Source organism: Mustela erminea, chromosome 8, assembly GCF_009829155.1.
Source record: "Mustela erminea isolate mMusErm1 chromosome 8, mMusErm1.Pri, whole genome shotgun sequence".
NCBI lineage: Eukaryota > Metazoa > Chordata > Mammalia > Carnivora > Mustelidae > Mustela > Mustela erminea.
In genome coordinates this window covers 78,273,423-78,345,511 of record NC_045621.1, presented here as the reverse complement: position 1 = coordinate 78,345,511, position 72,089 = coordinate 78,273,423, and positions in this window count along the sequence as shown.

Below are 72,089 nucleotides of genomic sequence, written 5' to 3'. Positions count from 1 at the left end.
AAAAAGAAAACATATGGTAAATTTTTAGTGACCCAACCAAGATATATTAAAATAAAAAAATAAGTGGGGAACTGGCAAGAAAATTATCTTTTGATATAGGAATTTTAAAAGCTCATTTACAGAAACTTTTGCTTATGTCTAATTTTCAAAAAAGCAAACATTATCTGTATGTGTGTATAGTGGGGTGTGTATATCTGAAAACGTCTTAGGTTAAAGGACTTTTTATTTAAAAAAACCTTAAAAACATTTTTAAGTATGTAAGATAACATAAATACATCTCCATGCCCACCACTCACAGTTTACCAAGCCTCCTATTGTATTTCCTCCAAAAGTTCTGGTTTTTATTTTAAAACTGGATCCAACTGTTTCTGATTTGGTTCAGAGCGTCCATATTTCTGATAAAATTGAGGTTTAGCAGTCCAGTTTCAGTAACCAGTTCTGTTTTGGAGCTATAAGGAATTCAAGAAGAGTAATTCTCCTCACCTGCTCCCCAACACACGCCACTCAGGCCAGTCAACTGGAGCCTGCCAGAGGTCTAGGCTGACACAGAGCATTTAATTTCTGGGGCACAAGGATCAAATGGTAAGTAACAGAATGTACTTACATTACCTTCTTTCATTGGTCCCTCAGGTACACTGTGCTCCCAGCTGGGCTTTCTTCCCAAAGTAGTAATAGTCTTAGTAGCCCTGACCACTGGTTTAAGGATCAGGCTTGATAATTTTAAAGTTTTAATTTTTGACTTAATATTGGATTCACACCACGCCTAAAAGTGAACCTCTGATGTCTACCCAGAAAACTTAATCTTCACCATCTCTGTAAATGGCCACATCTTCCTTTTTGTTGCTCAGGCCAAAAACTTGCAGATAACCTCTACTTCCTCTCTTTCCCTCCTACTCTGTAACCACCTGTTAGCAAGCAACTCCTGCTGACTCTAGTGTTTCCTTGCTGCTCCTTGTTTACACTGCCGCAAATGAGACCCCAGCCAACAGCCCTTTCTTAGACTACTGTAATCACTCTGCTGAGCAGTCCCTTCACTACACGTTCCTTCAAAAAAATCTCAATATAGAAGCTTGAAAATGTTTTTAATACATCAGGTCGTGTCTTTCACTCATAACATTCCCTATTTTATTTTATTTTTATTTTATTTTATTTTATTTTTTCAGTGTTCCAAGATTCACTGTTTACACACCACATCCAGTGCTCCATGCAATCCGTGCCCTCCTTAATACCCACCACCAGGCTCACCCATTCCCCCCACCACTCTCCCCTCCAAAACCCTCAGTTTGTTTCTCAGAGTCCACTGTCTCTCATGCTTCATCTCCCCCTCTGATTTCCCCCAATTCACTTTTCTTTTCCTTCTTCCAGTAAGTCAAGCAGAGAAAGTCAATTATAACGTTCCCTTTCACTCAGACTACAATTTAAAGGCATTACACTGGCTCACAAACCTCAACTTTCACTCTGACTCAGTCTCTTGCCATTTCCTTCTCTCCTTCAGTGCAGCCACTGCTTTTGTTGCTGTTTCCTCAAAGACATTAAGCATATCCTCATGTCTTGGTGTTCTACTATGTGTTTCTCCAACCATGGAGTACTTATTTCCTTTCTATCTTCTCTTTAAATGTCACTTTACTAATGAGCCTTCTCTTACAAGACTGAATGATAAAGCAAGGTCGATCTTCTAGGACCCCCATTCTCACTTCCTCTGCTTTGTGTACCTCCATGGTAATTATTACCAACTAACATGGTACCTAGTTACATTTGCTTTTATATACTTTTATCTACAATAGACATATATTTGCTATTTATATATATTTATATATTTGCTTATAAATATATACATTTGCTTTTATGTATATTACTATTTTTATAATTTATATATTTACATATATATATAAAATATATATTATAACCTTAATCCCATTAGAATGCAAGTTCTGAAAAGAGGAAGACCTTTGTATATTTATTGCTTTACTCTTAGCGCTTATTAAAAAATACTCATGTTAAATGATACTTCTTCACGGAAGCCTTTCTTGACCAACCCATACCCAGCTTTAGGTTAGTTTTCTATTATACATTCTTATCAAAAGCCCTCTAGTGTAGTGCTCATAGCCTGACAAATTGTATTAACATAATGATCAGTGCATAATAAAGGTTAAGCTTTGAGTACAGGAGCATAATAAGTGTCTGGCACATAATGTTTAATATGTATTTCTTGATAGAAGGATGGTTAGCTGAAAAAATGACTTCAGGAATCCTATCCTCTACCCAAGCCAGACTACTTCTTCGGGGTCTCTCATTTCTCTCTAACTTGACTATGCTATTTCCTATTCCTATCTGAATTTTTTTTTAAAGATTTATTTATTTGAGAGTGAGAGAGAGTGCACAAGCTGGGAGAAAGGCAGAGGAAGAGGAAGAGAATCTTAAGCAGACTCCTTACTGAGCAAAAGTCCCATGCCAGCCTCAATCATGACCTGAGATGAAATCAAGAGTCAGGTGCTTAACCAACTGAGCCGTCCAGGTGTCCCTCCCATTCCTACCTGATTTCTAAAACTCAGAAAAATCTTGGAAGTTTTCTCTAACAAGACTTGACCCAACCCTTGAAACTGTTATGTGCTACTTTCTGTGCTACCATAGTCCATTTATTTATTCATCTAATAATTTTTTAAACAATTTTCACCCACTGATATACGTGCTGCATATACAAAACTCAACAAAACAGAGGACTTACCTTCATGGAGCTTACATTATAATGAGGTAAGGGAGGACAGGGTTAGTGGGAAAGACAGGGAATCTTAAAGAAATATATAATATAATGCCATAGACTGAGTGCTATGATGAAAACATAATGTGTTCCTTTGCTTTATGGATAGAAGGTATGAGTGCATACCTTCAGAAGGGGAGTGAAACAAATTATTTTAAAAATGTGGAACAAAGACAGTGTGAGAGTACACCCTGCAGAAATGCATGGTGTCCTTGGATCAGGGCCCATATCCCAGCTTCCTAGTATTTTACCACACATATGGCTCAGAGCAGAAACCGCCAATTTCTGACACCAATTCCACTGGTTTTTTTCCACACTCCCAAGTAATTAACTCAATTCTGACACTCTGTACCTGGAGATAACCTCAGATATCACAGGTTAAAGTCTCAGTCCTACAAGACTGCTCCCCACTCCACCCTCAATTCAAACACCAAACCTAAGTCCAGGCTTTCACCTGCACTTCTGACCAAGTGGATATAAATGGAAGCTCTAACAACCTCCACACCATCCCCTCTACTTTGTTTGGCTAATAAGCTAGAGTGGTTTACAGAACCCAGAGCACATTTTACTGACAAGACTATCAGTTTGTTATAAAAGTCTATAATTCAGGAAAAGCCAGATGGGAGAGGTGCATAGGGCAAGGGCATATAACAAGAGGCACAGAGCTTTCTCACTCCCTGGGCAGCCACTATGATTCTCCACATGTTTGACAACGTGGAAGCTCTCTAAATCCGAACTTTCTAGGTTTTTACGGAGGCTTCATTATATAGCCATGATTGATTAAATCAATGGACATCAGTAATTTCATTCAATCTTCAGCTCCTCTCCCCTCCCTGGATGCTAGAAGTAAAATTGGAATTTCTAACCCTCTAATCCCATGGTTAGTTCCTGTGGTGACCAGCTCCTCCAGTGTTATGTTCTGAAAGTCACTTCACAAACATAAACTCAGGTTTATGTTTATGAAAGAGGTTGCTATGAATATCAAAATAACTTAATCACTTTTATTAGGAAATTCTAGGGTTTGGGAACTCTGGGCCAGGAAGAGGGATGAAGACCAGATATATATTTCTTATAAATCACAGTATCACACCTTCTTAGAGGAATTCCCTTAGGTGTAGAGAGATGAGTGCCTGGGACAATATATTTACTGACCCCAACCTCTTCCTCAGGCATCCAAGGCTGATGACTAAATGGTATGAAAATACAAAAGTCCAGTTCCTTTGTTTTAATGCAATTCATGTTCCATGGGGGAGGAGCATCTCCCCAGAGCCTTCCTTCCCAGTGAGGCATTACCTACATTTGAGTCCTCATCTCTGGGTCTACTTCTGAAAGAGCCTAACATAAGACAAGAGAAAAGAACATTCCATACACAAGAAATGGGAACTACCAAAATGACATGGGATATAGTTGATATATTTTGAGGAAAAGGAAAAAAGTTCCTATGGCTAAGGTATGAGAAAAGTGTGATAAGAAGTAACATCAGACAAGGTCTTAACTACTTTGTTTGAATCTCTCCACCTCTCCCATGCCTAACCACTGCTCCATTTGCTTTGGGGAAGTCATTGTTTCTTGTTCATTCTTCTATCTCTGGCATCAACCTTTAATACAAAATTACCATTTTTTTTTGTTTTAGGAAATTATCAGGTGGATATTTGAACCTATTATCGTATTGCCCATTTAGCTACCTGAATATTATTTCCTCTGATATCTTAGAAATATTTCCATTCTTATAATTAAAAAAAGAAAAGAAAAAAAAAAGACTGGGTAGCTGGGTGGCTCAGTCAGGTAAGTACCTGACTCTTGGTTTCAGCTCAGGTCATGATCTCAGTGTCCTGGGATCAAGCCCCACATTGAGCTCCATGCTCAGCAGGGAGTCTGCTTCAGGATTCTCTCTCTTCCCTCTGCTTCCCCCTACCCCACAATTCTCTCTCTCTCTAAAACAAATAGAACTGCAGCAATATATATAGAACAACTTTAGTTTCATAGTGAACAGACTAATTGAACAACTTGATAAAGTATAAAAGAAAGTGTGAAAAATCACCTAAATGGCCTAGGGCATTTGTGTTGTATAAACTGTCATAGTGTTAAAAATAAATCCTGTATTTTTTCCCATTATGAGCTACTTCTTTTTATGACTATTTTTAAAAATATATATTGGATTTTATTATATCTCTTAATCATTTCAAATTCATGATGTAGTAAAGAAAAATATAAGTATTCAACTATATCTACTTTGAGGCTATAAGAATGGATACTGATAAAATATTTCAGATGAACGAGGTCTATACAAAGTCCCAGTTCCAAATGTTTTAAAAATAATTCCATTACCCACACACACAGAAATAAAAATATTTCCACGAGCAAAAAAACAACTATCCTGTGGGTGAACTTGTCTGTACCCAGGTAGGTAGTCTGCCAAGCACAAAATGAATCATTAAATATTAATAACTATCAATTTACTTTATAGCTGTCCTAAAAACATTTACCATATATAATAAGCTCTTTGCCATTGCAAAGAGCTTGACTCAAGCTAAGCATGAGTCATGCTTAGCTTCTGGTGTTGGACTGGATCCCTCAACTGACAACATGGTACTTTTTATCTTTAGCAAAGCTAAGGGTACATTCTGGACTTTAAATTGGAAGATTTTAATAATTTTCAGGCTTCCTGTAAGGTATTGATGCTTTAATGATACCTTTCATTTATCTGTCATGCCCATACCATATCTTATCAACAATTTATCTTTTTTTAATCATAAATTTCCTCATTGTACATCATTAATAATAGCATACTGTATCAGTTCACTGTGACTGCCATAAACTTACCACAAACTTGGTGGCTCAAGACAACAGAAATTTATTCACTCAGTTCTGGAGGCCAGAAGTCTAGAAGTATAAAATCAGTTTCACAGAGTTGAAATTAAGATGTCAATAAGGCTTTAGGGGTGAATCTGCCCTTTGTCTCTTCCAACTTCTGATGGCTGCTGTCATTCCTTGGCTTATGGACACATCTCCTTCTACTCCATCTTCATCTTGTCTTCTCCATGTGTTTGTATCAAAACATACTCTTCCTCTCTATTTTAAGTATGCATGTGACTGCATTTAGGGCCTACCTGGATAATCCAGAATAAGCATCTCCTCTCAAGATCTTTAACTTAATCACATATTTTGCCATATAATGTAATAATCATTCTTTTACCACATAGAATAATACAGGTTCTGGAGTTTTGGTTATTAACTACCCATGCCCAACAAAACCATTTATTTGATGGAAATATATTCATACTGTGATGCTTTTTTATCTTCCCCATTTAAAACTATAAGTATATGAATAAGTTCTTAAAGATAGATAGACATTTAGTTAGAAAAACTGAGTCTTTGGCAAGGGGAAATTTAACTAATGAATTGGTTTGATTTTTCAGTTTCTTCTAAAACATGCTGCAGTGTAGATTGTTCTCACCAGCAAAATTGTGTTCTAAACAATTCTTTAAATATCTATTTATTCTTGGGTTTCTATAGATTTCACAGAAAAATCTTCATCTTACACAATCTCAGTCTTTGAGTCCAATAGTTCCATGGTAAGAGCATGATGACTCTTATGACTAAGATCAGCATTTAAATCAGCCAAACTTCTTAACTCCTCAAGTCATGATCCCAAGGATGCGTTTCCTGCCATTTCCTAACTAACCACATCTCTTAAAGAGATCTTCCACTTTCAAGCTATTCAAACTTATATCTGTGTTCTACCTAGATTAACAGAACTTACACAGCAACACTTACAGGATCAGCAACATAATTTTCAAGGCTCAGTGCAAAAATGAAAATGTGGGACCCTCTGTTTCAAGAACTATTAAGAATTTCAAGATGATGACACTGGACCATTAAGCCAAGCATGAGGTATTTCTAATTATGGGCACCTGTGCAACTACACAGGCTACATCCTCTTGAAGCCAGCCCCACCCCTTCTTTAGACCTATTAAATCAGTCCTCAAGGTAGGCTCCTGAGTCCAGTTTCCTCAGTTTGATTTGAAGCAATACCACCCTCAAGTATTAACATTGTTTTATGCCCTCAGAAAATCCACTTACTAACCAATAGAAAATCATAATTTTGCTAAATTTTGGAAACATTTTTAAAAAGTTAAATGTTTAAGGAAATGTTGAAAAAAAAAAAAACTGGCGGCATCACGTTACCCGATTTCAAGCTTTACTACAAAGCTGTGATCACCAAGACCACATGGTACTGGCATAGAAACAGACACTTAGACCAGTGGAACAGAGTAGAGAGCCCAGATATGGACCCTCAACTCTATGGTCAAATAATCTTCGACAAAGCAGGAAAAAATATACAATGGAAAAAAGACAGTCTCTTCAATAAATGGTGCTGGGAAAATTGGACAGTTATATGTGGAAGAATGAAACTCGACCATTCTCTTACAACATACACAAAGATAAAGTCAAAATTCATAAAAGTCCTCAACGTGAGAAAGGAATCCATCAGAATCCTAGAGGAGAACATAAGCTGTAACCTCTTCAATATCAGTCACAGCAACTTCTTTCAAGATATGTCACCAAAGGCAAAGGAAGCAAAAGCAAAAATGAACTTTTGGGACTTCGTCAAAATCAAAAGCTTCTGCACAGCAAAGGAAACAGTCAAGGAAACAAAGAGGCAACCCACGGAAAGGGAGAAGATACTTGCAAATGACAGTACAGATAAAAGGTTGATATCCAGGATCTATAAAGAACTCCTCAAACTCAACACACACAAAACAGATAATCATATTAAAAAATGGGCAGAAGATATGAACAGACACTTCTCCAATGAAGACATAAAAATGGCTATCAGATACATGAAAAAATGTTCATCATCACTAGCCATCAGGGAGATTCAAATTAAATCCACATTGAGATACCACCTTACATCAGTTGGAATGGCCAAAATTAGCAATATAGGAAGCAATGTGTGTTGGAGAGGATATGGAGAAAGGGGAACCCTCTTACACTGTTGGTGGGAATGCAAGTTGGTGCAGCCACTTTGGAGAACAGTGTGGAGATTCCTCAAGAAATTAAAAATAGAGCTTCCCTATGACCCTGCGATTGCACTCGTGGGTATTTACCCCAAAGATACAGATGTAGTAAAAAGAAGGGCCATCTGTACCCCAATGTTTATAGCAGCAATGGCCACGGTTGCCAAACTATGGAAAGAACCAAGATGCCCTTCAACAGACGAATGGATAAGGAAGATGTGGTCCATATACACTATGGAGTATTATGCATCCATCAGAAAGGATGAATACACAACTTTTGTAGCGGGTATTGGAAAAGATTATGGACGGGACTGGAAAAGATTATGCTGAGTGAAATAAGTCAAGCAGAGAGAGTCAATTATCATATGGTTTCACTTATTTGTGGAGCATAACAAATAACACGGAGGACATGGGGAGATGGGAGAGGATAAGGCAATTGAGGGAAATTGGAGGGGGCAATGAACCATGAGAGAATATGGACTCTGAAAAATAACCTGAGGGTTTTGAAGAGGTGGGGGGTGGGAGGTTGGGGGCCAGGTTGTGTGTATTAAGGAGGGCATGTATTGCATGGAGCACTGGGTGTGGTGCAAAAACAATGAATACTGTTATGCTGAAAAGAAATTTAAAAAAAAAAAAGTTAAATGTCCCCATATATTTCACATCGGTTGTCATTTTTAAGGAATAGGAAACTCAATTCACACTGTCTTAAAAAAATAAAGGTAATTATTGCCTAATATTGTTGAAAATCCCCATCTACAACACACGGTTGAGATGAGACATGACTTAATTTAATAAATGTTCCTATTTCATTTCTCTGAAGCCACTTATTTTTACCCTCCTCTGCCTACTGCCTTTCTTCTCCAACCAGTAGCCAAATGGTCTTAGCAGTTCTAGATTTAATGTCTACACACAAAAATGTCCAGAGATAAAGAGAGACCATTCCTTCAGTAAATGTCTCCTAAGATTAAAAAGTCATGATTAGGAAAAGCCTCCAGTAAATATTTGCTAGAAGCTCATTGTCTCATGTGGAACGATGTGCTCATTGCTGAATTAACATCATGAGGCAAGGAAAATTCCTGTCTGGGCATGTATGGGTCTGGGTTCCTGTACTATGGTAAAGAGAATGGGGTTTCCCTTAGACAGTGGAGATTTGGGTCAAGTGGATAGAACAGATAGCCTGAAAAAAATTTTAAATACAGGTAGGAAAGTGAGAGTGAGTGGGGAGATAAGAGTTGAGCAATGCACCAATTTTTTTTTCATTTTTTAAAAATTTTATTGTGTTATGTTATTCACCTAGTACATCATTAGCTTTTGATATAGTGTTCCATGATTGTTTGCATATAACACTCAGTGGTCCATGCAATACATGCCCTCTTTAATACCCATCACTAGGCTAACCCATTCCCTTACAACTTTCCCCTCTGAAATCCTCAGTTTGTTTCTCATAGTCCATAGACTCTCATGGTTTGTACCCCCTTCATTTTTCCCTTCCTTCTTCTAATGTCCTTCATGCTATTCCTTATGTTCTACATATAGGTGAAACCATATGATAATTGCCTTTGTCTGCTTGACTTATTTAACTTAGCATAATCCCCTCCAGTTCCATCCATGTCAATGCAAATGGTAAGTATTCATCCTTTTTGATGGCTGAGCAATATTCCATTGTAGATATGGACCACATTTTCTTTACCCATTTGTCTACTGAAGGCATCTAGGCTCCTTCCACAGTTTGGCTATTATGGACAATGTTCACAGCTATGAACATTGGGGTGCTTGTGCCCCTTCTTTTCACTACATCTGTATCTTTGAGATATATACCTAGTGGTGCAATTGCTGGGTCATAGGATAGCTCTATTCTTAACATCTTGAGGAAACTCAATACTGTTTTTCAGAGTGGTTGTACCAGCTTGCATTCCCACCAACAGTGTAAGAGCATTCTCCTTTATCCACATCCTTGCCAACATTTCTTGTTTCCTCTTTTATTAATTTATGTCATTCTAACTGGTGTAAGGTGGTATCTCATTGTGGTTTTGATTTGTATTTCCCTGAATGCTTGGGATATTGAGCATTTTTTCATGTGTCTATTTTCCATTTGTATGTCTTTTTTAGAAAGTGACTGTTCATGTCATCTACTCATATTTTGATTGGATTATTAGTTTTTTGAGTGTTGAGTTTGAGAAGTTCTTTATAGATCTTGGATATCAATCCTTTATCTGTAATGTCATTTGAAAATATAGTCCCCTATTACCTGGGCAGCCTCTTAGATTAGTAGACTGTTTCCTTTGCTCTGCAGAAGCTTTTTATCTTGATGATGTCTCGAAAGTTCATTTTTGCTTTTGTTTCACTTGCCTTTGGAGACATGTATTGAAAAAAGTTACTGTGGCCAATGTAGAAGAGGTTACTGCCTATGTTCTCCTCTATCGCACATTGAGGTCTTCCATCCACCTTCAGTTTACTTCATGTATATTGTAAGGGAATGGTCCAGTTTCATTCTTCTATACGTAGCTGTCCAAGTACTACTTATTAAAGACATTGTCTTTATCCATCAGATATTTTTTCCTGATTTGTCAAAGATTAGTTGACCACAGAGTTGAAGGTCCACTTTTGGAGTCTCTATTCTGTTCCACTGGTCTATGTGTCTGTTTTTGTGCCAATACCATGCTGTCTTGGTGATCACAGCTTTGTAATATAGCTTGATGTCAGATGCCCCCAGCTTTGTTTTTTTCTTTTTCATCATTCCCTTGGCAATTCAGGATCTTTTCTGGTTCCATACAAATTTTAGGATTTTTTTGTTCCAGTTATTTGAAAAATCCCAATACTATTTTAATAGGGAGGGCATTGAAAGTGTAAATTGCACTAGGAAAGACAAACATTTTAACAACATTCAACTCTGAACATTCCCTCAACCACCCCTCAACATAATGACTAGAAGGAGGAACTCCCAAAAAAGAAGAGAATCAAGACAATGGCCTCTTCTGTGGACCTAAATGATATGAATAGAAGCAAGATATCTGAAATAGATTTCAGGGTAACAATTATGAAGATAACAGCTAGGCTTGAGAAAACCATTAAAGGCAACATAGATTCTCTGAGGGCAGAAGTGAAATCTAATCAGACAGAACTTAAAAATGCTATGAATGAGATGCAGTCTAAACTCTAACAGCTATGGTAAATGAGGCAGAAAAATGAACTAGTGATCTAGAAGATAAACTGATAGAAAGGAAAGAATAGGAGGAGGCATGGAACAAATAGCTTAAAATCCATGAAAAACAGAGAAATCAATAATGCCTTGAAACGTTCCAATGTCAGAATTATTGAGATCCCTGAGGGGGTGGAGAAAGAGAAAGGACTAAAAGATATATTTAACCAAACTGTAGCTGAGAACCTCCCTAGTCTAGGGAATGAAACAAGCAGTCCTGTCCTAGAGGAGGACCCCTCCCAATATCAAGGCGAACAGACCAACACTCCAGTATGTGATAGCAAAACTCACAAATCTTAGAACCAAAGAAGCCATCCTAAGGGCAGTTAGGGGGAAAAGAGTCCTTACATACAGAGGGAGGAACATCAGAATAAGATCAGACCCATCCAGAGACCTCGCAAGCCAAAAAGGGCTGGCAAGACATATTCAGGGTACTAAATGAGGAAAACATGCAGCCAAGAATACTTTATCTAGCAAGGCTGTCATTCAGAATAGATGGAGAGATATAGAGCTTCCATGATGAGCAGAAAACTAAAAATATATGTGACCACCAAGCCAGCCCTTCAAGAAATACTAAGGGGTATTCTATAAAAGAAGACCCCAAGAATAATATAGACCAGAAATTTACAGAGACAACCCATAGAAGCAGCCAATGCACCAACTTTTACTGAAAAACTTCTCTGAATCACTAATGTATGCATGTCTGAGCTTTTGTTTAGCATTTATGTTGAAATAACCAGTAGTAAAAATTGGGATAGCTAAATGATATATTTTTTAAATTTTTTATTTAAGGATAGTTGACATATATTGGTTTCAAGTATACATCATAGTGGTTCAACAACTATATATGCATTACAAAATGCTCACCACAGTAAATGTAGTTACCATGTTACTCACTTTCTAACAATATTATTGACCAAATTCCCTGTGCTGCACTTCTCATCCTTGTGACTTATTATATATATATATATATATATATATATAAAAAACTGGAATTTTGTACCTCTCAATTCCTTTTACCTATTTCACCTATCGCCTAACTCTATTCCTCCTCAGCAACCTCCAATCTGTTTTCTGTATTTATGAGTCTGTTCCTATTTTTGTTGTGTATTTTCCTTTTTTTAGATTTTACTTATAAGTAAAATCATATGGCATTTTTCTTCCTCTGTGTCTTTATTTCACTTAGCATAATACCCTCTGAGTCCATCTATGTTGCTTCAAATGACAAGATCTCTTTCCTTTTTATGGCTGAGTAATACTCGATTGTTTATACATACACATCTTCTTTACCCATTTATTTACAAATGCAGACTTAGGCTGCTTCCATATATGGCTATAGTAAATAATGTTGCATTAACCAGAGATATAAATATCCTTCTATATTACTGTTTTTGTTTTCTACTCAGAATAGCTATCCAGAATGGAATTGTTGGATCATATGGTATTTCTACTTTTCATTTACTTGAGGAATGTCCATACTGTTTTCCACAGTGGTTGTGCCAATCTCCATTCCTATCAACAGTGCATGAAGGTTCCCTTTCCTCTACATCTTTGCCAATTTCATGTCTTTTTGATACATGTCATTCTGACTGGTGTGAAGTGATGCCGTGCATCTTCCTGATGGGGATACTGAGCATCTTTTCGTATGTATGCTGGCTCTTTGTATGCCTTCTTTGGAAAAAATGCTTATTCAGGTCTTCTGTCCATTTTTAATTAGAATTATTTTTTTTTATTTGATGTTGAGTTGTAGGAGTTCATTATATGTTTTGGATATTAATTCCTTATAAGATCTATAATTTGCAAGTATCATTTCCCATTTAATAGTTTGCTTTTTTGTTTTGTTTATGGTCAACAAAATTTAAGGAAATCCAAATTCAAAAATACATTAAAACTACCATCCATCATAATCAAGTGGGATTTATTCTACAGACACAAGTTTTGTTCAATACATGAAAATCATCAGTATTATATACCACATTAAAATGTGAAGGATAAAAATCATGTTCATCTCAAGAGATGAAGAAAAAGCTTTGACAAAATCCAGTATTTATTCATTATATAAATTGTCAGCAAAATGGGTATAGAAGGAACATACCTCAACATAATAAATGCCATACTGTTAAACTCACAACTAACATAATATTCAATGGTGAAAATCTGTCTTGTAAGATTAGAAATAAGACAAGGATATCCACTCTTACCATTTTTTTTTTCCAACAGAGTACTATAAGTCCTAGCTACAGCAATCAGACAAGAAAAACAAATAAAAGGCACCCAAATTGGTAAGGAAGTTAAACTGTCACTATTTGCTGATAGAAAGATACTATAAACAGAAAATCTTAAAGAAAACTGTCACTATTTGCTGATAGAAAGATACTATAAACAGAATATCTTAAAGACTCCACCAAAAAAGTCTTAGAACTGATAAATTCAGTAAGGTTGCAGGATATAAGAATCAATATGCAGCAATTTACTGCATTTCTACACACTAATAATGAAACAACAGGAAAGGAAATCTTTAAAAAAATCCCATTTACAACTAAATTATAAAGAATAATAGATCTATGAATAAATTAAGACTGAGGAGGTGAAAGTCCTATATTCTGAAAACCATAAGACACTGATGAAAGAAACTGAAGAAGACACAAATAAATGGAAAGACGCACCATGTAGATGGATTGGAAGAACCAATACTGTTAAAATACCCATACTATCCAAAGTAATCTACAGATTCCATTCAATCCCCATCAAAATACTGATGGCATTTCTCACAGAGCTAGAACAAAAAAACCTAAAATTTGTATCAAACCCCCAAAACCCCAGATAGCCAAAACAATCTTGAGAAAGAACAAAGCTGGAGGCATCACAATCCCTGATTTCAAGATCTACTATAAAGTGATACTAATCAAAACAATAGGATACTGGCATCAAAACAGACACTAGAGCAATTAAATGTAATGGACAGAATAAAATAGAGTTAATAATAATAGAATAGAGATAAACCCATGATTATGTGATCCATTAGTGTTTGACAAAGGAAGCAAAGATACACAATGGTAAGAAGGCAGTCTTTTCAATAAATGATATTTGGAAAACCAGACTGCTCCATGCAAAAGATTAAGCTGGAACACTTTCTTACATTACATACAAAAATATACTCAAAGTCATTTAAAGACCCAAATATAAGACCCAAAACCATAAAACTCCTAAAAGAAAACATAAGCAGTAAACTCATGGACAATGGGCTTAGCAACATTTTTCAAGATAGGTCTCCCCAGGCAATGAAAACAAAAGCAAAAGTAAATCATCAGGACTACATCAAACTAAAATGCTTTGCACAACAAAAGAAACCAAAAACAAAATGAAAAGATAGAACTACCTTAATGACTTAACTGTATTGTTTAGAAATGCAAATTCAAAATGATTCTTTAAAAGTTATATTAAATTGATATATTCAATTAGGAAAAGTAGCACTGGAGATTTGTTACCAATGTGGGTTGTAAAAAAATAAGCTGAGGATATATATAACTATGTAATAACTTACTGGATCATGTACAGAACCTAAGAAAACTATTAAATAATGCCCCAATGCCCTTGCTTTTTCAAAAATAATGCATATAACTACAATTTTCAAGTAAGCTTCATTATTATATGACTGAATTTTTAAGTGATATTAATATAGGAGAAAGACTTTATTAAAATATTCATAAAAACAACATTTTTACTGCCTTTGAAATGAAGTATTTTAACATATTATTTGTGAGATAATATGTTTGATAATTTGGTAAATGTAAACAATACTTAAGTGATATGCCCTAGGAGAAACAGAGAAAGAAAAAAATTCACCTGTCATCTCATCTTACTTGAAAATCATCTTATATTTGATACTAAGTATTTGTCAAACAAAAGTTAGTTAAGAGATTTCAAAACATGTGCACAAATAAAATATATCATTTCATCATTGATTATTCCTCTACTTATATCCACCATGAAATTTTAATAGACAAATGCAAACTTCCCCCATCAAACTAAAAATGTGACTACATTTGGGTGAGGAGGGGAGGGATCCTGCAAAGTAATGGAGCTTCCTCTTCTCTAATGTCTATCCCAAGAGGGATAGCCAGGACTGTTTTTGAGAACTGAGTTGCCCCTTGTCCCATGAGAAAGGTAAGAGATTTTTGTTTTCAAAAGTATTTATTCAAGAGGATTAAGTCAGTAATAGCTAAAATGAAGAGAGAATGAAACATGTTACTGAGTGGTTATGTCCCCATAAGATGCTTCCTTGAGCAAAGGAATAAAACAGGGATTATAGGTTCTGGTCCACTCAATCACTGCAGAGACATATTCTTGTATAAGAGGCAAGATTTATGATGGAAAAGCCCATATGTGTATACAAAGAACTAGTCACTAGGTGTCATGTATGGGCATTTAGCAAAGATTTCCATGACCAATCTTGTGCTTATGTGAGTTGTGAAGCTCCGGGAAAAGGCTGCATGTGGTCTTCCTTGAGAATGGATCCTAATGGGTAGTAAAGCACTGGCACTCAAGACCAGTAGCTAGGAATGGAAGAACAATGGAAGGTGACCATCATTCACCGAATTATGTAACGAGTATTTTCTAAACTAGGCACTTCATACTAAAAGCAAGGCTGCTTACCCAATTTTCCCAGAATCATATAGTTTCTGAAGTTTTTCTATAGTCTAATGATTGCAAATCCCCAATATTTAGTGATACTCAACTTTCACTGAGTCTGTCATGTCATAGCCAAGACTTTTAGAAAAAGTAAAATGTGAAATTTCTTTCTTGGGATATCCTGAATCATTTTGGACTTACTACATTCCTAAATACACAGAAGACATGCTGTAGTCCCAAGTCTTAATTCTGCTACTTGTGTAGCCTGAACTATCACTTTTGCAAATCTCCCGCTTTCTCACTCATAAAAGGGGAAAAATATCTTCATCTCCTTTTAAGATTTACTGAGAATCAACTTACTAGGCAAAAGCACAGCAGTTGAACAATCACCATGAAAATTTTAACTTCTCAGCATTTCAGTTATCTCATTTATAAAATGAGGGCAGAGTTTCTTAATCTCATTATTATTGACATACTGAGTTGATAATTTTTTGCTGTGGGCACTGTGCTGTGACTTATATAATATGTTTAGTCTCTTCCTGCTAGGCACTAGCAACACCCATACCTCAGTTATAACAACCAAAACTGTCTCCACATTTTGCCAAATGTCGCCCAGGGGACAAAATCATTCATGTTGGGAACCAATGGATTAGAGCTGTCTCTAATATCCCTTCAACATTTCACACTTCTATCATATTAGCGAATGGATAATTAGAGCACTTTTAATATCATTCATTCATTTAACAGGCTTTATTTAAAAAAAAAAAACGGGAATAAGACAAAACACTTTAAGTGCTAAAGGTGAATTAAAAACTGAATTCCAGGGGCACCTGGGTGGTTCAGTCTGTTAGGCGGCTGCCTTCAGCTTGGTCATGATCCCAGAGTCCTGGGATCGAGCCCCTCAGCAGAAAGCCTGCTTCTCCCTCTCCCTCTGCTTGTCGCTCTGCCTGCTTGTGCTCTCTATCTCTCTGTCAAATAAATAAATAAAATCTTTTAAAAAATTATATTCCAGGGTCTTACTTACTAGGAGGAAAGGTCAGCTATACATAAAAGTAATATTTTCAATATCCTACAAAGCAATAAAATTTTAGGACCTGAGAGTTAGAGTAACACACTTTAAGTAAATTGGAGTAAGAAAAGCAGCTTAGGGGATTGTTTCTAAGCAAAGTAGGCCATTTAAGACAACTGTGCCACAGACTACACTAAGAAAAGCTATTACTCTTACTAATGTGGTTTAAGCTTACATTATTAGAGTCATAAAATTTTTTGAATTTGAAGGGACCTTAGAGATCACCTAAAATCATCATCCTCATTTTACAGATGAGGAAATTGAATCTTTTCTCACCCCTTGTGTGTTGGCAGTGCACATACCAGAAATAAGCATGAAAAAAAATCTAAATTGATGCCAACAGCAGCAGGAGGTTGCTTAGTTTATATGAGATTTTAAAGGAAATAACAAAAACCTTGACCTTCTGTTAAATTAGGGAAGAATCACTAATACTATATACCAGGATATTACAAAAAGATTAAAACTATGATGACAAAAGGAAAAAAAATGTGGTGCCCAGCAGAATGTTGGTTTTCTTAGCTGGGAAGTTCAATGTGTGGGAAGAATTTCCTTAGTTCTGTGGATAGTATTTAAAAGAATTCATACACACACACACACATACACACACATGTAAAGGCAGTGACTTCTCAATCTCAACTCTTGCTCTATGTTGTTTAGTGCACATTTACTTTAAATTAAATTAAATTTAAAATTATTCACAATTTAAAATACTGCAATATATTTGAAATGCATGGTGACTTTTCAGAGTAAGTCTGTTAATTTGAATTTAGTCTGCAGGGATGAAGCAGGCAGTGGGAATATATAAAGAAGGCCAAGTATAAAACAATAGTTGATAACTCTTGCAGTGTATAATCTGAACCATAGGTCTGAGAGAACTCGTATATAATATGTTTCTCAGAATGCTGAGAAAATAGAATTACTCATAAATACATTTCCTGATTTTAAAGGTACCTATTAGGGAAATTTAGACATCTAAACACTAAAAATAAAAATTGGAAGTTGAGAATTGGAATAGATATTTATTATGCCTTTTAATTTGTTCTTACAAAATGACTGAAAATGTTTTTACTTAGAAGATAGATGATAGAAGGAGACTGTCTTTGTAGGAGATATATTTGCAAATATTTGTTTGGGGGCTATGTTTGTGAATTATTAAGCAAAGCTTGTGTTTTTGGTATTGTCTTTGATATTCTCTAGCTCTTGCCTATTCAAGATATGAGAAGTTCTCTTAACTGCCTTAATTAAAGGCTGATCAGGAAAAGGTAAGAAAGAGAGAAAGAAAGAGAAAGAGTGAGTGAGTCAGTCATGGGGGGGTTAAAATTTTAATCTCTATTATTATGAACTGGTCTACTTCAATTTGGATATATAAACTCTTAAATTTGAGTGACTTCCAAGTAGAAATCGTTGTTAATGGCTTCTCCCCCATAAGAGAACCAAATCTCAGTCCAGAATTTGCCACATAGGCCACCATTTATTGCCAACCTAACATATACATATAAAAGTAATACACAGAAATCTTTTTTTTTTCTTTTTCAAGATTTTATTTATCTATTTGTCAGAGAGAGAGAGGGAGAGAGAGCGAGCGAGCACAGGCAGACAGAGTGGCAGGCAGAGGCAGAGGGAGAAGCAGGCTCCCCACCAAGCAAGGAGCCCGATGTGGGACTCAATCCCAGGACTCTGGGACCATGACCTGAGCCGAATGCAGCCGCTTAACCAACTGAGTCACCCAGGCATCCCTCCTATTTTTTTTAAAGATTTTATTTATTTATTTGAGAAAGAGACATGAGAGAGAGCATGCGAGAGGAGAAGGTCAGAGGGAGAAGCAGACTCCCCGTGGAGCTGGGAGCCCAATACGGGATGATCCGAAAACTCCAGGATCATGACCTGAGCTGAAGGCAGTCGTCCAACCAACTGAGCCACCCAGGCGTCCCAATACACAGAAATCTTGAAGATGTCTCAGCTTTCCATCCTTTTGTGTGCTCTACAACTACCTTGCATAGACAACTTGCCTGAGGCAAATGTGACAATGTTCTAGTATCAGATACAGTCATATGTAAGCAGAAAATCATGAAACCATTTTTTATTTTTTAAGAATATTTGATTTTTTTAAGACCATTTTTTTCTTTTTCTTTTATTTTATTTCTTTTCAGTGTAACAGAATTCATCGTTTTTGCACCACACCCAGTGCTCTATGCAATGCATGCTCTCCATAATATCCACCACCTGGCTCCCCCAACCTCCCAACCCCCACCCCTTCAAAACCCTCAAGTTGTTTTTCAGAGTCCATAGTCTCTCATGGTTCATCACCCCCTCCAGTTTCCCTCAACTCCCTTATCCTCTCCATCTCCCCATGTCCTCCGTGTTATTTGTTATGCTCCACAAATAAGTGAAACCATATGATAATTGACTCTCTCTGCTTGACTTATTTCACTCAGCATAATCTCTTCTAGTCCCGTCCATGTTGCTACAAAAGTTGGGTATTCATCCTTTCTGATGGATGCATAATACTCCATAGTGTATACGGACCACATCTTCCTTATCCATTCGTCTGTTGAAGGGCATCTTGGTTCTTTCCACAGTTTGGCAACCGTGGCCATTGCTGCTATAATCATTGGGGTACAGATGGCCCTTCTTTTTACTACATCTGTATCTTTGGGGTAAATACCCACGAGTGCAATCGCAGGGTCATAGGGAAGCTCTATTTTTAATTTCTCGAGGAATCTCCACACTGTTCTCCAAAGAGGCTGCACCAACTTGCATTCCCACCAACAGTGTAAGAGGGTTCCCCTTTCTCCACATCCTCTCCAATACACATTGCTTCCTGTCTTGCTAATTTTGGCCATTCTAACTGATGTAAGGTGGTATCTCAATGTGGATTTAATTTGAATCTCCCTGATGGCTAGTGATGATGAACATTTTTTCATGTGTCTGATAGCCATTTGTATGTCTTCATTGGAGAAGTATCTGTTCATATCTTCTGCCCATTTTTTAATATGATTACCTGTTTTGTGTGTATTGAGTTTGAGAAGTTCTTTATAGATCCTGGATATCAACCTTTTGTCCGCACTGTCATTTGCAAATATCTTCTCCCATTCCATGGGTTGCTTCTTTGTTTTGTTTTGTTTGTTTGTTTTTTTAAAGATTTTATTTATTTATTTGACAGACAGAGATCATAGGTAGGCAGAGAGGCAGCCAGAGAGAGAGGAAGGGAAGCAGGCTCCCTGCTAAGCAGAGAGCCAGATGCAAGCTCCATCCCAGGACCCTGGGACCATGACCTGAGCCGAAGGCAGAGGCTTTAACCCACTGAGCCACCCAGGCGCCCCTGCCTCTTTGTTTTTGTTGACTGTTTCCTTTGCTGTGCAGAAGCTTTTGATCTTGATGAAGTCCCAAAAGTTTTTGCTTTTGTTTCCTTTGCCTTTAGAGACATATCTTTTTTTTTTTTTAAGATTTATTTATTTGACAGAAAGAGATCACAAGTGGGCAGAGAGGCAAGCAGAGAGAGAGAGAGAGGAGGAAGCCGGCTCCCTGCTGAGCAGAGAGCCCGATGCAGGACTCGATCCCAGGACCCTGAGATCATGACCTGAGCTGAAGGCAGAGGCTTAACCCACTGAGCCACCCAGGTGCCCCTTTGGAGACTGATCTTGAAAGAAGTTGCTGTGGCTGATATTGAAAAGGTTACTGCCTATGTTCTCCTCTAGGATTCTGATGGATTCCTTTCTCACGTTGAGGACTTTTATGAATTTTGACTTTATCTTTGTGTATGTTGTAAGAGAATGGTCGAGTTTCATTCTTCCACATATAGCTGTCCAATTTTCCCAGCACCATTTATTGAAGAGACTGTCTTTTTTCCACTGTATATTTTTTCCTGCTTTGTCGAAGATTATTTGACCATAGAGTTGAGGGTCTATATCTGGGCTCTCTACTCTGTTCCACTGGTCTATGTGTCTGTTTTTATGCCAGTACCATGTGGTCTTGGTGATCACAGCTTTGTAGTAAAGCTTGAAATCAGGTAACGTGATGCTGTTAGTTTTATTTTTGCTTTTCAACATTTCCTTAGCGATTTGGGGTCTTCTGATTTCATACAAATTTTAGGATTATTTGCTCCAGCTCTTTGAAAAATGTCAGTGGAATTTTGATCGGGATAGCATTTAATGTATAGATGGCTCTAGGGAGTATAGACATTTTAACAATGTTTATTCTTCCGATCCAAGAGCATAGAATGGTCTTCTATCTTTTTGTGTCTTCTTCAATTTCTTTCATGAGTGTTCTGTAGTTCCTCGAGTACAGATCCTTTACCTCTTTGGTTAAGTTTATTCCCAGTATCTTATGGTTCTTGGTGCTATAGTAAATAGAATCGATTCTCTAATTTCCCTTTCTGTATTTTCCTTCTAAGTGTATAAGAAAGCCACTGACTTCTGTACATTGACTTTGTATCCTGCCATGTTACTGAATTGCTGTATGAGTTCTAGTAGTTTGGGGTTGGAGTCTTTTGGGTTTTCCATATGAAGAATCATGTCATCTGTGAAGAGAGAGAGTTTGACTTCTTCATTGCCAATTTGGATACCTTTTATTTCTCTTTGTTGTCTGATTACTGTTGCTAAGACTTCTAATACTATGTTGAACAAGAGTGGTGAGAGTGGGCCTCTTTGTCATGTTCCTGATCTCAATGGGAAGGCTGTGAGCTTTTTCCCATTGAGGATGATATTTGCTGTGTGTCTTTCATAGACAGATTTTATGAAGTTCAGGAATGTTACCTCTATCCCTATAATCATGAAACCTTCTAATTAAAAACAGGATTACAGAAGCATTTGTAGATGAATACTCGAGATCCATTCTAAAAGATATAGGTTTCAGGACAGAAGACAGTTTTTACATTACTTTTATGCAAAAAAAGAAGTGAACCACCCTCCACAATACTATAGCCAATCCACTAATGTCATCAATAAAACCTCATTTCTAATATCCATTCTGCTAATTAACAAGTCACCTCTTTCACCAGTGAAAACCTATTTCCAATATTCATTATTAAAATGAGCATTTTTCATAATGATAGGAGCAAAAAATACTTGAAGCACTTATAGGATGGCCTCTGAGTTTGATGAAAGATTAACTGATAACTCCTAGAATGGATATCCTGATGAATCCAACTAAATGCTCTTAGAGACTAACTTAAAGTACATAGCATATACATGAAATATTTTAAAGAAAATTACAGACATTGTATCACTCAGGGACAAGGGCCTGGGTACAACTTGAGTAAAGACAATGGAGAAAAGTATCCTAAGTAAGTAAGTTTCTTTCTTGGGGACTAGAAAAGTCTCCTAGGGCTGGTAGGTAAAGGGAAAAGTCAAAAAAATGCTTGAGAAAGGAATAAGACCAGTTAGGACAAAGACAAAAGACAAAAGATAAAAACTGTAAAAAACTTAAAAGTTTACAGAGAATATGAGTTAATATCCAGAAACCACCTATTTTAAATGAACTGGTTTTTTTTTTTTATCCCTCCCTGTAGTAATGCCAGCAGAGAAACCTGTTTCTTCACCATTAAAATAAGCACTACAGATTACCTATGCATAAATTACACAAGGCATGAAAAACTATTTTTTTAAATCTGTCTCCTTGAAGATTTCATAGTACAGTGAAGACATACAAATATTTAAAATATGATACTGTACATTACATCATATAAATATGTACAGAGTGCTTCAGAGGCAGAGAAATGGATTTAGCTGAGCCAGAGGGTTCAGAGAAAGCTTTCTGCAGAAGACCATGCTTAATAGAATGTTTAGTTGGGAGTGTTTGATTCAGGAGACTGTTTTTTTGTTTTTTTGTTTGTTTGTTTGTTTGTTTGTTTTTAAGGACTGGGGACAGATGATGATAAGCAGTAGTGGTAAGACATGATAGAGAAAAAATTAACAAATACTTAAGAAACCAAACTGATTTGAGTGGAAGGTTGATAAGGGCAGGGTGGGAATTATGAAGAAAAATGGCAGACTACTAGCTATTTCACCTCCACCAAACCTATTTCCTCTTCTTCCTGGGCTCTCAGCTAGTCTATACCAACTGAGGTGTAACCATGTTACTAAGTTCTAGTCAACAGACTACAAGCAGAGATGATATGTCTTACAAGAAGCCACTTCTGCCATTCCTGGTCCTCTTTGTTCCTTTCTTTTCAGCTGATAATAGAAAACAATGAGATGGAAGGTGACTGGTTTCTAAATATTCTTTGGAAGAGATGATCCTGCCCATCAGTAACATTCAAAACTCTACATTGAATAATAAACCAACTTTTATCATGTTTGAATGATGATACACTTTTGAGTCTGTTGTTACTATAACATTATCTTTAAGAAACAATACAGGAGAACAACAAGATATTTAAATATGGATTGATAGTTGTGCCAACATCTAAAATAACACAGATGGAAGAACAGGTTTAAGAGAAAAGATGACAGATCAGTTTGTCACATTCTGTATTGAGGTGTCTGTGGGATGAATCCAAATGGGATATTGAAGAGACACTGGAACATTTGAGGAGGACCTTAGAGATTTAAATAATTTAATGATGGTATTCAGTGGTTTAGACTTAATTCTAAATGTGATGACATTAAATATACCTAAGCAAGACAATGACATAGTTGTGTCTTTTGGCAGTCTTTTAGGAGTCTTTTGTATAGTGTGGAATATAAGACTAGACACTGAGAATGAGTCATGTTTAAGGAATTTAATCTTCATGGGATAATGTACTATTTCTAATGTGAAGCAAAGACAAAAATGTTTCAAATTTGAGGTACTACCCTGACCAACAGATGGCCAAGGCAAACTGGAATCTGTATTAAAAAGTAAAAACAAATATCTTCGTGTTCAGGTCTTGTATTCCTCAAAGGTCTATATTACTACTGTGAACAGAAAAGAACCAATTTGGCTCAACTCTTATCAGGTTCTCTTCTTAAACACCAGGAAGCCTCAAGAGCATGGAGGGACTAGGGAGAGAGGGTATTCATTCACCATAAAATTTATCATCCAAAGAGAGAGACATTTCTGAGATTGAAAGGGGGTGCTATTAATAATCATGCTAGAACAAAAATATAAGCTAGAATAGTCCCAGGTAAATAGGTGACCACTCTGTCCATATGATCCTGCCATACTCTGCAGGCAGTATGTTTCAATGAAAACAAAATTCAAATCAGATTTTGCCAAATACACAGTCATACAGCTTATTTTTGTAAGATTAAGGAATTCTTCATACTCTGTCCTCAGATACTGAAACAAGATCTTTACATAGAAGGTTTGCTCTGGTTAAATGAGAAAAATATTCTGAAACACTATAAGTAAATAATCCAAGAGGAGAATTTATTATATCTTTTTGCACAAATAGAAAATAAATTCCAAAAGATTTCTTTTGACTTTAAAAAGGAACCTCACAATTATCTATGCCTGACATCATCTAGAATACAAAGATTTCAATTTAAACATTCTCAAGAGAATTATTAAATCACCAAGCAGACTTTTTGAAGTCTGGTTATATTTCATAGGACTTAGCAACAACTCTGAAATCTTTAGATTTCTTCATGAATGTCTTTTTACAAATTAGACTTTTGAAGGTGACTTTATTAACAATAGCAACAACAAAACAAGATAAATGATTAATCTTTATATAAGCCTCCACAACAAGCAGGGTAGTAAGATTAAAACATTTGTGATACTATCACTTCACCATTTTATGAGAACTCATTTTGTGATACCAAAAGCATCTGCTCTTCTGCAACTATCAAGGAAAAATAGATACCACCTATTTTTTGGTCATGAGATATTTGTTTTCCCCAGCAGTAGGATGACATAAAATTTTAAGAAAAATAATTAGTATTTTGTTATTTAGCAATGAGGTAAAAACATGAAAAAGCAGGTTCCAGAAGCACAGATCTTTCAATACCAAGTATGCAAGGAGAAAATATAAGTAAATGGGATATTGTGAATTTAATATCCCCAGGCAGAAACAATATATTTTGATGTCAGGACCAGTCAACAGTCTCATCTTATCAGATGACAGTTTTCCACAAAATGAGGAAAAGCAGGATTGGATGGAGCCCTAGAACTTGAGGATAGGTCCCAATGGGGCTATGGAGCCCATTGCATTTACAAGGATAATATAAAAGCCATGAACCATACATCTAAAACATGTCTCTGTGTTCTAAGACCTCATAAGCAAAAAATTTCCTCTCTAGCCAGTTTTCCCTTGTGTTTTAAAAGAATAGAAGCAAACATAGTTTCAAATTACTACATTGGTAATGTGCACAGGATTGATGCAGTAACTGAATCTCCTTAGGTGCTTTCTCCCAACATACAGAATGTCAATGAAAGCTAGGATAGCCCTGAGATTTCACAGAATGAAACCCATTTGTATTGGGATTTCCAGAGTGGTACTAGGAACACCAACCTAAGTGGAAGTTGAATCATGGAGTGCAGAGCTATCCTGTCCTAACATCTTTGCGTCCAGAGCTTCTGACTACAACTGTTTTATATTTTATAAAACATATTTTATATGTTTTATATTTTGCAGCACTTCAAAATGGGGGATATTTATTTCCTTTCTAGCTATTGTCACAGCTAAAAAAATGAAGCTTTTACATCCTCATTTAATGAATACTTCATCAATTCAAACTGATTTTATACTTGCTTCACATCAAAATCACACTTAAAAAAAATGTAACTTCCAATATGCACCCTTCTTTCCAGCCTCTAAAGACATAATACTGTTCATGGAATTGTTTCCTACACTCCAACCTTTCTCAAAATGCCTCTCTGAGCCATGAATTTAAACTTCTCTTCATCTCCTCCCCTTCTTGCAATCTTGCTGTGGCAGAATTCACCCACTCTGGAAGGCAAGCCTTTTGTGGTCCATGAGATTTAGCTGCTGTCCCTCTGTACACCTAATTGGTATCACAGCACTCTCCAAACTGGCCTTAGGATAAAATATACTCCTAATTTTTTCTACCTGCCCCACTTATGCCAATACTGTCTTCAATGTATTCCACTGTAATGAAATAAATAGTCTAAGCTGCCATTCAGTGAGGGTTTGCTATTAAGGTGGTGGCTTAAATTTTATTCCAGGATGAAGTTCTTTGGAATACTTGAAACAGCTAGCTGGCAGAAATCACTGCATCTGCACCATTTATGAAGACAAATTTATAGATTCTTCAAATGTCACTATTATATGCATATTTTCCAAAATCTTAATAATGAAACTTTAAGACTACACTGTAGAATTTCTAAGATCTTGCCTCACATGCACATTGGTCATAAAGCTTACTTGATGTGTCATATAAACTTTGTTTAGTTAAACCAAAACTATAAGGAAACTAAGTCATCTGGATATAATATTGGGTCACACATTTTTAGAGACACTGAGCTTTACTTTACAAAATACCAAGAGGTGGTTATGGTCAGGCTTGAAAATATTTCTTAGTTTTTGATGTGTATTGGAGAATTTTTTAAAATAAATAATTCTCATGAAATTCCGCCAGGTTTTGAGCACTTTTTTCAAACTCAAATATAGAATTGTGGGTAAGTATAAAAATATAAAAAGGCTTAGTCTTTGAAAATGGATTTTGACTTTCAATATTTCTATAATTTGAAAAGCTAAATGGATGTCTTCATGCCTAACATGCTTATTAAAAAAGGAAGATAGCACCGCAAACAACCAGCCAAATGAAAAGGCAATCTATGGAATGGGAAAAATTTTGCAAGCCATTTAAGAGTTTAACACCCAAAATATATAAAGAAGTCATCCAACTCAATAGCAAAAATTGTAAGTAACCTAATTTAAAAATAGACAAAGAACTGAAAATATATTTTTCCAAAGAGGACATATAAATGGCCAACACATACATGGAAGGGTGCTTAACATCACTAATCATCAGGGAGATCAAAATCACAATAAGATATCCCCTTGCATCTGTAGGATGGCTCTTATAAAAAATATAATAAATTAATGTTGGTTAGGATGTGAAGAAAAGTTAATGTTCATACACTGTTGATGGAAGTATAAATTATACTACCATTATGGAAGACTGTATGGAGGCTCCTCATAAGAACTACCATATGATCCAGCAATCCCATTTCTGAGTATATATCCAAAGGAAACAAAATCATGTATCTGGAAGGCACACCTCTGCTACCATACTCATTGCAGCATTTTTCACAAAAGCCAAGGTGCAGAAAACCTAACTGTCTGTCAATGGATAAAGGGATCAAGAAAATGTGATACATATACATACACATACACAAATACACACACACACAGAGGAATATTATTCATTCATAAAAAAGGAAATCCTATAATTTGTGACAATATGGATGAATCTGGAGGACATTAAACTAAATGGAATAAGGAAGATACAGAAAGATAATATGATCCCATGGTATTAATCATATGTGGAATCTTAAAAACAAAAACAGAAAAAACAAAAAAACAAAAAAGAGAGGTAGGTGATGGGTGTATAAATTAAATTGGAAAGGAGAATTACTTCACAATGCACATGTAGATAAAATCATCAAGATTATACTTTACATACTCTCACATATCTTAGAATTGTATATGTCATTAAAAATGAAAAAAATAAAAAATACTGTATCATATACTTAAAATTTGCTAAGACAGTAGATTTTAAGTATTCTCACCACAACACCTCCTCCCACCACACCAAAAAGGGTAACTAAGTAAGGTGATGAATGTGTGAATGAACTTGATCATGGTAATCATTTTACCATGTATAGATATAACAAGTCATCACATTATACATCTTATTTATACCATTTTTGTCACTTTTACTTCAGTGAAGCTAGGGGGTAAAATGAAAGAAATCTCAACGACTAAAAAAAGAAGACAAGTTCAGTAGAGAGTGAGGAAAGAAGCAGCTCAACCCCTGCTCACCTCACCCTCATGCCCTGCCCTCCCAGCCTGGGGTGAGATGTGTGAGCTGCAGAAAAATTTGTGCCTTCCATGACCACCACTGGCCTACCTTCAGGCCAAGAGGTCCTAGCAACCCTTTCTGGGACTTGACAACAGCAGTGTGGCAGGGCAAGAAAATGGCAGTTCCTGAAAGCCCGAAGGATCTCAGACTACAAAAGAAGGTTGGTGTGGACAAGAGCTGAGCTCCTCTGGGCCAGGAACCACACAGATCTGGGAAACTGAGTGATGGCCAAGACTCTTCAGAAGGAGACATCACCCCATTATGATAATGCAGAGCAAAGGCCTTGTGGCCCAGGAGGTGCATTGAGCCCTGAAAGATGATGGAATGATGGGGGATGGCCAACTAGACATTGCTACTGGAAGAGAGGGTAGGGTAATGGACCATGTTTGTTCAACAGGAAGTGCATACCACCACCAATTGGGAAGATTTTCTGCTGTTTATAGAAGGCTTGCATAAATAATATGGGAAAACTTGTTCTCAACTTTACCCGCTAACCTTTTAAAACTCAACTTATTTTTCTACATCTAGGATTTACAAATGTAAAGAAGTCAACTACATATAGTAAAGCAGTTAAAAATCACCTGACTTACCCCTGGGGATAAAAATATATTCTATGTTTATAAAAAATTAAAAAATTTTTAAAAAATCACCTGACTTGTAAATAACCTTTTGTAAAAAACAAAAACAAAAACAAAAACCCTCTGGCAATGACTTTTGGAAACGGAGTTGTTAGACCACTTTTAGAATGGACATTTTGGATTATTTGTTCTTTGGGTGTTGAGTTTGCTAAGTTCTTTATAGATTTTGGACACTAGTCCTTTATCTGATAAGTCGTTTGCAAATATCTTCTCCCATTCTGTCCGTTGTCTTTTGGTTTTGTTAACTGTTTCCTTTGCTGTGCAAAAGCTTTTGATCTTGATAAAATCCCAATAGTTCATTTTTGCCCTTGTTTCCCTTGCCTTTGGCGATGTACTTGGAAGATGTTGCTGCGGCTGAGGTCGAAGAGGTTGCTGCCTGTGTTCTCCTCAAGGATTTTGATGGATTCCTTTCTCACATTGAGGTCCTTCATCCATTTCGAGTCTATTTTCGTGTGTGGTGTAAGGAAATGGTCCAGTTTCATTTTTCTGCATGTGGCTGTCCAATTTTCCCAACACCATTTATTGAAGAGGCTGTCTTTTTTCCATTGGACATTCTTTCCTGCTTTGTTGAAGATTAGTTGACCATAGAGGTGAGGGTCTATTTCTGGGCTCTGTATTCTGTTCCATTGATCTATGTGTCTGTTTTTGTGCCAGTACCATGTTGTCTTGATGATGAAAGCTGTGTAATAGAGCTTGAAGGCCGGAATTGTGATGCCACCAACTTTGGCTTTCTTTTTCAATATCCCTTTGGCTATTCGAGGTCTTTTCTGGTTCCATATAAATTTTAGAATTATTTGTTCCATTTCTTTGAAAAAGATGGATGGTATTTCGATAGGAATTGCATTAAATGTGTAGATTGCTTTAGGTAGCATAGACATTTTCACAATATTTATTTTTCCAACCCAGGAGCATGGAACATTTTTCCATTTCTTCGTGTCTTCCTCAATTTCTTTCATAAGTACTTTATAGTTTTCTGAGTATAGATTCTTAGCCTCTTTGGTTAGGTTTATTCCTAGATATCTTATGGTTTGGGGTGCAATGGTAAATGGTATTGACTCCTTAATTTCTCTTTCTTCTGTCTTGTTGTTGGTGTAGAGAAATGCAACTGGTTTCTGTGCATTGATTTTATATCCTGACACTTTACTGAATTCCTGTACAAGTTCTAGCAGTTTTGGGCAGAGGACATGAACAGAAATTTCTGCAAAAAAGACATCCAGATGGCCAACAGACACATGAAAAAGTGCTCCATATCACTCGGCATCAGGGAAGTACAAATCAAAACCACAATGAGATATCACCTCACACCAGTCAGAATGGCTAAAATCAACAAGTCAGGAAATGACAGATGCTGGCAAGGATGCGGAGATAGGGGAACCCTCCTACACTGTTGGTGGGAATGCAAGCTGGTGCAACCACTCTGGAAAACAGCATGGAGGTTCCTCAAAATGTTGAAAATAGAACTGCCCTATGACCCAGCAATTGCACTACTGGGTATTTACAAACCCTCCTACACTGTTGGTGGGAATGCAAGCTGGTGCAACCACTCTGGAAAACAGCATGGAGGTTCCTCAAAATGTTGAAAATAGAACTGCCCTATGGCCCAGCAATTGCACTACTGGGTATTTACAAACGTAGTGATTCGAAGGGGCACATGCACCCGAATGTTTATAGCAGCAATGTCCACAATAGCCAAACTATGGAAAGAACCTAGATGTCCATCAACAGATGAATGGATAAAGAAGATGTGGTATATATACACAATGGAATACTATGCAGCCAACAAAAGAAATGAAATCTTGCCATTTGTGACAACGTGGATGGAACTAGAGCATATCATGCTTAGCGAAATAAGTCAAGCAGAGAAAGACAACTATCATATGATCTCCCTGATATGAGGAAGTGGTGATGCAACATGGGGGCTTAAGTGGGTAGGAGAAGAATAAATGAAACAAGATTTGGATTGGGATTGGGAGGGAGACAAACCATAAGTGACTCTTTTTTTTTTTTTTTTTTGTAGAGAGAAAGAGAAGGAAGCAGGCTCCCGGCTGAGCAGAGAGCCCGATGTGGGGCTCGATCCCAGGACCCTGGGATCATGACCTGAGCCGAAGGCAGCGGCTTAACCCACTGAGCCACCCAGGTGCCCCCCATAAGTGACTCTTAATCTCACAAAACAAACTGAGGGTTGCTGGGGGAAGGGGGTTGTGAGAAGGGGGTGGGGTTATGGACATTGGGGAGGGTATGTGCTATGGTGAGTGCTGTGAAGTGTGTAAACCTGGCGATTCACAGACCTGTACCCCTGGGGATAAAAATATATGTTTATAAAAAATTAAAAATTAAAAAAAAAAAGAATGGACATTTTGGCATTTGACCAATGACTTAGAGGAGACAAGATGGAACAGAAAGCCCTGATTAGTAAACTGAAGGTAATTTTCATTTATAATTGGTATAAGTTGACTGAGGAGAAAGAATGTCTAATATATTCAATTTATATATGAAGTAGTTAAATACCTAGGTTCATAAAAATGTTTATAATTATAATCATTAGAGAAGAAAAGTATTTAGCCCAGTATCACACAAAAGCATAAATAAAGAACATTCAACAATGATTCTGCTTTCAAAAGAAAAAAAAGGTACTATGACAGACTGTCCATATTTGAAAGTCACATTTATATGATAACCTTCTTTCTGTGGTGCATTTTATTCCTCACTACTGTACATGCAGTTAACAGCACTAAGCACTTTTCAAAATAATTAGTTGTTCTAGATGTTCTGAAGTGTTTTATAATTAAATGGAGTAAAGTAACATACTTTAAAAACACTTTTTTATTAAAATTCCTTGAAATACTGTCATTAAACTGAATGACCAAACCACATCTTTGAGCAGCACACACAATGCACTGGTTTCAGAGGAGGAGGGAGGAAAATGAAGTGCAAAAGGCCCTATGCCATTGTGTTTAGAGTAAAGATTGTTGTCCTACTGGTCTGTGCATTTCTTCTACTTCACTGTGTATATAGCATATGCAATGAGCAGACAAGTCCTAATTTTACAACATCTGGTCTTTCTAGATGGTAAAGACATTACCAGGCTGTGACAAAAGGAAAACTGGAAAAATAGTACATTTTGTGCTAACCTTCATAGGAAAGATGGTCTTCTGAAAATGTAGGCTTTACAGTCCATTAGATGGGTACAAGAGTGACAGAGAAAGGTTCTAAACCACAATGATCATATTTCAAAGACACTTTCAGATTATAACTACTATTACTTGTGTGCAATTTATCCAAGGTTATTATATATATAGTGATCAAAAAAAATTCTTATTTTAAGCAGCTGGTCATGTTAAAAGCAGATGTTGTAAAATATCATTTTGCCAAAAACTTATAGGAAATACTGTCTTTTAGAAATGGAATTGCTAAAACACTTATATGAACAGTATATAACTGCTGATATTGTTCAATGGTTTGGAGAAAGAGGAAAAGAATTACAAAACATGATTGGCTCATATGTTCATGAATAGGTAGTTTCAGATAATCCATCTTTCTATATGTTATGCATATTTCATATTGCTATATTTGTAGTGTGTATAATGGACAGATGAGTCCAAATTACTGTAAAATAAAAATTACAAATGTATGGCACTTAGATTTAGTAAAAATAAAATGACACATTTTTTATACTTTATTTTGAAATTTATAGGAAAGCTTATATCATATAAATGCCTTTTGAAATGAATTTGTTTAATATCGCCACACATTATAAATATCTGTACTCATCCACTATGTTGGTGGAAGAGAGAATTAAGGATATATTTAGAAGGTAATGCCTGCCAATTAGAACCACTGTTATGAAGATAATTTTATTAACTATACTGTTTGTAGAGGGGACAAGTTCCTATTTGAAATATCTCATATTTATAGATGGTTAGAGGTGCTTGTGTATTTTAAAGTAGAGGTAGTGACAGTTGGTAAGATGGTGGAGGAGTAGAAGATTGAAATATTATCAGATCCCAGGAGTTCAGCAAGATAGTTATCAAACCATTCTGAACACCTACAAACTCAAAAAGGAGATAGAAGAGAAGATCAGCAAGTCTAGAAAGAGAAAATTGACCACTTTCTGGAAGGTGGGATGTGCAGAGAAGTGAATCTGAAACAAAAGGAAGATAGATCACGGGGAAGGGCAAGCTCCCAGCACAGAGAGAGCAACAGAGCACAAAATCAGACCTTTTGGAAGTCTTCTCCACTGAGGGACGTCGCTCCAGAGGCTAAGCAGGTGGTGGAGCCCTTGTGGGGACAGTGTGGTCTCAGGACCTGGGGTGTCAGAAAAAGACCAGGGGTGTCTGAGTGCAGCAGAGCACCCAAGTATTGGAGCAGGGAAGCCAGCTGCACAAACAGAACCAAGGAGTGGGCTGTCAGCTCAGAGTTACTTTAAACCCTAATCCAAGGCACAGTTGGGCCACTGATCTTTAAGCATGGACCCCACAAGTAGCAAATCCTGGGAGACTCACAGTCATCCTTCAAGAGGAGAGGCACAGGAGCACCCTGTAGTTATCGGCTGGGTTTGGAGACTCCAAACAGGGCTGAGCGCCAGAGATAGAAACACTCATTCACAGGCTGGGTGAGCTCGGAGTGCAACCAGAGACCAGGGAGATGGGAGAGATTCATTGCTTTTCTCTGAGGTGCATTGAGGAGTGGGGTCCAAACTCTCGACTCCTCTGGGCAGGGGATTGGGAGGTTGCCATTTTCATTCCCATCCTCCAAAGTGGTACAGAAAAAATTCAGGGAACAAAAGTTACCAAGAGTGAAACCTAGCAGATTACTTAGCCTGGACCCTGGTAAGGCCAGTACAATTCCACCTCGGGCAGACATTTGAGAATCACTGCAACAGGTTCATCCCCAAGAAGACCAGCAAGAATATCCAGGCAACACCAAGTTCACAGATCAAGAAGAACTGCAGAACTCCAAAGCTAGGGGAAAGCAACACATAGAATTCATGGCTTCATTCCCATACTTCTGTATTCTTTCTTTCTTTTTTTCTTTATTTTAAGATTTACTTATTTATTTATTTGACAGAGAGATGGAGAGAGATCACAAGTAGGCAGAGGGGCAGGCAGAGACAGAGGGGGAAGCAGGCTCCCCACGGAGCAGAGAGCCCAATGCAGGGCTTGATCCCAGGACCCTGAGACCATGACTTGAGCCAAAGGCAGATGCTTAACTCACTGAGCCACCCAGGTGCTCTAGACCCTGTAGTCTTTCAAAGTTAAATTTAAAAATTTTTTTTCTTATTCTATTTTTTTTAATTTTTATCTTTCCTATTTTAACATTTTAAACTATTTTATCTTACCAATACCTTTTTAAAAGTCTTTTTAAATTTTATATTTTATAGTCATACCTTATTCCTTCATTGTATTTAACCTTATTTTTTATATACATAAAAGGGTTTTCTTTTTTTCTTTAAAATTTTGGGATACAATTCCTTCTAATAGATTAAAATATATCCTAAATCTAGTGTATGGCTTTGTTCTATTCTCCAGCCTCACCACATTCTTTCCTCCTTTATTTTTCTTTTTTCATACAACTTCTTATCTTATCAGTTCCTTTTTAGAATCTTTTTTTAATTTTCATCTTTGCACTCATATTCCATCCCTTCACCATGTTTACCCTTTCTTTCTTTAAATTTTTAGGAGATAGTTGCTTCTAACAGACAAAAATACACCCAAAATCAAGTGTGTGGCTCTTTTATATTTACCAGTCTAATATATATATATATATGTATATATATTTTTTCTTTTTTTCCCCTTTTATCTCCCCGCAGCTTTGGGTCTCTTCTGATTTGAGTAGTGTATATTTTTCTGGGATCATTTCTACCCTTTTAGTATTTTGTTCTCTCACTTATCTATTCTTATTTGGCTAAAATGAGAAGGCAGAAAAACCCATCATGAGAAAAAGAACAAGAGGCTGTACCAAAGCCTAGGTACCTAATCAATAAGGACATTACTAATATGTCAGAACTAGGACACTCAGAGTGATGATTATCAAGGTGTTAATTGGGCTCAAAAAAGCATGGAACATACTAGTGAATCACTATCTAGAGAAATAAAATCCCTTTATGGAGAAATAAGAGAACTAAAATCAACCAAGTTGAAATCAAAAAAGGTATTAATGAGGTGCAGTGAAAAATGGAGGATCTTACTGCTAGGATAAATGAGGCAGAAGAGATAATTAGTGATATAGAAGACCAAATGATGGATAATAAAGAAGCTGAGCAAAAGAGAGACAAAAACTACTGGACCACGAGGGGAGAATTCAAGAGATAAGTGATACCATAAGAGGAAACAACATTAGAATAATTAGGATCCCAGATGAAGAAGAAAGAGAGAGGAGGGTAGAAGGTATATTGAAGCAATTATAGCAGAAAATTTCCCCAATTTGGAAAAAGGAACAAGTATCAAAATACAGGAGGCACAGAGAAACCCTTCAAAAATCAATAAAACTAGGTCGATACCACATCATCTAATAAAAAATCTTACAAGTCTCAGTGACAAAGAGGAAATCCTGAGAGCAGCTTGGGACAAGAGATCTTATAATATACTATGGAGGAAATATTACATTGGCAGCAGACCTATCCACATTGGCAGCAGACCTAACCTGGCAAGCCAGAAAGGACAGGAATGATATATGAGAAAAATATGCAGCCAAGAATTCTATATCCAGCTAGGATGTCATTGAAAATAGGAGAGATAAAAAGCTTACAGGACAAACAAAAATTAAAAGGATTTGCAAACACCAAACCAGCCCTAAAAGAAATATTGAAAAGGGTCCTCTAAGCAAAGAGAGAGCCTAAAAGTAGTAGAACAGAAAGGAACAGAGACAAAATTCAATAACAGTCACCTTACATGCAACACAATGACACTAAATTCATAACTTTCAATAGTTACCCTGAATGTAAATGGACTAAATGTCCTAATCAAGAGACACAGGGTATCAGAATGGATAAAAAAAAAGACCCACATATAAATTGTCTACAAGAAACTCATTTATAAAACCCAAAGACACCTCCAGATTTAAAATGAGGGGATGGAAAACCATTTACCATGCTGATGGACATCAAAAGAAAGCTGGGAGAGAGACTATGGACTCTGAAAAACAATCTGAGGGCTTTGAAGTGGCGGGGGTGGTGGGAGGTTGAGGGAACCAGGTCGTGGGTATTAGAGAGGGCACAGATTGCATGGAACACAGGGTGTGGTGCAAATATAATGAATACTGTTATGCTGAAAATAAATAAATAAACAAACAAACAAACGAATAAATAAATAAATAAAAGAAAGCTGGAGTGGCAATCCTTATATCAGATCAATTAGATTTTAAGCCAAACACTACAATAAGAGGTGGACAAAGACACTATATCATACATAAAGGGTCTGTTCAACAAGAACATCTAACAATTTTAAACATCTATGCCCATGGGAGCACCCAAATATATAAATATATAAACCAAATATATAAACCAATTAATAACAAAATCAAAGAAACACATCAACAGTTATACAATATTAGAAGGGGACTTTAACACACCCCTCACTGAAATGGATAGATCATCTAAGCAAAAGATCAACAGGGAAATAAAGGCTTTAAATGACACACTGGACTGAATGGTCTTCACAGATATATTCAGAACATTCCATCCCAAAGCAAGAGTACATATTGTTCTCTAGTGCACATGGAACATTCTCCAGAATAGATCACATCCTGGGTCACAAATCAGGCCTCAACTGGTACCAAAAGACTGGGATCATTCCATGCATATTTTCAGACCACAATGCTCTGAAGCTAGAACTCAATCACAAAACGAAAGTTGGAAAGAACTCAAATACATGGAGGCTAAAGAGCATCCTATTAAAGAATGAATGGGTCAACCAGGAAATTAAAGAAGAATTTTTTAAAAATCATGAAAACAAATGAAAATGAAAATGCAACTGTTCAAAATCTTTGGGACACAGCAAAGGTGCTCTTGAGAGGGAAGAATGTAGCAAAAAAAGCCTTTCTCAAGAAACAAAGCAATAAAAGCCTTTTCTCAAATATACAACCTAATCCTAAACCTAAAGGATCTGAAGAAAGAACAGCAAAGAAAGCCTAAACCCAGCAGCAGAAGAGAAATAATAAAGATCAGAGCAGAAATCAATGAAATAGAAACGAAAAGAACAGTAGAACATATCAATGAAATCCGGTGCCAGTTATTTGAAAGAATTAATAAGATTGATAAACCCCTAGCTAGACTTATCAAAAAGAAAAGAGAAAGGACCCAAATTAATAAAATCATGAATGAAAAAGAGAGATCACAACCAACACTAAAGAAATACAAACAATTACAAGAACATATTATGAGCAACTACACGCCAGTAAATTTGACAATCTGGAAGAAATGGATGAATTCCTAGAGACATATAAACTACCACAACTGAACCAGGGAGAAATAGAAAAGAAGGACATTGAAGTAGTCATGAAAAATCTCCCAATAAACAAGAGCCCAGGGCTAAATGGTTTCCCAGGGGAATACTACCAAACATTTAAAAAAGAATTGATACTTATTCTGTTCCAAAAAATAGAAATGGAAGGAAAACCTCCAAACTCATTTTATGAGGACAGCATTACCTTGATCCTAAGACCAAGCAAAGACCCCAGCAAAAAGGAGAATTACAGACCAATATCCTTGATGAACACAGATGCAAAAATTCTCACCAAAATACTAGCCAATAGGATTTGGCAGTACATTAAAAGAATTATTCACCACGACCACCTGGAATTTATTCCTGGGCTGCAAGGTTGGTTCAACATCTGCAAATCAATCAATGTGATACAATATATTAATAAAAGAAAGCATTTTGATAAAGTACTACATTCTTTCCTGATCAAAACTCTTCACAACATAGGCACAGAGGGCACATACCTCAATATCACCAAAGCCATCTATGAAAAAACCACAGTGAATATCATTCTCAATGGGGAAAAACTGAGAGCTTCTCCCCTAAGTTCAGGAACATGGCAGGAATGTCCATCATCACCACTGCTATTCAACATAGGACTAGAATTCCTAGCCTCAGCAATCAGACAATAAAGAGAAATAAAAGGCATCCAAATCAGCAAAAAAGTTGTCAAACTCTGTTTGCAGATGATATGGTTTGCAGATGATGTGGAAAACTCAAAGACTGCACTCCAAAATTGCTAGAACTCATACAGGAGTTCAGTAAAGTGTCAGGATATAAAATCAATGCACAGAAATTAGTTGCATTTCTATACACCAATAACACAGAAGGAAGAAAAATTAAGAAGTCGATCCCATTTACAATTGCACTCAAACCATAAGATACCTAGGCATAAACTTAACCAAAGAGGCAAAGAATCTGTACTCAGAAAACTATAAGGTGCTCATGAAGGAAACTGAGGAAGACACAAAGAAATAGAAAAATGTTTCATGCTCATGGATTGGAAGAACAAATATTGTGAAAATGTCTATGCTGCCTAGAGCAATCTAAACATTTAATGCATTCACTATCAAAATGCCATCAACTTTTTTCAAAGAAATGGAACAAATAATCCTAAAATTTATATGGAACCAGAAAAGACTCCAAATAGCCAGAGGAATGTTGCAAAAGAAAGCCAAAGTTGGTGCCATCACAATTCCAGACTTCAAGCTCTATTACAAAGCTGTCATCATCAAGACAGTATGGTACTGGCACAAAAACAAATAGATCAAGGAACAGAACAGAGAGTCCAGAAATAGACCCTCAATTCTATGGTCAACTAATCTTTGACAAAACAGGAAAGAATGTCCAATGGAAAATAGTCTCTTCAACAAATGGTGTTGGGAAATGCTGCATGTGGTGTTGGACAACCACATGCAGAAGAATGAAACTGGACCATTTCCTTACACCACACACAAAAATAAAACTTAAAATGGCTGAAAGACTTCAATGTGAGACAGAGAACAAATTCTTGAAGAGAACACAGGCAGCAACCCTCTTTGACTTCAGCTGCAGTATCTTCTTCCTAGAAGCATTGCCAATGGCAAAAAAAGAAAGGGAAAAAATGAACTAACTATTGGGACTTCATCAAGGTCAAAATTTTATGCACAGCAAAGGAAACAGTCAAAAAAAGCAAAAGAAAACTGACAGAATGGGAGAAGATATTTGTAAATGACATATCAGATAAAGGGCTAGTACCCAAAATCTATAAAGAACATAGCAAACTCAATACCCAAAAAACCAAATAATCCAATCAAGAAATGGGCGGAAGACATGAACAGACAGGTCTGCAAAGAAGACATCGAAATGGCCAACAGACACATGAAAAAGTGCTCAACTTCACTTGGCATCAGGGAAATACAAATCAAAACCACAATGAGATACCACCTCATGCCAGTCAGAATGGCTAAAATTAACAAGTCAGAAAATGACAGATGTTGGTGAGGATGTGGAGAAAGGGGAACCCTCCTATACTGTTGGTGGGAATGCAAGCTGGTGCAGCCACTCAGGAAAACAACAATGGAGGTTCCTCAAAAAGTTGAAAATAGAGCTACCGAATGATCCAGCAATCGCACTACTGGGTATTCACCCTAAAGATACAAAGGTAGTGATCCTAAGCGTCATGGGCACCCGAATGTTTATAGCATCAATGGCCACAACAGCCCAACTATGGAAAGAACCTAGATGTCCATCAACTGAAGAACGGATAAAGAAGAGATGGTATATTTATACAATGGGATACTATGCAGCCATCAAAAGAAATAAAATCTTGTCATTTGCAATGATATGGATGGAACTAGAGGGTATTGTGTTAAGTGAAATAAGTCAATCAGAGAAAGATAATCATCATATGATCTCTCTGATATGGGGAATTTGTGAGGTAAGGTGGGGGATCATGGCGGTTAGGGTGGGAAAAAAATGAAACAAGATGGAATCAGGAGGGAGACAAACCATAAGAGACTCTTAATTTCATGAAACTCACTGAGGGCTTCTGGGAGTGGGGTTTAGGGATGGGGAACTGGGTTATGGACATTGTGGAGGGTATGTGTTATGGTGAGTGCTGTGAAATGTTTAAGCCTGATGATTCACCGACCTGTATTCCTTGGGCAAATAATACATTATTTGTAAATTTTTAAAAAAGAAAAATAGAGATAGTAAAACAAAACCACTTTTGTAAATCTTTTTTAAATTGATGAGTAATATTGTCTTTGAAAATAGAATTGTTAATCCCCTGTTCGAGCCATATATTGTTTACATTTGTCCATTGAGTTGAAAGTGGTAGGAGGGAAGAAAATGCAAAAGTTCTCTTTCTATTGGATATGAGAAAATTTCTGATTATTCAGTCCCCTATAGGTGATTTTTTTTTAATTTTGCCAAACTGTATATATTGTGTATGCACTGGACAAATGAGTTTAAAATTTATAGTATATAGTCTCTAGCACTAAACATGTGGCCAGTGTATGACCAAAGTGGAGTTAGTAAACCAATACATTTTGTACACTTTGTATTAAAATTCACAGAAAGGCTGTCTTCTGAATATGACTTTCAAAATTCAAATTCTAAAACATCTAAGTCACACACATACCTAGACTCAACCACTGGTTTGTGATGGAATGAAGGAACTGAAGAAGTGAAAATATTTGGACTAGAATGTACACATTTAAGAGACTGAGATAACTATTACCACATGTGTGTAGTTTATTCAACAGAACTAGGAATATAGTAGACAAATGTAAGTAATTACTTGAAACACAGTCTTTCTGTTTAGAAGTGCACAACATATGTTAAGAACAGAGGGTGTGAAATAACTTTTCTTTAGGGATCACAGGGACAATGGTCTTTTGGAAATAGGAATGTTAAATTTGACTTCTTGAAGTAGAATATGCACTGCTCACTGCATGAAGTAAGTACTCATGTTTTCACAAAGCACCCAAATTCAAAAACTGTTACCTACTTCTTCACTATGTAAGCAGTATAATAAATATAATAATCACACCATTCTTTTCCCAATAGTAAAATGAAATTATCATACTTATGTTAGAGATCTAGAGATCAGGAAACGAAAGTCAATTTGCCAACTTTATCTTGACATAAACCACATGTGATCAACTGCTTAGGGATATTGCATGTACACAGTTCACTGGATAAAATTAGGAAATTGGCTTCTTGGTTTCTATACTTCCCATTCTCTCTTCTACTACAAACTTGAATATTTTTTCAAGTGTCAAATTTGCTCCTAAAATAGTTTAATTACAGTTTTAGAAATCTATCTTCCAACACTTTTAACACTTCACTTGTTAATTATATTAAACAAAAATTCAACACAAAATGTACATTGATAATTATCTTTACCTGAAGTTAATTACCTTGAAAATTTAAGTCAGCAACCACACAGCACAAAAATAAAGGTATTTTACAGCTTCCAAGTTTTTGTGGAGTCATCTAACACCCTGTTTGTCTCATAAGCACATCTGTCAGTAGTGGTAAGAACTATCAGAGTGGATGCTAAGTAAGAGACAGCAACTTTAGCAGCTGAAATTTAAAAAGTTGCATTCTAGGCCCTCAAGTTTGATCAGGCATCAAAATTCTCAGCATGTAATCATTTCCTGAGACCCCAAAATAAACAGGAGTTGCTAAATCACCATTAAAATAGTTTTACTTCTTGAGCCTACCTTCCCCTTACTCTCCCTAAATCTATCCTTCAAATAAATCAAACTCCATTTTCTAAAGTGGAGTTTCAACCAACAATGCTTTTAACTCCACTTCTATTCCTCTTATTTGGAAAGCCATTAAAGCTTAAGAAGCTATCACTCCATCAGTTCTGAAGTATGGATTAAAAAGTTTTTCTATAAACAAGGAATGCAGATAAAATAACTAACATGGAATTAGAGCACATGAGTAACACTGAAAAAAAAATGGGAATGTAGGTCACCAACTTAAAATGCCACAGATTATGTTTCTGTGTTAGCAGATACATGGCTCTTCCAGTCAGTATTTGCTGCTTCAACTCAGACATCAACAATATTTCTCAGACTAATTAGCTATATAAGTGGTGATTTTTCTCCAATTAGAGAAACTTGGTTATTATCACTCAAATTACTCCAAAGGGGCTTTTTAAAATTTAAGATATCAAATAAACTTATGTTTTCTGCAGATTCAATTTCCTCCTTCCCTGCTGTTGAGAGACAAGGGAGCAATAAGCCTTCAAACTGTGTATTCACTAAAATTACTATGAACAATACAAACCTGATTGGTTTCTGATAATCACTCATTTATCATGTCCATGTCTTCTACCATGGTTCATTTTGATAATGAACAAAAGATTTTCTTCATCCAAATACTGTGTTTTGGTGATTATACAATAGTACCTACAAAACTCTTTAAATGCTGAATTTCAAGATAGATAGCCTTTGCTTGCTTATGCAGCCAAACTTTTATTGCTTGTCTTACACACAGCATAAAACTTCACTAAATGAGTGTGAAAACTTGAAATCCGAAGTACAGTAATAGAAGGAAGATATTATTCCAAGGCAGAATCATGTATCTTAAAATAAGCCCTGATTTTAAAAATGTGTTATCTTATCCTACATGGAAAACCAGTCATTAATTTTGACCCAACTTCTCTCTCATTTATATCAATAAATCCCCTGACAAGCTTAAAAACTTTTTCTACCTTTATTGTCTGACAAAGACAACCTACTGTGAGAAATAATGGTGCTCATAAATGAGAGGCAAAGAAGCAATAAGAGTTTCATTTACAGATCATTAAACAAGAAACTAGCTCAGAGAAAAGATCTCTGTTTAAGGCTCTTATAGACAAATATGGGCAGGCATATTTCAGATAGGTAAATTCATAGGACTAACCTCCCCACTTCTTCTCAAAACACAAAACAAAACAAAACAAAACAAACAAACAAACAAAAAACTGAAGAAAAGCTCTTGAAAGAAGCAGTAATGACCTGTTCTCTGACCAGATAAAAAGTCATTATGCAGAATTATGTTCTTGAATTTGCTTAAATGCTTTCATTAAACAAAACATTTGTTAAATTCACTACACCAAGTGGGACATGCTTTTTACTACAATACCTCAATTTTTATATGTAATAAAAATATACACATGTACATGCTCGCACCCACACACAATTCCTAAAGAAAGATTACAGCAAGAAAAAGTAGTTCTCAAAATACGTGCCTACCATTTTTAGTCCCACAAAATTCAAAGAAATGTGTTTTTGTAAAATAATTCAAACATAGTAAAATCTATCAATATCTTCTTCTATAAATTCTTCCATATTCTTTTTGCTTAGAAACTAGTTCCTTACTCAGATGTCACATTTTTATATTTCTTGACTTTGCCCCTTATCTTATTCTTTATCATCTTTCTCATCTCGATAAATGGCAAATCCCCTTTACCAAATGTTTCACCACAGAGAATTTTTACTTCCTCTATACTTTAAATTTTTCCTATGGCCTGTATACTTTGTGTCAGTCACTTCAGTTCAACAAAGTATTTTCAAGATTTTTCCATATTGTGGAGTATCAGAACTTTCCATTTCTGAGTACTTTTCTATTGTATGGCATTTTTTCATATGGGAGCATTCAGAATAAAGTTGATATAAAACATTATTCTACAAGTAATCTCTATAAAGACATCTTTATTTAAGATTTAAAAGTGAAATGGTTATCAGTTTATTGCCCCTCAGCTCCAAATCTGTCCCTCATTTCTAGATCTGCAGTAATGCCATGGGATTCTGAAAAAGATTTTGTCCTTTGCCACCTAGCACCAAGTTAAATTTATCAGTAGAGGACACTGAAACAGAAAAGGTTTCATTGACTGTTTCCTTTGCTGTGTAGAAGCTTTTGATTTTGAAGAAATCCCAAAAGTTTATTTTTGCTTTTGTTTCCTTTGCCTTTGGAGACATATCTTGAAAGAAGTTGCTGTGGCTGATATCGAAAAGGTTACTGCCTATATTCTCCTCTAGGATTCTGATGGATTCCTGTCTCATGTTGAGGTCTTTTATCCATTTTGAGTTTATCTTCGTGTACAGTGTAAGAGAATGGTCAAGTTTCATTCTTCTACGTATAGCTGTCCAGTTTTCCCAGCACCATTTATTGAAGAGACTGTCTTTATTCCCACGGAATGGGAGAAGATATTTGCAAATGACAGTACAGACAAAAGGTTGATATTCAGGATCTATAAAGAACTTCTCAAACGAAACACACACAAAACAGATGATCATATCAAAAAATGGGCAGAAGATATGAACAGACACTTCTCCAATGAAGACATACAAATGGCTATCAGACACATGAAAAAATGTTCATCATCACTAGCCATCAGGGAGATTCAAATTAAAACTACATTGAGATATCACCTTACACCAGTCAGAATGGCCAAAATTAGCAAAACAGGAAACAACATGCGTTGGAGGGATGTGGAGAAAGGGGAACCCTCTTACACTGTTGGTGGGAATGCAAGTTGGTGCAGCCTCTTTGGAGAACAGTGTGGAGATTCCTCAAGAAATTAAAAATAGAGCTTCCCTATGGCCCTGCAATTGCACTCCTGGGTATTTACCCTGAAGATACAGATGTAGTGAAAAGAAGGGCCATCTGTACCCCAATGTTTATAGCAGCAATGGCCACGGTCGCCAAACTGTGGAAAGAACCAAGATGCCCTTCAACGGACGAATGGATGAGGAAAATGTGGTCCATATACACTATGGAGTATTATGCTTCCATCAGAAAGGATGAATACCCAACTTTTGTAGCAACATGGATGGGACTGGAAGAGATTATGCTGAGTGAAATAAGTCAAGCAGAGAGAGTCAATTATCATATGGTTTCACTTATTTGTGGAGCATAACAAATAGCATGGAGGAAAAGGGGAGGTGGAGAGGAGAAGGGAGTTGAGGGAAATTGGAAGAGGAGCTGAACCATGAGAGACTATGGACTCTGAAAAACAAACTGAAGGTTCTGAAGGGGCAGGGGGTGGAAGGTTGGGGGAACCAGGTGGTGGGTATTAGAGAGGGCACGGATTGCATAGAGCACTGGGTGTGGTGCAAAAACAATGAATACCTTTATGCTGAAAATAAATTAAAAAAGAAGAAGAAGAAGAAGAAGAAGAAGAAGAAGATAGAAAAGGTTTCTCTCTCTGGTTCCAGTGAACAACTGTCCTCATGCTCCTGAGAGGACATGGTTTCTACAGTACTGAGGGGCAATGGCATACAATACCTTTCTATATGTACCTCCCGCAAGAATCTCAAGAGACTTTTCAGCAAACTTCTGAAACAAAGAATCTTTCTGGGGAAGGCTTTTTGTGACACTCCACAGGACATATTTCGAGGGAGTTCCCTGCCATAGTATCTCAGCAAACTTCACCATCCTGTGTGCCATGGCTGTGCTCGCCCCTGAAGTTGGGGAGATGGGAGGGGATGGGGTTGTTTGGTGGCTACTATATTTCAGTCTTTCTTTTATCTATAACTCCTAAACTCTTGAAAATGTCCTTTACCTCTAATTAGCCAAATTCCATTACTCCAAACCTGTTCAGTCTTACTACTGCACTTGCCCTCTTCCTGTTACTGTGCATTTTCTATCTTCTGAGTGACTTCTGAATGATATAGCTTAGTTACAGAGAATTTTATAATTTTAAAAGCCACTGACAAAATAGCTTTCCAAAACGTTGTGCAAATATACATCTCCATTGGCAATGGGTCAGAAATCTGCTTGCTCCATCTTTCACACCAATATCTGGAGTTGTGTTTTTAATTTTAACCAGAAGACTGACTGTGTATTAGGATTTCACTTTGGTTTATTTTTCATATCCTGATGTCTTATATACTTGGTTTTGTGAAATACAGCAAAGGCTTTTATTCATGGTTATCTGGATTGTCTTTTGATCATTTAATTATAAGATCTCTTTAAACTTTCTGGATACCTGTTTTCAGCTGCCCTATTCAATTCTTTCAATTTGGGATGGGCCTGGCTTATATCCTTAAGTGTATCTTTTGAAGAGAAGTTTTTAATAATGATTAAATTTGTCATTTTTTTTCTTTTGTGTTTAGTATTTTCTGTGTATATTCCCAAAAATGTTGACTACCCCCAAGGTCGTGAAGGTATAATCCTATACTTTCTTCTAGAAAGTTATAGCTCCAACTTTTATATGTAGGTCTATGACCTATCTTTAATAATCATTGTTTAAGGCTTGAGGTAGAAGTCTATTTTTCCCCCTCACATGAATAATCAGTATTTGCAGTATTGCTTTTTGAAAAGACATCTCCTCCCCAAACTGAATTGCTTTAGTACCTTTATCAAAATTCCTTTGACTAGGGGTACATGGCTGAGTCGATTAAGCAGCTGGATCTTGATTTCAGCTCAAGTCATGATCTTAGTGTCCTGTGGTCAAATCCTGCATCAGGCTCCATGCTCAGCAGGGAGTCTGCTTGAGATTCTCTCTCCCTCTCTGCCTCTACTCCCCACCCCCACTTGTGCTCATGCACTTTCTCTAAATAAATATTTTTTAAAAAATCAATTGAATATTAACTTTATTTTTTACTGTTCTTTTCCCTGAACTGTCAATCTATCCTTATGAGAATTCAGCATTCTTTACTTTTGTGACTTCATAGGAAATTTGCAAGCAAGTAGTATTGTCCAACCCATTCTCTTTACAAAGTCATTTGTCTACTGAAGGCCATTTACATTACCATGTATTTTATTACTGGCATGAAAATTTCTACAGAAAGCTTGCCAAGATCTTGAACAAGATTGTTTGAAGTCTATGTGAGAACTGAAAGATACTGAGTCTTCTCATCCATGAAAATAGTGTCTCTCTCCATTTACTTAGGTTTTTTTAAGTATATATGATCAATTTTTTTAGTGCACAGGTCATACAAATATTTGATGAAGTTTAATTCTGAGTATTTTTGACGCTTATGTATTTTTTATTTTTACCTATTTTTCAATTGTTATTGTTAAGTATACTAATAATTTTTATAGATTCCCTAGAATTTTCTGCATAATTATGCCATCTGTGAATAAAGATAGCTATTTTTCCTTTCTAATTTGTATGCTTCTTGTTTCTTGTCTTTTTTTCACTCATGAAGACTTTAGTATGGTGTTGAATAAAAATAGGGAAGCATATAGTATTCATCATCATAAATGATGAAGTAAATAGATTCCTCTAAAAGCTTTTTTTTTTTTAAGATTTTATTTATTTGACACACAGAAAGAGATTACAAGTAGGCAGAGAGGCAGGCAGAGAGAGAGGGGGAAGCAGACTCCCTGCCTGGCAGAGAGCCCGATGCAGGGCTTGATCCAAGGACCCTGAGATCATGACCTGAACAGAAGGCAGAGGATTAACCCACTAAGCCACCCAGGCACCCCAACCTCTAAAAGCTCTCAATGAGGTTGAGAAAGTTCTCTATTCTCTCTTTTCCTGAATCTTTTTTAACATGAATGGACGTTGAATTTTGAAAATCTGCATTTATTGAGATGATCATATAAATGTTTTCCTTTTCTTTGTTAATATGTTGAATTACAATGCTTAATTTGTGAATGTTAACTTAACTGAATGTTAAATCAGTCTTGCCGTATTGGGAAAATAACTTGGACATGATGTATCATAGTGATGGATTGAATTTGTTAGTATGTCAAGGACTTTTGTGCCCATATTCATGATAGATATTGGATTGCAGGGTTTTTTCTTTTTACTTCCCCTGTAGTGTCTATATCTGGTTTGGGTATCAGGATAATGACTAATAAAATGAATTGGGAAGTATCCTTTCCTACTCCATTTTCTGAAGGACTTTTTGTGATATTGCTCTCCATCATTTTATAATATTTTCTATCAATCACCAGTAAAGCCATCTGGACCCAGCAGTTTTCCTTGCAGAAAAAGAAAAATTCATTTCATTATCTTTTCCATCATATTATTGCTGATGGTGCTGGATTGTTTCTTATCAAGCTGGCACTACTGCTTCAAAATAAGGCTGGAAAATACATTTCCTAGCCCTCTTCCTGAACTTATTTGAGTGAAATTTTCAAACAGGTCATACAAAGGTCATACATGAGAATTTGGAAGTAGAAGTGAAACACTGGCCTTTCCTCACAGACTAATCAAGGTTGACATATCCAGTGATTATTGTTCCCTGGGAAGCATAGCCTGTCCTTGTTCTCTTCCCTACTTGTCTTTCCAATTGCTTATGGGGCCAGCCACCCATAGCTCACCACCAGACACAGTCCCACAAAGAGGGCAGATCACACACTAAAGCCCCAGTTCATTCAGAGACAGGCTTTTTTTTTTTTTTAAAAGATTTTATTTATTTATTTGACAGAGAGAGATCACAAGTAGATGGAGAGGCAGGTAGAGAGAGAGAGAGAGGGAAGCAGGCTCCCTGCTGAGCAGAGAGCCCGATGCGGGACTCGATCCCAGGACCCTGAGATCATGACCTGAGCCGAAGGCAGCGGCTTAACCCACTGAGCCACCCAGGCGCCCCCAGAGACAAACGTTTTAAAGGTGTCAGTGACTTATAGGCAGACAGCAGTTTCCAGACCTCTCCAAAAGCTCCCACTTGGCTGAACCACTTTGGTGGTCAGTCACAGACAACTTTTCAGATTTCCCTCAACTCTCACTCATTCATCCATGCAAGTGCTATAGGCAGTTGTGATTAGTTACTGTTCCTGCAATCTCTCACCCTACTCCCACCCCACCCTCTTTAACTTCTCAACGTCAGCTTCTCCCAGATTATGTGAACTTTATCCTTAATTTAAATACTTCCACAATTGTAGTTCTATTTTCCAGACATAATTCTCACTGATATGCTGACACATGGAAAATAATTTAAAAATTTGCTTTTTGATCTTCTAATTTATTAGTCTTTTTTACTATTCTACTGATTGCACAGTTTATTTTCTACAGAAAGGTATTACCATTTGATACTTCAGTTCCTCCTTTTTGATATATGTACCTGTTATTTTATTCTCATATTTGTTTAAGGAAAGTGTAAGAAAAACATGAATTCTTATGTCTTAAGTAATAATGGTAGCTATGTCTCTAGTATTTTACTATAAAAGTAGTTTTTCCCCTTAAAGTATATTCTTTATCATATCAAAGTCATATCCTCCTCACTCTAGTTTGTATTGATATTAAAATATCTTTGGATTTTTGGAGAAATTTTATCTACTACACTTGATTCCTATGATACTTAGTCTAGTTGTAATTATTCATTAATAATATGCTGAATCATATTTGCTTTAGTTTTCCTTTTTCATCATGAGCAGGATTGGTTTATTCATCAAAAACACTCTTAATTGCAAATAACAAAGTTTTTTTTGGTTTGTCTTGTTTTCATTTCAGGCCTCGCACTGGTCTAATTGGGTTGGTAGAACTGATCAGGAATTGAAAATTAGACTTTAGATTGTAGTCTTGTGTGAAACAAACAGAAAAATAAAAAGGATATGCAAACATACTTACCAGCCATGAATGATAAATGTCTAATAGGAACTACACCCGGTCAACGTTACTTTGACCAGATTTTGTTATCATAGGTACAACTTCTTAATACAAAATTCCCCAAATCCTCTATGTTCTTTTCTTTAAAGGGCCAAAGAGTAATTATTTTAAGACTACAGGTTATATGTTCTCTATCACACTGCTCAACCATGTCATTAGAGAGCCATAGATAGTACATAAATGAGTAGGTGTGACTGTGTTTCAGTAAAAGTTTATTTATAAAACCAGTACCTGGCCATATTTTTCCAACTCCTATTCTAAAACCAATATATACCTAATGGAAATATCTATTCCTCAAAAGTACAAAAGGACTAACCCAATTAATACTTGGTACAAAAATGACAAATTTTGCCCTTATTTTTTGCTTGAATTGCCTCTCCATCTACAGACTTTGGTTTATATTTAGGTCTCTTTACCAGGTCATTATTTATCCTATTACTTTTTTTTTTTAAGATCAATTTATTTACTTGAAGCAGGGGAGCATAGGTGGAGGAGGGGCTGAAAGAGAAAATCTTCAGGCAGAGTCCCTGCTAAGTGCAGAGCCCCACAGAGCCAGACATGAGGCTTGACCCTAGGACACATGAGATCATGACCTGGGTCAAAACCAAGAGTCAGGTAGATGCTTAACTGACTGAGCCACCCAGTCACCACTTATCCTATTACTTTTACCCCTATTAAGTTACCTTGGTTTTTTTGGTGGTCTCTTGTAGACAGTGTATATTTGGATTTAGTATTTAATCAATTTTCAACTTTGGGAGTTTTTCAGTTATACCCAAAGGACTGGAAGTTTGATTATATAATTCTTTGAAGAGCATATATTATAAATGTGTAATATAAATAAGTAATGGGTGAAAATCTGGAAAGAATGACAATAGACTAGTCTATTTACTAGCATTATGATAGTTATCCCCACTGTTTCTCAGCATTGAGCTGCAAATAGATTTGAAAGAGGCAACGTTAATAACATATGAACACAAACTAATCACTGTTCCCATGAAAAATAAAAAACAGTGACTACTTCTATTAACAGATGTGTGAAATATAAAGATACCTAAAATATTTATAGTAATTAGCAAACTTAGGATAGTTACAATCAGGGATGCCTGGGTGGCTTAGTTGTTTAAGTGGCTAAGTATCCACCTTTGGGTCAGATTATGATCTCAAGGTCCTGGGATCAAGCCCCACATCAGGCTCCCCCCTCAGCAGGGATTCTGCTTCTCCCTCTCCTTCTGCCCCTTCCCCCTGTTCATGTTCTCATGTTCTCTCAAATAAATAAATAAAATCTTTTTAAAAAATACTAACAATCAGTTTGTATTTTTAAAAATAGATAAAATATATCACTCCAACCTTTTCTTGTATTTCATATTTTATATTTAAGTTGTTTTCTTCACATTTAAAGTTTTAAAAATAATGTAATTCTGGCTTTAGAAGTAGCAGTATATTCTAGGACACAGATTTGAGTATCTAGAGGCCAAGTCTTTTGATTCATCACCAATAAAAAGATCACTTTTCTAAAACTAAGAGATTATAGTTCTAAATATACAATGCACTACTTGTGTCAATTTCAACAAAAAGTTGGTTTTCTGGGTCTCAGTTACCTTTTCCTATACAATGGGAGGAATAAGGTTTTCCTTTCCCACATCACAGGGTTTTATGAAAATCAAAAGCTGTAATTTGCACTTTCACTTTCAAAGCAATAAACTATGACAACAGCCATTGTTTTGTCTTTTTCTATTTAACATCTTTGAAGTTCAGCCTGATATCAAGGCACCCATTTCTAAATGATGGCACAGATGCACTAGAAAAATTAGAGAATAACCAAAAATTTTATGATGATGTTTGAAATTTAGATCACCTTTACCAATTTAATAAAGTATATATAACATTTGTGAAATAAGGACTATAGAAAGTATCACACAGAAAAAAAAAATTCCTACACTGACATTCTAAAATCTTCTTTAACTAGAAAATTGAATTACTGGGGCACCTGGGTGGCTCAGTCATTAAACGTCTGCCTTCGGCTCATGTCATGATCCCAGGGTCCTGGGATCCAGCCGCATGTCGGGTTCCCTGCTCAGTGGGAAGCCTGCTTCTCCCTCTGCCACTCCCTCTGCTTGTGTTCCCTCTCTGCCTGTCTCTCTCTGTGTCAAATAAATAAATAAAAATCTTTAAAAAAATTTAAATTAATCATAAGAAAATAAATATGGAATTTCTTTAAAGAATTCTTTTAATGCATTAAAATATGATCTCTTTTATTTGGCATATATATATATATTATATAACAAAATCTACATGGTGAATTTTGTTTCCAAAAGTAAATTGGAAAAAAGAAAAAACTGCACTAAGATTTTGATTGTTTTTGTTTTTGTTTTGCTTTCTTCTTCCTGTGTTTCTACTCCTTTTGTTTCTCCAATGCCCAACGTCTTCATGATAACCTCTTATGAAGGCCCACTGAGACATCTCAAACTATGCCCATCCCCAAATATTTGAACCTTCAAAGTGAACTTTCTTTTCCCCTGACCCTTGCCATTCACCAGAAATTCTAGTCCCTTTATACAGCTGTATTTAAGAGGCAGCTATATGAAAATAACTCAATTAATCTACTTCTTATTTTTAAGATTTTATTTATTTATTTGACAGAGATCACAAGTAGGCAGAGAGGGAGGTGGGGGGTGGGGAGGAGGGAAGCAGGCTCTCGCTGAGCAGAGAGCCTGATGCGGGGCTCAATCCCAGGACCCTGAGATCCTGACATGAAACAAAGGCAGAGGCCTAATCCACTGGGCCACCCAGACACCCCAATTAATCTACTTCTTAATAACAAATGACAGACTTTTAACCCTTCCTATGATGTTTGTATTTTTAAAGAGGAACCAAAAATATCCTCATGAATTTTTTATTTTTTATTTTTTCAAAAATAGGTCACCTTGAGGAACAAAATTTCCAACTGAGATTAGGATTTGGGGGCAAAGTTTCACTTTTGAGAGCACTTTAAGCTGTGAACAATGAACCCTTCATATCGACGATCCTGCCCCACTGAATATAAAGGTTAAATTTGTCATTCAAACCCAATTATCTTATTAATCATGCAATGGTCATTCATGCCCCCCCCCCAACAAATTTAGAATGGCAATAGCAGACCTTCTTGCAGCAGGCAAAATTTGGGAAGAGGCTTCTATTTCCAAGAACAGACACAGGCGTAAATAACAGCATCCTGTTAAGATCTAGCCCCACAGGGGTACCTGGGTGGCTCAGTGGGTTAAAGCCTCTGCCTTCGGCTTGGGCCGTGATCCCAGGGTCCTGGGATCAAGCCCCATATTGGGCTTTCTGCTCAGCAGGGAGCCTGCTTTCCTCTCTCTCTCTGCCTGCCTCTCTGCCTACTTGTGATCTCTGTCTGTCAAATAAATAAATAAAACTTTAAAAGATCTAGCCCCACAACAGAGATCTCCCTGCAGTCCATGAAAACATATTTTGTACTTAGTATACATTGTACTGAGGAACGACTGCAGTCTGGAACATGGAGGTCTTCTGGGAGCAGTTAGTTAGTCAGGACAAACATTACTACATATCTTAATAGTTCTTGGGGCATCTTTCTAATACAGTTGAGTATACTAACCAATGTTCATTATGATGAGCCTGAGTCATCAAGAAAAGGGTAAATTATGCTCAGCATGCTCTGTTATTGAGGAATGCCCTATTAAAAAGAAGACAGAAAAATCTGCTTAAAGCAGAGAGAATCTAGCTATGGGAATAGTCCAGCAGAAAGTCACTTGCCTTATTTCATTCCTTGCAGTGATCCTTTCAAGTTCTCACAGGATAGAATATGATTTAGGGACAAACCCCAAGTTGGCAGGAGAGTCATATACATAGATATAGATATAGATGATATAGATATAGATATCACTTAACATTCACCACAGTAAGACATAACCAATAGCTTTCTCATCTTTTAAAAAACACAAAAAGCTCTGTGAATCAGTTGTTAAAAATTATATTATCTCAGAGAACAATTTTTCTTTTAATCTGTCATTAACCCAATTAAAAGAGAGAATGCAGGGAAGTAGGGTGGAGAGGTAGAGGATGAGCAAGTCTCATACTCCCTGCTGCCTTGCCTAGTACCCAGTAACTATTCAGGCTGGTAAGAGAACATGCAAACTAAATAAGAACATATCTTTTTCTTTTTTTTTTTTTTTAAAGATTTTATTTATTTATTTGACAGACAGAGATCACAAGTAGGCAGAAAGGCAGGCAGAGAGAGAGAGAGGAGGAAGCAGGCTCTCCGCGGAGCAGACAGCCTGATGCGGGGCTCGATCCTAGGACCCTGGGATCATGACCTGAGCCGAAGGCAGAGGCTTTAACCCACTGAGCCACCCAGGCACCCCAATAAGAACATATCTTAAATTCAATATGCATGTGTTTACATTCTACCCATTTTTTAACAATAATGACATACAATGAAGTCCTCCTGGCATTTCATCTTTTCTATAGTAATTTGATTACTTTCAAGGTGAAAATGCAAAGGCATGCAAACACAGAAAGGAATTACAAAAAACTGTACAGGAAAACCCATGCTCATAAGATTTCCTCTGAGAATGACTTCTTTGTTATCTTTAACAATTTTAACTTAACTTTTTTGTTTCTAGTTTTAAATCAAATAATGAAAATAATGAATTTCACTAGTAAATATATTTATGGAAAATACATATAAAACATTAGGAAACATAAGCAGTGGAAAAGTTGTCTAGGAATGCAAAAAAATAACACTTTCAAAATCTTTAAAACATCCCTGTGTCTCTTGTAAAAATTAAACATGAGACAAATTTGGCATAATAAATTTCAAAATGTCATTAGAATTCATGCAAATCAAAAACATGTACCAAAGTATAAATTTTAATACACATATGATGAGAACAGTGTAAAATTTTAAGATTTAAAGCACAATAAAATTTAAAGTTGGAACTTTTTCCAACAAAAAAACAGATTATTGAGAATAGATAGAACAGAAGCTTATTGCATCAAAATAGATTCGTCTGAAAATCTTTATGAGAGAAAGTGTAACTTTCCTAAAGTCTATACCTAAATATACCTAAATAGAGAAAGTATAATTTTCCTAAAGTCTGTACCTAAATAGAATATGAAGATCATATTTCAAGTAGGTTTCCTTTTTGTTCCATAGATTCTCCCATGTACCAGTCACTAGTACATTTCCATATTTTTCAGTTTACTCTTTAATATGCAGTAAGAATATAGAGCTGTTCAACAATAATTCATTCTGTGCTATGAAATATACAATGTGCACAACTGAAAATACTTTGTAAAATAAATGAGCTTCAAGTAAAGCTTTCTGTCTATGTATAAGCTTATCTTTTATGGAGCATATTTTCATTATTTTTACTTTACTGGGCTACTTCCTGTCAGAGGAGGAGTTTGGGAGTCAAGAAATGCCAGGGCTGAGTGGCATATTTCTGTTGGGTGGGGTAATAATGTTAGCTGCCCTGCCACTGTGTTGTTCCTTCAGTCCTGAGAATCCCAAACAGTTCATCTTCTTCCTGCCACCTTTCATAGTTCCCTTTGGTTGTGTCTTGTGTTACTATCAGAGTTTATCATTGTTCTCAATGGGGAGAAGCAGAGAAAAATGGGTCTATGCCACTTTGTCCTCAAATATTTTAGAAGCTAATAGGTAGACATCCTTCCATCAATTTCTTTTTAATTTTATTACTCTCCCAGCATCATGGCCACTCACACATGAGAACAGTCCAACAGGAGGTTTCTACTATCTTTCAAGGAGATCCTCTCTTGCCATAGGTATTCCAAGAATACAACATCCAAGAAAAAGCCCAATATTGGCTTCAATCTAAAATATTACCTAGAATTTATATCTTAATTGAGCTAGCTTCCACAGGAGGACTGGTGAGAATGGATGAAATATAGGAAATAATATATTCTCCCACACCTGCCCTTGTTTAGTACTATATCCCCAGCTTTTATCCCGTAGCAATTAGAACTATGACTGGTATAAAGTGGGCACTCAATAGTTTCTGAATGTTTGAATAAGCAAGATTTCTATGCAATTATGAGAGCAACAGTAAAAAATAAACAGTATGAAACCTATCACACTGGCCATGCACTCGGTCTTAAAGGGAAAAAGTCAGTTCTTCGCAGGTTATTGAGGAAGCGAGAAGATTCAAACTATGTCTATCCCAGTTTTAAGCATCTGTATGATTCCATCAGGCTTGTAGTATCTATTTTGGACAAAGAGTACTTACTAATATTTCTCAACTCCCTGAAACAGAGTAACAAGATGAATATTTATATTTCACCATTTTAGAGCCAAGATACTTCATGTGTGCAATTTATCTGTGATTAATTGTGGACCTACTGAGAAAATCAGATATATGTTTTGAAATATATAATACAAGAGCCTGATTGAGCATATGCAAGAACAATACTTCTAGAAGCAAGAAAACACAAAGGCTCAAACTGGAAATGTTGCTCAGTAAAGATGCTTCTATATCATCATATGCAATCAACAATGCAGTGAGGGTAAGTCCCCTTGCCACAAGGCATACGGAATTGATTACCACTTTTTCCTTAATAGAGTCATAAAACATGCAGATCCAAAACAAACTGCCAAATCCAAGTCCGATTTATACTACTGTCTACCTCTTCAAACTTGGCAAAATTAATTAGATTAACTATGCCTGTTTCCTGATCTGTAAAATGGGATTAATACCTAATTCACAGAGTTTGGGACAGAATGTAAGTAAACATGTGGTACATGTAAAACACAGTGTCTGGCAAACAGTCAACAGTTTACATAGCCATTATTCTTTTCCACATAATAAAAAAATAAAAGTAATGTTTCTCCATAAAAACTCAGTTTTTGCTATTGTTTTTAATTGAAAACATACTAACAAAAAATTATATCATAATTGAGGTTCTACCTGGTATTTTGCTGATACAAACTTTTCTTTTATAAGGCTTGTGCTTTTCATTTTTAACATGGCCTTCTTCATTTTGTTTCCAAACATCTTAAAACAGACATAGTGCCATTTTCTTGTTTTATGACATATTAATGCAATCTTGTGTGTCATTTAGGAGGAAACAAAACATATATATTCTAAAATCAACATGAAATAATGCTAAATTATGTACAATGTTTGGATATGTATGACAGAGATTTAGTGCCAGAAACTCTACTGTCATAAACAAATCTTGTAGAAATAAAAATAAGAAGTTAAAAAAGTAGAAGAGACTCAGTTGCTGCATATTTTAAAAATCACAACCTTCTAATAAAGTATGAAAGGAAAACAAAATATATTAGCAGTGTGGAGACAGACTATTATTAAAGAATACATGGGGCGCATGGGTGGCTCAGTGGGTTAAGCCGCTGCCTTCGGCTCAGGTCATGATCTCAGAGTCCTGGGATCGAGCCCCGCATCGGGCTCTCTGCTCAGCAGGGAGCCTGCTTCCTCCTCTCTCTCTCTGCCTGCCTCTCTGCCTGCTTGTGATCTCTGTCTGTCAAATAAATAAATAAAATCTTTTTAAAAAAAAAAGAATACAAAGAAAAGAGAATCAAATAGAAAGATAAGTAAATTAAATAATAAAATGAGTATACATTATATATAACCATCGAAATGGATAGTATTTTTAACCTCCAGTTCCATTGGCTCAGTACACTGAGGATTTCACTTTTATTGTCTTGTTATCATGCAAGAGTCAGGAAAGAAAGAGGTGTCACAGACAAAACTATTGCTAAAGTTAAAACCCACATCTATAATAGAGAGGTTTCTTTTTATTCTACTATTGCAGGAAAAAATTTTGAAAACTACTTCGGATATATTTTACTAGTTTCAAGCTTAATGTTTCGCTTAAGATAACTTAAGTAAATGAAAGATACCAACATAATCTCGCATTTACTTGAAAACTCTGCAACATCGGAAATCAAATTACTTTTGGAGTAATACGAAGGCTTTAATAGTGCTATTTACCTTTTCCTTTTATGAACCATATCAAAGTTCTCTAAGCATAAAGTTTCAAAGAATAGCATCATGAACATGCTTGTGCCTCTCACTTAGATTTAAAATACTTAGCATTTCCCCCATATTTTTCCAGAATATTTTTTATAAAAAATAAATGCTACTAGAAAATCAAAGCCTACTTTCTACTTCATCCCAAATCTTCATGCTCACCTTGTTTCCTCAGAGATAAGGTAGGGCATATCCTTCCCAAGACATGTTAATGATAGCTTTCATTACATACACATGTACCTGTAAACAATAGGCAACTGTGCTTTCCAGTTTTAAAGGTTTATATAATGTAATATACTGCAAAGTTTCATTCAAAACTTTGCATTTTCATTCAAAACTTGTTGACATGTATCTTTATTAATACACGCAGTTAAAATTCACCTATTAACTTCTATGCAGTATTTCACTGAATATTCACCACGTATTTATCCAATCTCTGCTGATAGGTATTTAGGTTGTTTCCAACTTTAAATGATGAAAAACAAGGCTGCAATGAATCCCCTGACAGGTATCTATGTACATGATATGCCAGAGGTTCTCTAGATTTACTTATGAATGAAATCATGGGGTCAAAGACTAGGATTTCAAAATCATACCTCAAACTTCAACTCCATCAGAAGTTGCTGAATTCCTCTCCAAAGTGACTGCAACATTTACAATTCCCACATCTTCCAACTCCAATCTCTAGCAAACACCAAAATGTTCTTTGTATCTATGAGCTTTTGTAAAAATATATTTTTCAATTCTATAATAAAAGCTAATACAGTATTTGTCTTTCTCAGATTTATTTTACTTAGCATAAAGCCCTCTTTTATTTATGGATTTTGGGGGGATCATTATTTTTTCAGTATTTAAATCAGCAATTCCTTATGACTAAAATATGCATTATAATTTGTCAGTTTGTGTCTTCAATTTGAGGTTTAAATCATTGCTTTCCCATAGAAGTTTATTTACTTTTTACATTTAAGCCTTAAAAATTGAGTCAATTTTTATAAATCTCATGAGGTAGGAATCTTTTCTTTTTTTAATCAATTGTCCTAGTAAATTCAGTGGTTAGTCACTTCTTTCACCAGCTTTCTATAATGACATATTCTGGATTCACCATTCTGTTCCACTGGTACAATTACCCATACTTCTGTTATAACACGGTGTTGAATTCACTATATATATATATATATATATAGTCTAAGTATATATATACTTAGATTTTTTATTTCTTTTTTTTAAAGATGTTATTTATTTATTTAACAGAGAGAGAGAGAGAGAACACAAGCAGGCAGAGTGGTAGGCAGAGGCAGAAAGAGAAGCAGGGTCCCCACTGAGCAAGGAGCCCAATGTGGGACTCGGTCCCAGGACCCTGAGATCATGACCCGAGCTGAAGGCAGTGGCTTAACAAACTGAGCCACCAAGGCATCCCTAGATATTTTTATTTCTTTATTTGACAGACAGAGATCACAAGTAGGCAGAGAGGCAGGCAGAGAAAGAGGTAGAGAAGCAGGCTTCCTGCAAAGCAGAGAGCCCAACGCAGGGCTCAATCCCAGGACCCTGAGATCACAACTGGAGCCAAAGGCAGAGGCCTAACCCACTGAGCCACTCAGGCGCCCCTAATTCATTATAATTTTTTAGGTGTTAATATCTAGTATAGAAAATTCTCCTAGCTGCAATTTTTTTATATCTTTCTTATTTTATATTAATTTTAAAAATAGTTTATAAAGAATTGTACAGGAATCGATTTAATAGACAAATTTGGATAAAATTAATATCTCTTCATAGTAACCATTCTGCCCATTATTTACTTATGATTTTTACAAATAACCAAATTTTCCATAAAGATCTTACAAATTTGATATTGGATTTATTCATACATATCATACATTAGAGATATACACAGCTATTATCAATTTTTTAACTAAAATTTTCTCATTTTTCATGGTTAATGGAAAAATATTCCTAAATATTATATAGTGATTATACAGTTACCCATCTGGACTCTATCAAAAGTTAACTGTAGATGTTATTTTAAATTTCATTTATTCTGTTCAGGATTTGTTATGTTTTTTGAATCTGAGAATTTTTATCTTTCACAAGTTCAGAAAAATTCTAATCTGCTATTTCAGCAGTGTTTACTGTAATGTTTAAGGCATCAACCCCATATGTCAACTGCATGGAAATATAATATACATAGTCTTCTGCTTATTGGTCATTCAAATATCATGTTTTTATTCAATTCCAAGAATTCTTTGTGTATCAGACTTATGCATTCCAAAACTTTACTCCATGTTCTTTTTATTCACAATAGTGGTAATAGTGTTTTATCTTTTGAACAATATACCTATAGGGTTATCGGTTTATTGTTTTGAAAGAATCAGCAATTTTAATGAATTTCTCTATTGTTTAACTATTTTTATATTATTAATTTCTGCTCTTATATTTGTTAATTTCTTCCCCCTATATATTTTTGGATTTAACTTACTCTTCTTACTCTAGCTTCATAAAATGTATGTTTAGTTACTGATTCTAGGTGTTTCTCCTTTATTGCTCTAAACACTTATACTATAAATTTCCTTATAAGATGATTTACAAAAGTTGGGTATTCATCCTTTCTGATGGAGGCATAATACTCCATAGTGTATATGGACCATCTTCCTTATCCATTCGTCTGTTGAAGGGCATCTTGGTTCTTTCCACAGTTTGGCGACTGTGGCCATTGCTGCTATAAACATTGGGGTACAGATGGCCCTTCTTTTCACTACATCTGTATCTTCATGGTAAATACCCAGTAGTGCAATTGCAGGGTCATAGGGAAGCTCTATTTTTAATTTCTTGAGGAATCTCCACACTGTTCTCCAAAGAGGCTGCACCAACTTGCATTCCCACCAACAGTGTAAGAGAGTTCCCCTTTCTCCACATCCCCTCCAACACACGTTGTTTCCTGTCTTGCTAATTTTGGCCATTCTAACTGGTGTAAGGTGATATCTCAATATGGTTTTAATTTGAATCTCCCAGAAAGCTAGTGATGATGAACATTTTTTCATGTGTCTGATAGCCATTTGTATGTCTTCATTGGAGAAGTGTCTGTTCATATCTTCTGCCCATTTTTTGATATGATCATCTGTTTTGTGTGTGTTGAGTTTGAGGAGTTCTTTATAGATCCTGGATATCAACCTTTTGTCTGTAAAGATGAATTCCACAAATTTTTACAGGTTGTGTTATATTATCATTCAATTCAAAAAATTTTTTCTACTTCTGCTATCTTTTTGACCATGGATTATTTAGTAGCATTTTACTTAATTTTCAAATAGTGATGAGTCTTTAGATATCTTTCTGGTATTTATTTCTAATTTAAATGTATAGTGATCAGAGACTAGACTCATACAGAGTCTATTCTCTGAGAGAGTAAAGCAACTCTCAGTTGCTTTATGACCGATCTTACCGAATGCTTTATGTACACAGGAGAGAATCTGAATCCTGCTGTAGCTGGGTAGAATGTTCTGTAAATATCAATTAAATCAGGTTGGCTGATTGTGTCATTCAAGTTTTCTATATACTTCTTGACTTTCTATCTACTTACCCTATCAGTTACCGATGCAAAAATACTCATGGATCTATTTCTCCTTTCACTTCTACCAGTTTTTGCTTTCCATATTTGGTGCATAAATATGTATGATTCTAATGCTTCTACTAGATTATTCCCATTATTATTATTAAATGTCTCTTTATTTCTTGCTCTAAAGTCTACTTAATCTGGTAATAGTACAGCCACTCCAATATTCTTATGCTTAGTGTTTGTAACATAGGTAATCATTTACCTTTGACTTATATGTGTCCTTAAAAATGATTTTAACAAGCCTATAGTTAGGACTTGATTTTCCATCTAGTTTGGCCATCTTTGCCTTTTGTTTAAGTCATTTAGACTTAATGTAAAAAAAGTGTGGTTTTACCTAATGCTGTCACTTTTTTCTATATGTGTTCTATTTTCTCATCAGTTTATTGATCCTTTTATTTTTATTGTTTTTTACCTTCTTTTTGACTAATGAAATTTTTTTTCTTCTTTCTTACCTCTGATAAGACTGATGAAGAAAAAAAAGATAAATCAAATTAGCAATACCCAGAATAAAAAAGCTATTACTGTATACTCAGTATATAGTAAAAAGATAACAAGCCAACTGTTCTCAATAACTTTACAAACATAAATTCATCACCTTAGATGCAATGAATTAGTTTCTTAAAACCAAAGCACACCTAATGAAATAGATAGCCTGAAAAATCATATAATTATTAAAGTAATTAAGATCACAGTAAAAAATCAACTTCCATAAATAAAATCTCCAGACCCATTTTGCTTTGCTGGTAAATTCTGCCAAATATTTAAGTAATTAAATATTTAATATTTAAAGAAGAAATGATGCCAGTTCTAAAGAAGCTCTTCCAGAAAATAGAAAAGGAGGGAATATTTTCTTTTCTATGAAGCCCACATTACCCTCATACCAGCACAAGATAAAGACAGTACAAAGTATAGAGCCATCCCCTGCATGGACATAGGCATGAAAATCTTCAACAAAATATTGTAAATTTAACATCATACTAAAAGTCCCAGCCAGTATAATCAGGGAAGAAAAATAATTAAAAGGCAAACAGATTGGAAAATAAGAATTAAAAGCCCTTCCAATTCATAAAAAGCATGACTGTCTACCTGGAAAATCCCAAGAAAGCTACAACTAATAAATGAGTTTTAGCAATGTGACAGGGTTATAGAATAAAAGGTCACACACACAAAAAAAATCAAGTGCATATATATTTGTGTTTATATACATTTTATTTACAAACATTCTAAAAAATGAATTACTTAAGTTCAAATCTAGCAAACCATGTATGTATAAAATCTACAAATGCTAAGAATCAAAGGATACCTAAATGAATTATTGGTTGGAAGACTCAACATAATAAAGATGTCAATTTTTCTCAACTTGATCTACTGACTAACTGCAAATCCAATCAAACTACTAGCAAGTTTTTAAATAAATATATAAAACTGGACTCTACAATTTACAGAAGAAGTTGAAGAAACTGGACTAGCTAAAACAATCTTGATCGAGAATAACACTGGAGAATCATACTATACAATACTTACAATATAGCTACAATAATTAGGACAGTGTGGTGTTGATGAAAGGACAGACACTGAAATCAACAGAACAAAGAGTTCAGAAATAGATCCATATAAATATTTTTTGTATTACTTTTTCACAGAGACACAAAAGCAATTCAATTGTACTGACTTTTAAACAAATGATGTTGGAACTATAAAACACATATACAAAAGAAATGAACCTCAACTTAAAACTCCCACTTTATATTAAAATTTCCACAGACATAATTGTAATGTATAAAACAATAAAAAGCATAAACTTTTTTTAAACATTTATTTGACAGAGAGAGATACAGTGAGAGAGAGAACACAAGCAGGGGGAGTATGAGATGGAGAAGCAGGCTTCCCACAGAGCAGGGAGCTTGATGTGGGGCTTGATCCCAAGACCCTGGGATCATGACCCAAGCTGAAGGCAGGCACCTAATGACTAAGCCATCCAGAAACCCCAAAACCATAAAACTTCTAAAAGAAAATTTAAGAATATTTTGATAAACTGGTGTTAGGCAAGAGTTACTAGACACCAAAATTAGTTATTATGATACCAAAAGCATTCTGCATAAAGAAAAAGAAATGATAAATAGGACTTCCTCAAAATTAAAAACTTACTCCACAAAAGACACTACTGAGAGAATAAAAAGATAATCTATAGATTAGGAGAAAACAGATGATCCCATAATCTGACAAAAACCTGTATTCAGAACATATATAGAACACTCTATATTCAACAATAAAAAAAAGTTAATATATAAATGGAGGAAAAACTTCAATCACTTCACAAAAGAAGATATACAGATGACCAGTATGATCATAAAAAGATGTTCAACATTGAGAAAATAAATCCATTAAGAAAATAAAAGTTAAAATCACTAAAAAATACCACTACATACCAATTAAAATAGCTTCAAAATGATACTGGCAATACCAAATGCTGAAAATGTTGTGGAGCAATTTCAACTCTAATATGTTGCTGGTGAAAATGAAAAATGCCACAGCTGCTCTTGAAAACAGTTTGGTATTTCTTAAGAAAAACATGTACTGGGTGTGGTGCAAAAATAATGAATACTGTTATGCTGAAAAAAAATTAAAAAATTAATTGAATTTAAATTTTAAAAATCAAAAAAAAAGAAAAACATGTACTTACATTATAACACAGTAATGCCACTACTAGCAGTTCACTCTAGAAAAATAAAATGTTCACACGAAAACCAATACACGAATGTTTATAAGTAACTCCATTCAAAACAAGAAAATGACTTTCAGAGGGTGAAAGTATAAACAAATTGTGTTATATTCATATGATGTAATTCTACTAAGTAATGAAAATAACTTAAATATTGAGGTGCCTAGATGGCTCATTTGATTGAGCATTCAATTCTTGGTTTTGGCTCTGGTCATGACTTCAGGGTCTTGGGTTCAAGTCCAGTCCCCTTTCCCTCTGCACTCCTCCCTCTGCCCCCTCCCATGTTCACACTCCTTCTCTCTAAAATAAATCTTTAAAAAAAGTAACTTAAATATTGAATTAGTTACCAACTTGGCTTAACCCCAAGGGTATTATGTTAAGTGAAGAAATCAGTCTCAAAAAATATAGTGTTATACGATTTAATTTATAGAACATTTCCCAAAACACAAAACCACAGTGATAGAAGAATAGCACAAGAAACCACTCTGAAAACAGCACGGAGATACCTCAAAAAGTTGAAAACAGAGCTACCCTATGACCCAGCAATTGCACTACTGGGTATTTACCCTAAAGATACAAACGTAGTGATCCGAAGGGGCACATGCACCCGAATGTTTATAGCAGCAATGTCCACAATAGCCAAACTATGGAAAGAACGTAGATGTCCATCAACAGATGAATGGATCAAGAAGATGTGGTATATATACACAATGGAATACTATGCAGCCATCAAAAGAAATGAAATCTTGCCATTTGTGACGTGGATGGAACTAGAGCGTATCATGCTTAGCGAAATAAGTCAAGCAGAGAAAGACAACTATCATATGATCTCCCTGATATGAGGAAGTGGAGATGCAACATGGGAGGGCTAAGGGGGTAGGAGAAGAATAAATGAAACGAGATGGGATTGGGAGGGGGACAAACCATAAGAGACTCTTAATCTCACAAAACAAACTGAGGGTTGCTGGGGGGAGGGCGGTTGGGAGAGGGGGGTGGGGTTATGGACATTGGGGAGGGTCTGTGCTATGGTGAGTGCTGTGAAGTGTATAAACCTGGCAATTCACAGACCTGTATCCCTGGGAATAAAAATACATTATATGTTTATTTTAAAAAATTAAAAAAAAATTATTCTCTTAATAATTATTTTATTTTTCACTTCTTCCATTTTTACATTTTTCTAGAAATAGCTATACTATCACTTTAATTGTAGGAAATTATTCTAGTGGATCCATACCTTTACCCCCATCATCATTTCTATTATGTTTTTAAATCTACACCTTCTCAGTGTTTTAGATAATCTCATCAATTTTATTAACTTAGTCAATTTTATTAACATTTTAAAAGACAGATTTTTGTTGGGCTTTTCCTGTTTATTTTAATATTATCTTTTCTTCACTATGTCCTTACTTGATGCTTGTTTTCCTTTTTCTATCTTAAGTTAAAGCCATATCATGTTTATTCCTCACTGATTTTCCTATTAATAAATGAATTTAAGCTCTAAACTCTCCTTCAATTAACACTAACTAAAGACTGACAAGTTTCATTAAGTAGAAATGTTTTGGCTACTAATATTAAAATATTTAGAAATATTGATTTCCTTATCTTTCCAAGAACCACTTAGGAGTACATTCATAAAGGTCTAAAAATATTGTTTTTAACATTTTTGTTAATTTCTAATTTATTGTGACCAGAGAATACGGGAGGATATCAATTCTCTGATATTAGCTAAGACTTCTCTTAAAACACAAATTTAAATCAAAACCACATTGAGATACCACCTTACACCAGTTAGAATGGCCTAAATCAACAGGACAGTAAACAACAAGTGTTGGTGAGGAGAGGATGTGAAGAAAGGCGAACTCTCTTACCCTACTGGTGGGAATGTAAGTTGGTGCAGCCACTTGGGAAAACAGTGTGGAGATTCCTTAAGATATTAAAAATAAAGCTATTCTTTGACCCTGCAATTGCACTACTGGGTATTTACCCCAAAGATATAGATGTAGTGAAAAGAAGGGTCATCTGTATCCCAGTGTTCATAGCAGCAATGGCCACAATCACCAAACTGTGGAAAGGGCCAAGCTGCTCTTCAATAGGCGAATGGATAAAGATATGGTCCATATATACAATGGAATATTACGCCTCCATCAGAAAGGATGAATACGCAACTTTTGTATCAGCATGGATGAGTCTGAAGGAGATTATGCTGAGTAAAGTAAGTTGAGCAAAGTAAGTCAATTGTCATATGATTTCACTTACTCATGGAGCAAAGGAATAAGATGGAGGACATTAGAAGAAGGAAAGGAAAAGTGAATTGGGGGAAATCAGAGGGGCAGATGAACCATGAGAGAGTGTGGACTCTAAGAAACAAACTGAGGGTTTTGGAAGGGGTGAGGGTTGATGGGATAGGTGAGCCCTGTGGCGGGTATTAAGGAGGGCACATATTGCATGGAGCACTGGGTGTAGTGCATAAACAATGAATCATGGAACACTGAAAAAATAAAATAATTTTTTTTTAGAAAATCCACAGAATGTGACAATTAATGTAAACTATGCATTACTTAATTTTCTATTTTATATCTTTAACACTAAGCTGCTCCTTAAGAGCAGTTGCTATATTTTATACTTCCTTATTCACACTTAGAAACTTGAATATATTAGTAATTATAGATGAAGCTAAAAATGATACCCTATAGATCCCAACTTCATGAATTCTAAGTTGCACAGGACAAGAGAATGTTACTTGTTGGGCAGATTATAGAGCATATGGAAGAAATAATGAAGGATACTTTCAGAGGGAAAGTAAAGACACTAGGATTATGACTTTCAAATTAAGATGAATTGATGAAGGCTATCTGAACCTAAAGAAGTTGCCTGGAATTGAAGAAATACAATAAACAGGAGCACATAGACAAATTTCAAGATTGGAGAGAATTCTTTTGATAATTTAACTGGGAAATATTACTAAAATAAACCTTTGTTCGTATTTTATTTAAATTTATTACAGAGTGATTCAAATTAAAGTGACTGCCTACTATATGGGAATCAAAAGACCTTTAATAACTTAGATGCCAGGATTCTGAAGCAGGCTAAGCAGAAAAAAGCAGCAGCAAAACAAAATAAATAAATAAATAAATAAAGCAAAACAAAACAAAAAATACCATCCATTTAAAACACAAGAGGGAAGATGGACTGTGGAGCAGCCATAGTTAACACCAGCAACTATGGCTGGGAGAACAGCAGTAACAGCAGAGGACTGGCTGCCAAGGAAGTCAAGGCCACCAGGGGAGGCACCTTCAAAATCCAGGAGCAATGTAGCAGTAGTGGTGTCTCATGAGAGAAAACAAAGCACTAGTTAGAAACTCTTGCATAATTCTTTCCTTTCTTACCAAGTATTTTTTGCCCAATCAGTGGTTCTAAGAACCACAGCTAACAAAAATAAGACTGGAAATTCCTACTTTGCCAAATTTCTAAGGTTTTAAACAATGGGACTCTAAGAAGAAATATGTGGCATATTATTATTTTAATACCAATACAGGGATTTATATACTAGATGAAAAGTTTAGAGGAAAAAATTCCATCTTGATAGGATATTATCTACTCCCTTCACAAAAATATATAATACAGAATATATAGTACATAATAAGATTTATTGCCATAAGTAAGAGGAAATTCTCTTCTTGAGCATTTTTTGTTATATTCTGAGAAAAGTAGAGAGAAAAACATGGTATGAATGGAGTTCTAAATATTTCTATTCACAAAGACCAAACAAATTTTTATGTCCTTCATTCTTTGCTTATTTTACCACCAACAGTTCTCATCCTGAAAAAAAAATCTTTAACTATATTTCATTTTTAAGCTGTATGTATGAGTGTATACTCTGCAACTGTTCTTAATCTGATTTTGAAACACAATGCTACTGTTTTTTCATATGCATTAAACCATTGTAAAGTTTAGTGGTAGGGCTCAAAATCTGAAATTCATATAGTGAAGAATTAAATATAAACCTATAAAATGAGACTTTTCTGAAGTTTCCCATCCCCAAGTACAGGGTTCATTAGCCCATTATTTACAATAAGTGGAAGCTAATATAATTTTAAAAAAGCACTATTTTTAGTTGGTTCCAGTGAATAGAAGGAACTCTTCTGACAATAGAGTAGGAGCTACTTCAAAAGGTGCATGCACAGTGCATTAAGAGCCTAATGGCAAGAAAGAATCAAATCAAAGGTATCTGTACTATTAAAAGTGAATTATGTATGCGCCATCTTCTTACCAAGCTCACCATGGGTTACAACCCAAATCTACTGAAATTGCAAGAATGATGACAATTTATTTAAGGTACCATTTTTAACAATGGTTGCTGTGTTATGATGTCAGATATATTTCATCTTTTGAAAGTGCAAAACTTTGTAGCTTCTAGTCCCAGAGCAGCCACTGCAGAGCACAGCAGTATAAGAGAGAATGGCAACTGAAAATGGAAAATCTTTAATCTCGCCTACATAACCCTATGAGAATTTTTCCTTCATGGCAAATGAATTCTGAACTAAGACTGAAAATATTTCCCTTCTTGGTACTGGGGTTTATTTTAGATTACTTTCACTTTTGCCTAACAATGAGGAAAATACAAATACATACACTTTCAGGTAAGACAGAACAAAAGAATTTTACTTCTAACTTTTATCGTTCTTCAGGTAATGAGGAGAAGAAATGAACATCACTGTCCAAAAGGGATGTTCACAGTCTTGCCCTTCTAAGAGTTTGCACGTACTAATGGCAAAAATTTAAAAAAAAAATTCAAAAATAAAAACCCAAATAAACAAATAAACAAAAACACAGTAAGTCCTCAGCACAGCATTCTATATTCCTTTTAGGATTGGGTCTTTTCTCTTTACCTCAGGGGAGGAGCATCGCTATCAGCAGATCCTGAATATGGACCACACTAACAGGCCAGAAGATGCTCTTCATGCTCTTACTGTACCAAGATGATCCATAAAGGAGGCATCAAGGTTAAGGAAGCCTTTCACATCATCCTGATTCTTAGCACTCCCTGTCTGATATGTTCAGTTGTTTGTGTCCAGCTGATATATGCTCTACTACTTCCTAAAGAAAGACTCTTACTCAGAGTCAAAACTGGTAACAAATCATAATAAACTTGTTTATAATTTAGGCTGTAGGCCTTTATAATTGGTAATTTCATGAGAATCTAAAGCAAATTTTCCCAATTCTGATGGCACATTAGAATTAGAATAATCTGGGACACTTGTAACAAAATAGTGATTCCCTGGTCCAATTCCAGAAATTCCCAAGGTGGGGTTCAGGCATCCATTTTTTGGAAAAGCATTCCAGGTAAATTAATGTTGAGCCATGATTGAGAAACTTATATAAAGCTGACCTCCATACATAACTTTTTAGGCCAGAGAAGGCTAAGTCCAAGGAGTATATTCCTAAGACTTCCTCTGGCTATGGAAAAACAGGCTTTTATGATCAAATAAGTTGTCATTTTCTTGGAGAGAACAGATTCTAAGACAAAAACTTGATTCATATTCCTGCTCTGCAACTTCTCAGCTTTATAGATGTATGTACTTCACCAAGTACATAGCTTCTCTGAATCTCAGATTTCTCATATGAAAAATTAGAATAATATCGCCTACCTTAGAGGATGGATTAAGATGGATTAAATAAAATGCCTAATAAATTTCAAGAATTCAATGTTGATTCTTTCTTCTAGTAGTATATCAACCATTTGAAGAAAATTGTGCAAAAAGAACATTGTTATTCATTTGTCCATATGACAAGTATTTATTGAGCATCTACAATATGCACATGTTCCCTACTCCCCAAAAGCAATGTGCTGGGCTTTCTTAAATAGTTATTTATACTTTCTGTTTCTATTTTCTCACATTCCATTTACTCTTCCAATGCATTCAATGTCTCATCTGTCATTATATGATCAAAATACATCTAAGTTAATTGACCTCCATGTTATTAAGTCAATGGAAAACTTTTTTTCTCCTTTCTATCCACATTTTTCAATTTCTTTTACTACCTCATCTTCTTAAAATCACCCTTTAAAAGTTCGAATTTTTCAAAACTATATCTTTATCTTCTCTTCCCATTTGATTCTTTTTGGTTGTTCTAATACACATATTTTTGTCCCCAGGCCAGAACTATTCCCTGAGTATCAACCCATTTATCAGACTTTCACCAACACCTCAAAGTTTCAAATCAATCTCAAACTCTACAAATCCAAAATTGAACTCATGCTCATTTCCTCTTAGTACACCAACTCTTCTGGCCAAAATCTAGGTAATCACCTTTTGACATATCCCTCTCATTCACCTTCCATTTCCAATCAACCACAAAATCACATAAATTTTGTTTCCTAAATATCCCTCCAATCCATCCACTTTTCTCCATTCCACAATCCACATCTTAACCAAACTCATGACCATCACTAGCTGGACAAGGACATTGGTTTCCCATTTTAGGTGTCCACAAACACTCAAGTACTCCTTGAACCCATTCTCCACAGAGTGTTTCAAAAAAGGCAAAATTGATTATATTATTGTCCAGATTAAAATGCTTTACAGGTTTCTTGTTGCTTTTAGGATAAAGTGAGAAAACCCTACACAACCTACAAGGACATCATGGATGAATGATTTCCCCCTCGTCTTCTTTTTTAGCCTCATCTTCAATTTTTCTTCCCTCACTTATTTTGCTCCAGCCAAAGGGCCTTTCTCACAGTTCCTCTAATTAGCTGTGTTGTGCTCCTCTCTATTTTAGGCTCTTAAATAATTTATTTCTTTTTGGAATACTCTTTCCCATCTCACTTCTTTTGTCTACATGGCAGTAATTATTCCTCAGATGTCTGTTCCAATACAACTTTTATAGGTAAGCCCAAGTTAATTCCCCTTGTTATATGTTTTAAAGTCTCCTATGTGTTTTCTTCATTTAATTTCACTATATTTTTGTCAATATTTCTTTGTCTCATGGCTTTATTACTGTCTTTATATATGTAAGCTTCATGAAGAAGGGTCTAGTAAACCTATTCTAAATCCAGGGAAAAGCACAAGAATGACTCTTAACAGGAAATAAATACCTGTTATTTATTTAAAAAATAAATATTTTTCAGTGAGAAATCAATGGACAGATGAGTGACTATTCTCTAGAAATACATGCACATAAATTAAGTAACACAAATACTCAGCACACTGTAAAGTCTTAAATGAGATGGATAAAAAGAGACCAATAGGATATTAGTTTAGGAGAGTTGCATCCACTAGAGAAGTAGCTTTTAAATTTTTTCATGTGACCCACAATAAAAACATTTTATATACTGATCATATATGTGTAACACATACATACTAAAAGACACACACACACACACATACATAAAGTCACAGAAACACCAACAACCTGAAAAAGTTTCATGAAGCCATACAAATCTTCACTAAAAGATTTTTTCTTTCCTATCCCACTCTTTTCTTTTGTTCTAGTCGATTATTTAAACGATGGTAGGACATGCAAAATTGATTTCATGGCCCACGTACAGATCTCAAACTACATTTTAAAAGTCATTGCTCTAGAGAAATGTAAAAAGCACCATATAAGACTAAATTTTGCCTAGATATTGAAGGATTTGAATAGAGCAAAAGAAGACATAGGTACTTGAGAGAGAGGAAGAGAGAGAAGGAACAGTTAGGATTTGGCTAGAGGAAAAGGACAATACTACCATGACTAGAGATGTGTGCCCTTGGTTTAGTAGGTAAAGGTGATAGATAAACATATTTTGGTATTACTTAGTAATCAAGATAAACCTTATCTTGCATGAAAGTGAGAGATTTTATACCAGTAGTGTGAAATGATGAAAAGGAATTTTTTTTTAATTTTTTATTTTTTATAAACATATATTTTTATCCCCAGGGGTACAGGTCTGTGAATCACCAGGTTTACACACTTCACAGCACTCACCAAAGCACATACCCTCCCCAATGTCCATAATCCCACCCCCTTCTCCCAAGCCCCCTCCCCCCAGCAACCCTCAGTTTGTTTTGTGAGATTAAGAGTCACTTATGGTTTGTCTCCCTCCCAATCCCATCTTGTTTCATTTATTCTTCTCCTACCCACTTAAGCCCCCATGTTGCATCACCACTTCCTCATATCAGGGAGATCATATGATAGTTGTCTTTCTCTGCTTGACTTATTTCGCTAAGCATGATACGCTCTAGTTCCATCCATGTTGTCGCAAATGGCAAGATTTCATTTCTTTTGATGGCTGCATAGTATTCCATTGTGTATATATACCACATCTTCTTGATCCATTCATCTGTTGATGGACATCTAGGTTCTTTCCATAGTTTGGCTATTGTGGACATTGCTGCTATAAACATTCGGGTGCACGTGCCCCTTTGGATCACTACGTTTGTATCTTTGGGGTAAATACCCAATAGTGCAATTGCTGGGTCATAGGGCAGTTCTATTTTCAACATTTTGAGGAACCTCCATGCTGTTTTCCAGAGTGGCTGCACCAGCTTGCATTCCCACCAACAGTGTAGGAGGGTTCCCCTTTCTCCCCATCCTCGCCCGCATCTGTCATTTCCTGACTTGTTGATTTTAGCCATTCTGACTCTTGTGAGGTGATATCTCATTGTGGTTTTGATTTGGATTTCCCTGATGCCAAGTGATATGCAGCACTTTTTCATGTGTCTGTTGGCCATCTGAATGTCTTCTTTGCAGAAATGTCTGTTCATGTCCTCTGCCCATTTCTTGATTGGATTATTTGTTCTTTGGGTGTTGAGTTTGCTAAGTTCTTTATAGATTCTGGACACTAGTCCTTTATCTGATATGTCGTTTGCAAATATCTTCTCCCATTCTGTCGGTTGTCTTTTGATTTTGTTAACTGTTTCCTTTGCTGTGCAAAAGCTTT